General features: G+C 45.9%; 1 protein-coding gene across 1 annotated transcript; it reads right to left on the bottom strand.

The window, feature by feature from the left end:
• Positions 1–3,300: 3,300 nt before the first annotated feature.
• On the bottom strand, positions 3,301–48,594 carry ppa1b (inorganic pyrophosphatase 1b). The gene is made up of 11 exons (XM_080205238.1): positions 48,494–48,594; positions 48,276–48,340; positions 39,327–39,380; positions 35,655–35,774; positions 31,246–31,332; positions 27,919–28,045; positions 24,383–24,510; positions 19,541–19,626; positions 13,431–13,500; positions 10,983–11,022; positions 3,301–3,518 (listed from the first exon to the last, which is right to left on the bottom strand). Exons 1-11 carry the CDS (start codon positions 48,555–48,557, stop codon positions 3,487–3,489), a joined length of 873 nt encoding a protein of 290 aa, XP_080061364.1. The 5' UTR covers positions 48,558–48,594; the 3' UTR covers positions 3,301–3,486.
• Positions 48,595–60,948: the final 12,354 nt, after the last annotated feature.

Below are 60,948 nucleotides of genomic sequence, written 5' to 3'. Positions count from 1 at the left end.
TAAGGATGTAATTGTACTCGAGGCAGTTCACAGAAGGTTCACCAGACTGATTCCAGGGATGAAGGACTTGGCTTATGAGGAGAGATTGAGCAGTTTAGGCCTATACTCGCTGGAGTTTAGAAGAATAAGAAATGAGGGTGGCATGGTGGTTAGCACTGCTGCCTTTCAGCACCAGAAACCTGGGTTTGATTCCCAGCGTGGGTCACTGTCTGCACGGAGTCTGTATGTTCTCCCTGTGTCTGTGTAGATTTCCTCCAGATGTTCTGATTTCTTCCCACCCTCGAAAGATGTGCAGGTTAGGTGGATTGGCTATGCTAAATTGCCCCTTGGTGTCAGGGAGACTACCTTGGGTAAATGCATGGAGATAGGGCTTGGGTGGGATTGTAGTTGGTGCAGGCTTGATGGGCTGAATGGCCTCCTACACTAGTGATTCTATGATTCTAGAATCTAATTGAGGTATACAAGACACTCAATGGGAGTGACAGGGTAGAGCAGCAGATGTTGGACATTCTAGAATGAAGACTGAGTTTTAGGCTAGGGGCTGGCAGATTTAAAACAAAAATGTGGAGTTACTGTTTCACCCAAAGAATTGTGAATGTATGGAATTCTCTACCCCAGAGTACAGTGGATGCAGGAACATACAACAAATTTGAGATATGTTTTTAATGAGTAGCGAGATGGAGGGTTATGGGGAGTGAGCAGGAACATAGGAAATAGGAGCAGGAGTCGGCCATCTAGCCCTTCGAGCCTGCCCCGCCATTCAATAAGATCATGGCTGATCTGAAGTGGATCAGTTCCACTTACCTGCCTGCTCCCCATAACCCTTAATTCCCTTATCTATCTACTTGTGACTCAAACATATTCAGCAAGGTAGCCTCCACCACTTCAATGGGCAGAGAATTCCAGAGATTCACTACCCTCAGTGAAGAAATTCCTCAAGTCTGTTCTTATCTTGAGGCTGTGCCCTCTAGTTCTGGTTTCTTTTCTAAGTGGAAAGAATCTCTCTACCTCTACCCTATCTAGCCCCTTCATTATCTTGTAAGTCTCTGTAAGATCCCCCTCAGCCTTCTAAACTCCAACAAGTACAGGCCGTCTAGTTAATCCTCCCACCTCCAGGAAGATGGAGTTACAGCTGAGATAAGATCATATTGAATGGCAGGTGGAACAGGCACAATGAGCTAAATGTCGGCTCCTGCTCCTAGTTCTCATCATAGAATCCCTACAGTGCAGAAGAGATTATTGAGTCTACACCAACTCTGACAGAGCATTCCACTCAGGCCCTCTCCCCTACCTGATCCCCACACATATATCATGGCTAATCCATCTAATCTACACATCTGGGGACAGAGTGTCAATTTATCATGGACAATCCACCTAACCTGCGCATCTTTGGAGTGTGGGAGGAAACCAGTGCACCTGGAAGAAACCCATGCAGACATGGGAAGAATGTGCAAACTCCACACACTCACCCAAGGCGAGAATTGAACCAGGGTCCCTGGCCCTGTGAGACAGCAATGCTAACCACTGTGCCATCCATCTCAGTTCCAGGATAGTGTCCTAAGCCCAAGCATCTTCAACTGCTTCATCATTGATCTTAAGTGTCAAAAGTAGGGATATTGGCTGATTTGTGACTATTCAGATACTGAAGCGATATATGCAGCAAGTCCTCGGTAACATCCAAACTTGGAATGATAAGTGATATTAACATTCCCTGCCACACAAGTGCTAGCCAGTGCCCATTTCTAACAAGAGAATCTAACCATCACCCTTTGAAAATTATAGCATTATCAATCCAGCATTAATATCCTGGGGGTTACCACTGACCAGAAATTGAACTGAACCAGCCATATAAATATTGCGTGCATCATAGAGGGACAGAGGTTGAGACTAATTCACCTCATCAGACACACTTCAGGGAACCAGCAGAAATATCATAGAAAACCTTCAGTGCAGAAAGAGGCCCCACAAATCTGCATTGACCACAATCCCCATATCCCTGTATATTTAGCCACTAATCCCTCTAACCTCAGGACAATAAGGGGCAATTTTAGCATGGCCAATCTTTGGACTGTGGGAGGAAACCAGAGCACCCGGAGGAAACCCACACAGACACAAGGAGAATGTGCAAACTCCACACAGACAGTGAACTGAGCTGGGAATCGAACCCAGGTCCCTGGAGCTGTGACGCAGCAGTGCTAACCGCTGTGCTACTATGCCACACTAGAGTACATCAGTGAGGAGCATGGCAGCAACAGCACAATGCATACTGAAATAAGATGCCAACCTGTTGAAGCTAAGGCACAGGACTACCTGCATGCTAAACTGTGCTTGATGGAACAAAGTGTCCCAAAACCAACTGATCCTAACAAAGTTCTACACTTCCTGCTGCATCCAGTCAGTATGTTGGTGGACAATTAAAACAACTGGAAGAGGAGGCAGCTCTACAAATATCCCCATTCTCAATAACATGGGAAATCATCAGTGCAAAAAACAAGGGTGAAGCATCCTTCGCCAGAAATGCCAAATCGATGATGTGTCTGGATTGAGTTTAGGAGCCGTGAGATCATGTTGCACAAAATGCACAAAAACTCTGGTGCGGCCGCACTTGGAGTATTGCGTACAGTTCTGGTCGCCGCATTATAAGAAAGATGTGGAGGCATTGGAAAGGGTGCAGAGGAGGTTTACCAGCATGTTGCCTGGTATGGTGGGAAGGTCTTATGAGGAAAGGCTGAGAGACTTGAGGTTATTTTCGTTAGAGAGAAAAAAGGTTAAGAGGTGACTTAATAGAGGCATACAAGATGATCAGAGGGTTAGATAGGGTAAACAGTGTGAACCTTTTTCCTCAGATGGAGATGGCTAACACGAGGGGACATAGCTTTAAATTGAGGAGTGATAGATATAGGACGGATGTCAGAGACAGGTTCTTTACTCACAGTAGGAAGAGCGCGGAATGCCCTGCCTGCAGCAGTAGTGGATTCGCCAATATTGAGGGCATTTAAATGGTCATTGGATAAACATATGGATGATATTGGAATAGTGTAGGTTAGATGGGCTTTAGATTGTTGCGCTGACCTGTGAAACCATCGAGGGCTGAAGGGCCTGTACTGCGCTGTAATGTTCTATGTTTCCTTCACTGTCGCTGTGTAAAAGTGCTAGAACTCCTCCCTAATAGCACTGTGGGTATACTTACACCAGGTGGACTGCAGAAGCTCATTGCCACCTTCTTAAGAGTAAGAAATGCTGACCTTGCCAGTGACACTCACATCCCAAGGAAGAAAGAAAGTGTGGCACAACAAAGGATCAGCAGCAGAGAAATTTTATTAAATTGACACACTTCCTTCATATCTGAAGTAGCTGCTACACTGATCATAGATAATTCCTCGTACAAACAACCCTTTTCCTTACAGCAATTACGACTCTACATCTGGTCACTGTGATCATTTGGATTTGGGTTACTATCGACAATGTCAAATTCTTCCCATCGATTTAATTCTTCTTGCTGTACCACCATTTGTCCACTGCAGAGAGAGAGAGAGAGATTGTTACAAAAGAGCTCGATTCAGGACATTCCTCTTTAATAGCCATTGAATCTCAGCATCTCAGACTTGTTGAAGATCAGAACTGCCCAGATGGAGGCCATTTGGCCCATCATATCAATATTGGCTCTTTGTAGAACTATCCAGTTAGCCCTATTCCCCCACCCTATAAAGTTTTAAAGTTAAAGTTTATTTGTTAGTGTCACAAGTTGGCTTACATTAACACTGAAATGAAGTTACTGTAAAAATCTTCTAGATACCACACTCCTATGCCTGTTCAGGTACACTGAGGAAGAATTTAGCGCAGTCAATTCACCTAACCAGCACCTCTTTCAGACTGAGGAAGGAAACCGGAGCATCCAGAGGAAACTCATGCAGACACGGTGAGAACATGCAATCTCAGCCAGTGACCCAAGCCAGGAAACGAACCTGGGTCTCTGGCGCTGTGAGGCAGCTGTGCCGCCCCCATCCCTGTAACTCTGCAAGTTTATTTCAGTCACGTTTCTATCCAATTTCATTCTGAAATCATTGATCATTTTTGCTTCCATCACACACACGGTGCAGGGGTGGGGAGGGAGGGAAGGAGGGAGGGAGGGAAGAAGTGCAGAGAAGATTTATTAGAATGTTGTCAGAGTTGGAGAATTGTAGCTATTCAAAAGATTAGAGTTCCTTGGAACACAGACGGTGCATTTGGCAAGAGTATCAAATTTTAACAGGAACATGAGAAGCTGCTGCTGCTGATTGGTAGAGGATTCGTCACGGAGAAGGAAACAGGGAACAGTTAACTGCCAAGCTCTTTTGAAATGCAAACCGGACAAGTCTACTCTGATTGGCGAAGGCATTGCCATGGAGGGAACGGGTCTCCCCCAAGTGTTTTAGTTGAAAAGGTGCAAAGCATGGACCTGTTCTTCCTGTTTGTAAAGTGCTGTTGCTGTGTGTAGGTTTGTGTAGCTTCGAGCATGCCAAAGAAAGCCTGACTGCGAGGGCACGATCTTTCAACTCTTCATGCCAGTGGGGTCTCCTCCCACCGAAGACACATCCCCTCCACGTGATTCCTGACAGCGTGGGGTGGAATCAATGGGAAATCCCACTGACAGCAACTGACCAGAAAATTCCACCACCAACCCACAGTGTGCCACCTCCCACTGCCAGGGAACACACTGCAGGGAGGACAGAGAGTCCCAGACATAACTTTCAATTGGTTGTTAGTGTGAATAGAGGATTGGTTAACAGATAGAAAGCAGAGAGCAAAAACAGGGCGTTTTCAAGCTGCGGGGCAACGAATAATGGATTTATTTCCATTAGGATCCGTGCGGGGGCCTCAGCTCTTTTCCATTTAAGTCATTAATCTAGATTGACAGACAGAGTAACATATAGAAGCTAAACTGTGGCAAGGACACAGAGACTGCAAAGAGATACAGGCAGGTTGGGTGAGTGGGTAACAAGATGACAGATGGAGTGTAATGTAGGGAAGTGTGAGATTATTCACCTCAGTTGTAAGAATCAAAACAAAAATATCTTTAACAGGTGTGAAACAAGTGTGCTGGTGTTCAAAGAGAATTGGGTGTGCTGATACAAGGAATACAGAAAGTTAGCATTCAGGTACAGCAGCAAGACAGTGTCATATTGGCCTTTATTACAAGGGGATTGGAATACAAGAATAAGTCTTGTTACAATTGCAGAGTGTTTTGGTGAATTATCTGGAATAGTTTGCAGTCTTAGTCTCCATGTTGAATAAAGATCATCATTGCATTGGAAGGTGTACAGCGAAGATTCACTAAAATGGTCCCTGGGATGAGGAGATTGTCCTGTGATGAGAGGCTGAGGGAATTCTGTGTGGGTTTCTGGGATGAGGAGATTGTCCTGTGATGAGAGGCTGAGGGAATTCTGTGTGGGTTTCTGGGATGAGGAGAGTGTCCTGTGATGAGGGGCTGAGGGAATTCTGTGTGGGTTTCTGGGATGAGGAGAGTGTCCTGTGATGAGGGGCTGAGGGAATTCTGTGTGGGTTCCTGGGATGAGGAGATTGTCCTGTGATGAGGGGCTGAGGGAATTCTGTGTGGGTTTCTGGGATGAGGAGATTGTCCTGTGATGAGAGGCTGAGGGAATTCTGTGTGGGTTTCTGGGATGAGGAGAGTGTCCTGTGACGAGGGGCTGAGGGAATTCTGTGTGGGTTTCTGGGATGAGGAGATTGTCCTGTGATGAGGGGCTGAGGGAATTCTGTGTGGGTTTCTGGGATGAGGAGAGTGTCCTGTGATGAGGGGCTGAGGGAATTCTGTGTGGGTTTCTGGGATGAGGAGAGTGTCCTGTGATGAGAGGCTGAGGGAATTCTGTGTGGGTTTCTGGGATGAGGAGATTGTCCTGTGATGAGAGGCTGAGGGAATTCTGTGTGGGTTTCTGGGATGAGGAGAGTGTCCTGTGACGAGGGGCTGAGGGAATTCTGTGTGGGTTTCTGGGATGAGGAGATTGTCCTGTGATGAGAGGCTGAGGGAATTCTGTGTGGGTTTCTGGGATGAGGAGATTGTCCTGTGATGACAGGCTGAGGGAATTCTGTGTGGGTTTCTGGGATGAGGAGATTGTCCTGTGATGAGAGGCTGAGGGAATTCTGTGTGGGTTTCTGGGATGAGGAGAGTGTCCTGTGATGAGGGGCTGAGGGAATTCTGTGTGGGTTTCTGGGATGAGGAGAGTGTCCTGTGATGAGAGGCTGAGGGAATTCTGTGTGGGTTTCTGGGATGAGGAGATTGTCCTGTGATGAGGGGCTGAGGGAATTCTGTGTGGGTTCCTGGGATGAGGAGATTGTCCTGTGATGAGGGGCTGAGGGAATTCTGTGTGGGTTTCTGGGATGAGGAGATTGTCCTGTGATGACAGGCTGAGGGAATTCTGTGTGGGTTTCTGGGATGAGGAGAGTGTCCTGTGATGAGGGGCTGAGGGAATTCTGTGTGGGTTTCTGGGATGAGGAGATTGTCCTGTGATGAGGGGCTGAGGGAATTCTGTGTGGGTTTCTGGGATGAGGAGAGTGTCCTGTGACGAGGGGCTGAGGGAATTCTGTGTGGGTTCCTGGGATGAGGAGATTGTCCTGTGATGAGGGGCTGAGGGAATTCTGTGTGGGTTTCTGGGATGAGGAGATTGTCCTGTGATGACAGGCTGAGGGAATTCTGTGTGGGTTTCTGGGATGAGGAGAGTGTCCTGTGATGAGGGGCTGAGGGAATTCTGTGTGGGTTTCTGGGATGAGGAGATTGTCCTGTGATGAGGGGCTGAGGGAATTCTGTGTGGGTTTCTGGGATGAGGAGAGTGTCCTGTGATGAGAGGCTGAGGGAATTCTGTGTGGGTTTCTGGGATGAGGAGAGTGTCCTGTGATGAGGGGCTGAGGGAATTCTGTGTGGGTTTCTGGGATGATTGTCCTGTGATGACAGGCTGAGGGAATTCTGTGTGGGTTTCTGGGATGAGGAGAGTGTCCTGTGATGAGAGGCTGAGGGAATTCTGTGTGGGTTCCTGGGATGAGGAGAGTGTCCTGTGATGAGGGGCTGAGGGAATTCTGTGTGGGTTTCTGGGATGAGGAGAGTGTCCTGTGATGAGAGGCTGAGGGAATTCTGTGTGGGTTTCTGGGATGAGGAGATTGTCCTGTGATGAGGGGCTGAGGGAATTCTGTGTGGGTTTCTGGGATGAGGAGATTGTCCTGTGATGAGGGGCTGAGGGAATTCTGTGTGGGTTCCTGGGATGATTGTCCTGTGATGAGAGGCTGAGGGAATTCTGTGTGGGTTCCTGGGATGATTGTCCTGTGATGAGAGGCTGAGGGAATGAGGTCGACATTTCCCAGATTTCAGAAGAATGAAAAACAATCTTATTCAAACCTACCATGAAGGAGTTTGATGGGGGGGATGCTGAGGGATTGTTTCTGCAGGTCAGGAATCTAAAACACGGGGACAGAGTCTCAGAATAAGGAGCTGAACATTTTGGATTGAGATGAGGAGTAATTACTTCACTCAAAGGGTTGTGAATCTGTGGAATTCTCAGTGTTGTGGGTGCTCCATCATTAGATATATTTAAGATTGGGATAGACAGAGTTTTGCTCTCAGGAATTAAGGGAAATGGACAGTAAAATGGTTTGGGTCCAAGATCAGCCATGATTGTATTGAAAGGAGGGGCAGGCTCAATGGGCCGAACGGTCTATCCCTGCTCCTCTGTCTTGTCTCTTGTTGTGTTTTCTCGAAGATGCACAGATATGGACTTGCAGCAATTTGAAACGCACTACACTGAAATAAACAGGTCACTCACACTTCCATGATAATTTAGCATCTTCACAGATGGAAAGCATCACTCACAGCAGACTGGCACTCAATGCCGATAACATTAGAGCAAGCAATGGTGACAAGTCGCATTTGTACCACACAAGTACCAGGTAATGAATATCTCAAATAAATGGTCAATCACCTCCTCCCCCCTGACATCACTGTCATAACTACCGCTGAATGTCCAAAGCACCCCCCCTCCACCCTCCTAGCCATTATCAACACTCAGGGGGAATACTCAGGCTACAAGAGGTCAGATGCTGGGTAATATGGAGATGATGCTGCAAAGCTTTTGCTCAATCTAAATCTAACTGACCACAAGTTATTTGCACAGAGGCATGAATTCTACATTTAATCCGGTCTTGATACAAGAGCTAAAGAAACCGCGGTGAACAGTGACAAGTAGAAGCTCAGTGTGGCTGCATCAATCCCAATCTAATCGAATTTGCTCAGCATTCTGTGATAATAGAGCCCAGCAAGAATTCTCACAACACCAGGTTAAAGTCCAACAGGTTTATTAGGTAGCAAAAGCCACTAGCTTTCGGAGCACTGCCCCTTCATCAGGTGAGTGGGATTTCAGTTCACAAACAGGGCAAATAAAGACAAACTCAATTTACAAAATAATGGTTGGAATGCGAGTCTTTACAGGTAATCAAGTCTTAAAGGTATAGTGTGAGTGGAGAGGGGGGTTAAGCACAGGTTAAAGAGATGTGTATTGTCTCCAGACAAGACAGTTAGTGAGATTTTGCAAGCCCAGGCAAGTCATGGGGGTTACAGATAGTGCGACATGAACCCAAGATCCCTGTTGAGGCCGTCCTCATGTGTGCGGAACTTGGCTATCAGTCTCTGCTCAGCGACTCTGCGCTGTCCTGTGTCGTGAAGGCCGCCTTGGAGAACGCTTACCCGAAGATCAGAGGCTGAATGCCAGTGACTACTGAAGTATTTGCCAACAGGAAGAGAACAGTCTTACCTGGTGATTGTCGATTTTCATTTATCCTTTGTCGTAGCGTCTGCATGGTCTCCCTAATGTACCATGCCTCGGGACATCCTTTCCTGCAGTGTACCAGGTAGACAACATTGGCTGAATTGCAAGTGTATGTACCGTGTACCTGGTGGATGGTGTTCTCATGTGAGATGATGGCATCCGTATCAATGATCCTATCTTGAAGAGGTTGCTGTGGCAGGGTTCTGTGGTGTTGTGGTCACTGTTCTCCTAAAGGCTGGGTAGTTTGCTGCAGCAATGGTCTGTTTGAGGCTGTGCAGTTGTTTGAAGGCAAGAAGTGGGGGTATGGGGATGGTCTTGGTGAGATGTTCGTCTTTATCAATGACATGTTGAAGGCTCTGGAGAAGATGATGTCATAGCTGTTCTGCTCTAGGAAAGGACTGGGTACTCTGTACACCATGTCCCATATTTGTCGCGACACTACGGACTTCCTACGGAAACCCGGCACACGTGGAGCTGTTGAACCAGGGACACTCCTCGTCACAATGAATGTCTCGGTTCTCTACACCAACATCCCCCATGACGATGGCATTGCTGCGACTGCCTCAGTACGCAATGTCGACAACTGCCAGTTTACAACTCATCCACTTTATCCTGGACCACAATGTCTTCACCTTCAACAACCAGTTTTTCATCCAGACACAAGGAACAGCCATGGCGACCAAATTCACACCTCAATATGCCAATATCTTCATGCACAGGTTCGAACAAGACTTCACCGCACAGGACCTTCAACCGATGCTATACACTAGATACATCGGTGACATTTTCTTCCTTTGGCCTCATGGGGAACAATCACTGAAACAACTACATGATGATATCAACAAATTCCACCCCACCATCAGACTCACCATGGATTACTTTCCGGAATCAGGCACATGCATCTCCATTAAGTCACCTCAGCACTTCACTGGACCGCAAGCCCATGGATAACTTCACAATGGTCCACTTCTCCAGCTTCCACTCTAAACACGTTAAAGCAGCCATCCCCTACGGACAAGCCCTCCGTATACACTGGATCAGCTCAGATGAGTAGGATCGTAACAGGCACCTCCAGACGCTGAAAGATGCCCTTATAAGAGCACTCGACTCATCGATCGATAGTTCCGATGCGCCATAGCGAAAAACCGCACTGACCTCCTCAGAAAACAAACACGGGACATGGTGGACAGAGTACCCGTCATTGTCCAGTACTTCCCTGGAACGGAGAAGCTACAACATCTTCTCCAAAGTCTTCAACAGGTCATTGATGAAGATGAACATCTCGCCAAGGCCATCCCCATACCCCCACTTCTTGCCTTCGAACAACCGCACAACCTCAAACAGACCATTGCCCGCAGCAAACTACCCAGCCATCAGGAGAACAGTGACCATGACACCACATAATCCTGCCACAGCAATCTCTGCAAGACATGCAGGATCATCGACACGGATGCCATCATCTCATGTGAGAACACCATCCACCAGGTACACAGCGTAGACAACTTTGCAAGTGTGTGTGCCTGATATGCTGCAGGAAAGGATGTCTCAAAGCATGGTACACTGGGGAGACCATGCAGACGCTACGACAACGTACGAATGAACACCACTCAACAATCACCAGACAAGAGTGTTCTCTTCCTGTTGGCGAACTCTTCAGCAGTCACGGGCATTTGGCCTCTGATCTTTGGGTAAGCATTCTCCAAGGCGACCTTCACGACACACGACAGCGCAGAGACTGATAGCCAAGTTCCGCACACGAGGACGGTGTCAACCGGGATCTTGGGTTCATGTCGCACTATCTGTAACCCCCATGATTTGCCTGGGCTTGCAAAACCTCACTAACAATCCTGTCTGGAGACAATACACATCTCTTTACCCTGTGCTTAACCCTCTCTCCACTCATTGTCTGTTCCTTTGAGATTTGATTACTTGATCACATTCCAACCATTATTTTATAAATTGAGTTTATGTCTATATATGCTGCGAACTCAAATCCCACTCACCTGATGAAGGTGCAGCGCTCCGAGAGCTAGTGGCTTGTGCTACCAAATAAACCTGTTGGACTTTGACCTGGTGTTGAGACTTCTTACTGTGTTTACCCCAGTCCAACACTGGCATCTCCATATCACAATACAGCTCCACAGAGGCACAACTACATGTTAGGAAAACTCTTACCATCAGCTGGTACTGAATCACCTGCTGAATACCCTGGCACCTGAAAAGACAAGAGATTATAAACGTTTAAGCTGAAACAAGTAGATCCAATGACAAATCAGAATTATTACAGCAAAGGCCGTTCAATCCATTGTGCTTCTTCTAGCTCTGGGAAAGATCTATTCCATTTGTTGCAATAACCTTTCCACAGCCCTCTACTTCCCCCATAGGCTTATACAGGAAAAATCTAAGGATAGTAATTGCAAAAACTCTGAACATAATCCTTCGATGCTCTTTCAATGTAGGGATGTTGCTTACCGCTTTATTTAGAAACAAATGTAAAGAGATCATTCCAGCAATTACAGGCCAGTCGGTTTAATCTCATGGTGGGAATTCTTTTAGAAAGGATAATTCAAGACAAAATTAACAAGGGCAAATCCTTAAGGTTTAAGGAAAGCTAACATGGATTTGTTAAAAGAAAATAGTGTTCAACTAACTTGGCACTTTTTTGATGAATAACAGAGGGTGAATGGCAGTAATGCTGTCCACACAGATTCTGGAAAAGTTCACAGAAGCAGCTTGTGAACAATGTTGTTGTTTGTGGAATAAAAAGGAGAACGTGGATACAAAATTGATCAAGTTACAGGAAACAGCGGCAGTGTTTCAGACTGGAGAATATTAAATAGTCAGCGTGAGGACCCTTAACTCTTCCAGATTTTTATTAACCTATTCTTGGCGTGCAGGGCACAACTTCAACATTTGTAGATGACAAAACTTAGAAGCATTGTGAAGGATAGAACAGAACTCCAAAAGGACAGACGCTGCTGGAATGGACAGAGGATGAAATTTAAACCGAGAAATGTGACATGATAAATTTTGGCAGGAAGATGGCAGAGACAAGGTGAAGGTAAAGGGTATAACTAAGGAGGGCAGGGCAGAGGGACCTGGAAACAATCACAAAGGGTTGAGAGAGCAATTAATAAAGCACACAGAATCCTGGACTTTATTAATAGGATCATAGAGTAGTAGAGTAAGGAGATTATGATAGACTTGTATAAAACACCAGTTCAGCCTCAAATGAAGTACTGTGTTCAGTTCTGAGCACCATTCTTCATGAAGGCTTTGGGAGAGTGCAGAAGAGCTTCAGGAGAATGGATGAGGGATTTGTGGATAGATTGAAGAAATAGGGCTCTTCCTGGATTAGGGAAGATTGAGTGGAGATTGGTAAGGGGGCCAAAATCACGAGGGATTTGGACAGAATAGAGAACAATTGTTCCCATTGGTAGAAGTTGAGAACCGGAGGTCACAGATTGAAGGGAAAAGATCCAGAGAGGACATCAGAAGAACATTTTCACACGGGGGTAGTGGGAATCTAGAATGCCCGAGTGTGGCCGGAGGCTTTCAAGAGAGAATTGGATTATTATCTGAAGAGAAATATATTTGCAGGGCTCCAGGAAAAGGGGAATGGTCTCAGTATGCAGCAGAAAACTGGCACAGACATGATGGGCCAAATGGCCTCCTCCGGGCTATAAACATTCTCTGGTTCCATTTCTCCTTTTGGAAGTTATTACCAAATGTGCTTTCACTGTGACTTCCAAATCACAACTTGCTGCATAAAGCACTTCTCATCCAACTGGTTTCTCTTACAATCTTAATTGTGTGTTTTCGCTGACCTTCCAACTAAAGTGGTTTCTCAATAGTTACTCCATCTTATTCTATTCATGTTCATGATTTTACGGCATTAAATCTCCCCTTTAACCCACTGAGGAACAAACTGTTCCATTTGTCTCTCCCACAATCTTAAATGTGGTCTACTCCCCAAAATGGAGGGAGCGAGACACTCGGCTGTCTAAAGCCACGAGAGAAACACTGAAGGATGTGAAATGGACAGGAATGAGAGCGGCTCAGCCAACCCCATCACCGGGTCAAAGTCCTGGAACCCCTCCTTTCACAGCACTGTGGGTGTACGGACACCACACAGACTGCAGCTGAACAAGGCGGCAGCTCACTTTCTGAAGGGCAGTTTGGGATGGGCAATAAATACCGGCCAGCCATGCCCAGATTCCACAAATAACAAAAAAGTTAACACTTGCAGCAGATGAGCTTTTCAGCAAAAGGGGAAAGTACAACAGGGAAGATCAGAGGATGGTGAAAGGCCGAGATTAAATGAAATTCGGCATGGAGTGTGGGATAAATAGTGGTCCAGGATCCCCTCCCACTGTGCTGACCCTCCCACCGTGCTCCCCCCCTTCCCCACCGTGCTGACCCTCCCACAGTGCGGCCCCCCCTCCCCCACAGTGCTGACCCCCCCACCATGCGCCCCCCCTCCCCCAGTGCGTCCCCCCCTCCCCCACTGTGCTGACCCTCCCACAGTGCGGCACTGCCCATGGCACTGACCCTCCCACAGAAGAACAAGTTATATACTCCACCAATCTACAGCAGCATCTGACAAGTGATAAACATACTTACTGCATCCACAAAAGCTTTAGCATCAGCTTCTGAGCACTGAAACGGACTGTTGGACACTGAAGTGTTTGTGCTGGGGGGGTGGGGGGGGGAGAGAGAGAAGCAAAGCTACATTTCAGTAAAACTGATCTGTGAAACATTCATTGGGCAGAGCAACAAGGCAGGTCAGAGAGTTTACAAATGCACGTATCTGATGGAGCAACTGGCCCCCAGCTCCTAACTCTGAAGCATTTGTTCTGATGATCAAAGAATCACAGAATTGTTACAGGCAGGAGGTGGCCATTTGGCCCCTGGTGTCTGCACTAGCTCTCCAATAAGTCTGTCACTTGGTACCACTCTCCCCGGAACTCTGCCGACACTACCTTTTTGCTTTTTTGGATTCTGCTACACAATAAAACACCTGGAGCCTCCCCTCCGCGTTACTCTCCATCCTGACTGTTCCATCACTGTCACTGGGTCACTCCCTAACAGCACTGTGGGTGCACCAACATTTCAGGGACTGCAGAGGTTCAGAAGGCAGCTCGCCACCACCTTCAAGGGCAACGAGGGGAAATAAATGCTGGCCGAAATAGTGACACCCACATCCCATAAACAAATGATAAAAAGTCTAAATTTCTGTTTGAAAGCCTTGATTGAAGTCTGCAGTCAGGCAGCGCTTACCAGACTCCAACCACTCAGCTCATCTGAGGGAGGAAGCGATGGCCAGCTCTCTGGAGCTGAGCCAGTGAGCCAAAAAATCAAAAAGGGAAGCAGAAAGGTAGTATTAATAGGGGACTCCACAGTGAGGGGCGCAGACAGGCGTTTTTGTGGACGTAGAAGGGAGTCGCGGATGGTGGTTTGTCTCCCTGGGGCTGGGATCCAGGATGTCTCTGGGCGGGTCCCAGACATCCTGAAAGGGGAGGGTGAGGAACCGGAGGTAGTAGTACATATAGGTACTACTGATGTAGGTAAGAAGAGGGAGGCACTTGTGAAAAAGGACTATAGGGAACTGGGTAGGCAGCTGAGGAAGAGAAAAGCGAAGGTAGTAATCTCAGGATTGCTGCCTGTGCCAAGGGAGAATGAGGGAAGAAATGAAATGAGGTGGAGGGTGAATGCGTGGCTGAGGGACTGGTGTAGAGGGCAGGGATTTCGGTTCCTAGATCACTGGGACCTCTTTAGGGGTAGGTGGGACCTCTATAGTAGGGACGGGTGGCACTTAAATACCAGGGGGACTAGTATCTTGGCGGGAAGACTGGCTAAGGCTACCGGGGGGACTTTAAACTAGAAAGGATGGGGGGAGGGAACTGTGTTGGGGAAACTGGGACGGAGGAGGTTCGCTCCCAGGTAGGGGAGGACCGCAGGCAGTATGCGTGGGAGGTTAGACAGGTGGTGGAGATGGGAAATGCCCAGACTGAGGGGCTGAAGTGTATATATTTTAATGCAAGGAGTATAGTGAATAAGGTAGATGAGCTTAGGGCGTGGATAGCTGTTTGGGATTGTGATGTGGTGGCCATTACGGAGACTTGGATGTCTCAGGGACAGGACTGGGTACTTCAGGTGCCAGGCTTCAGGTGCTTCAGGAAGGACAGGGAGGGTGGCAGAAGGGGTGGTGGCGTGGCACTGTTGATCAGGGATAGTGTCATGGCTACAGAGAAAGAGGATGTCGTGGAGGGATTGTCTACAGAATCTCTGTGGGTGGAAGTTAGGAACAGCAAAGGGTCAAAAACTTTGCTGGGTGTAATCTATAGGCCGCCCAATAGTGACAGGGAAGTTGAAGTGCAAATAGGGAAACAGATTCTGGAGAGATGTTTTAATAACAGAGTTGTCGTGATGGGAGACTTCAATTTCCCAAACATCGACTGGAATATCCCTAGGGTAAGGGGTATAGATGGGGAGGAGTTTGTTAGGTGTGTTCAGGAGGGTTTCCTGACGCAGTATGTGGACAAGCCTACGAGGGGAGAGGCTGTACTTGACCTGGTACTGGCGAATGAACCAGGGCAGGTGACGGATCTTTCGGTAGGAGAGCATCTTGGATATGGTGACCATAATTCTATCTCCTTCACAATTGTGTTGGAACGAGATAGGATCAGGCAGGCTAGGAAGGTGTTTGTCTGGGGTAAGGGGAGATACGAAGAAGTCAGGAAGTTACTTGGACAAATAAACTGGAAGGAGGCGTTCTTAGGGAAAAGTACCGAAGGAAGGTGGCAGATATTCAAGGAATGTGTGTCTGGAGCTCTGAATGACAACGTTCCGATGAGACGAGGGGGTTTTGGTGGGTCGAGGGAACCGTGGTGCACAAAGGATGTGTTGAACCTAGTCAGGAAGAAAAGGAAGGTGTACAAGAGGTTCAGGGAATTAGGAGATGTTAAAGATCTTGAGGAGTATAAGGACTGTAGGAGGGAACTTAAAAGGGAAATTAGGAGAGCCAGAAGGGGTCATGAGAAGACCTTGGCGGGTAAGATTAAGGAGAATCCCAAGGCCTTCTATAAATATGTGAAAGGTAAAAGGATGAGAAGAGAAGGGATAGGACCGATAAAAGGTGAGGGGGGAAAGGTTTGTGTGGAACCAGAAGAAATGGCGGAGGTGCTTAACGAGTACTTCGCCTCAGTATTCACGGTGGAAGCCGATCTGGGAGATTTTGTTATGGATTTGCAGCAGATGGAAAGGATTGAGTACGTGAATATTAAGGAGGAGGATGTGTTGGAACTTTTGAATTCTATCAAGGTAGATAAGTCGCCGGGACCAGATGGGATGTACCCCAGGATACTGTGGGAGGCGAGGGAAGAGATTGCAGAACCCCTGGCGATGATCTTTGCGTCGTCAATGGAGACGGGAGAGGTTCCAGAGGATTGGAGGATTGCGGATGTAGTTCCTATTTTTAAGAAAGGGAACAGAGATAGCCCGGGAAATTACCGACCGGTGAGTCTGACCTCAGTGGTTGGTAAGCTGATGGAGAGGCTTCTGAGGGACAAGATTTACGAACATTTGGAGAGGTTTGACATGATCAGGAATAGTCAGCATGGATTTGTCAAGGGCAGGTCGTGCCTTACAAGCCTAGTTGAGTTCTTCGATAATGTGACTGAACACATTGACGAAGGAAGTGCCGTGGACGTAGTGTACATGGACTTCAGCAAGGCGTTTGATAAGGTCCCCCATGCAAGACTTCTTGAGAAGGTGAGAGGGCATGGGATCCAAGGGCCTTTGGCCTTGTGGATCCAGAACTGGCTTGCCTGCAGAAGGCAGAGAGTGGTTGTGGATGGGGCTTTTTCTGAATGGAGGTCAGTCACCAGCGGAGTGCCTCAGGGATCTGTTCTGGGACCCTTGTTGTTTGTCATTTTCATAAATGACCTGGATGAGGAAGTGGAGGGATGGGTGAGTAAGTTCGCTGATGACACGAAGGTCGGTGGTGTTGTGGATGATCTGGAAGGATGGCAAAAGTTGCAGCAGGACATAGATAGGATGCAGGACTGGGCGGAGAAGTGGCAGATGGACTTCAACGCGGATAAATGTGTTGTCGTCCATTTTGGCAGAACCAACGGGATGAACGAGTACACTATTAAGGGCAGAAGTCTGAGTAGTGTTGAGGAGCAGAAGGATCTTGGGGTCCGGGTCCACAGGACTCTTAAATCGGCCTCGCAGGTGGAGGAGGTGGTCAAGAAGGCGTATGGTGTACTGGCCTTCATTAATCGAGGGATTGAGTTTAGGAGTCGGGAGGTAATGCTGGAACTTTATAAGACCCTTGTCAGGCCTCATTTGGAGTATTGTGCGCAGTTCTGGTCGCCTCACTATAGGAGGGATGTAGAAGCTATTGAAAGGGTGCAGAGGAGATTTACAAGGATGTTGCCTGGACTGGGAGGCATGCCTTATGAAGTTAGGTTGAGGGAGCTGGGACTCTTTTCCCTGGAGAGACGAAGGTTGAGAGGCGACCTGATAGAAGTTTACAAAATGTTGAGAGGGATAGATAGGGTGGACTCTCAGAGGCTATTTCCCCGGTTTGAAATGGTCGCTACGAGAGGACACAGATTTAAGGTGCGGGGAGGGAGGTTCAGAAGTGATGTTAGGGGTAAGTTTTTCACTCAGAGGGTGGTGAGTGAATGGAATCGGCTGCCGTCAGTGGTGGTGGAGGCGAACTCGCTGGGGTCTTTTAAAAGACTTCTGGATGAGTATATGGGGTTTAATGAGATTGAGGGTTATAGATAGGTCTGTAGGTTGGTAGGTGATGTGGTCGGCGCAACTTGTGGGCCGAAGGGCCTGTTTGTGCTGTAGTGTTCTATGTTCTATGTTCTATGTTCACTCCTGTGTGAATGTTTTTCAATTCAGTTGTTCTCCATCGTTTCACAAGAAGAACAGATTCTCCCTATTTACTCTGTCCAGACATTCACCATTCTGAACATCTCTCCAATCGCCTCTCCGCTGTCTCTTCTCCAAGGAGAACAGTCCAAACTTCTCCAAACCATCAACATAACTGAAGTTCCTCACTCTCCTGAATTTTTACTACACTCTCTCCAATGCCTTTGCATCCTTCCACAACTGGGCTCCAACTGAGGCTGAACTTGTCTTAGACAAGTAACCTCCTTGCTATTATACTGTATTCCCCGACTAGCAAAGCTCAGGATATAGTTTGCTTTATTAACCAGGCTCTCAATCTGTGTTACCATTCTCAATGGTCTTATGCAGGTATACCCTTAGTCTCTCTGCTCCTGCACCCCTTTTAGAAGTGTGCCCCTTATTTTGTATTGTCTCTCCACGTCCTTCCTACCAAAATAAATGAACTAATTTCTCTGTATTGAACTTCACCCAGTTTATTTGATAGCGTTAGAGACCAGAACTCTCCACTCACACGAAGGGGCAAACCCCGAGAGCTTGTGAGTTTAGTATCAAATAAACTGGTTGGACTTTAACCTGGTGTTGTGAGACTTCTTACTGTGTTTACTCCAGTCCAACGCTGGCATCTCCACATCATGAACTTCACCTGCCACCCACCTGCCCACTCCACTGACTTATCTCTGTCCTTTTGAAGTTCTACACTCTCCTCCTCACAGTTCACAACGCTCCCAAATTTCGTATTATCCACAAATTATAAAATTGTGTTCAACACACCAAGGTTTAGGTCATTAATGAAATCAGGAAAAGGGTCCCAACACTAACCCTGGAGAACTGCACTACAAACCTCCCTTTCGCCCAAAAAAACATCCATTAACCATTTCTCTGTTCCCTGTCATTCAACCAACTTGGTATTAACTTCTGGGCCAGTGCAAAATGACTTTCCTCTTCCTCAACTAAGATTCACTTCCACGTTCATACTAGTTCTTGTAAATTCACACCCCTTTCCCAGAACAAGGGCAGGAGCCTCCCACCCCAGCCGTGTTCACTTTCCACCTTACCAGCCTCCACATTCACTGGTCAATCCTCTGTCATTTCCACTACCTCCAGCACATCCACCCCTTCCTTCACCCTCAGCATCCCAATGGGACTGTTTATCGCTTTTGCAAAAACTCAGAACATAATGTCTAATCTGATTCCACGATGGGGCAGCACTTCCTGACTAATCCCAAATGTGTTAAGAATATTACACAATCGTATGATTAAGAGCATCAGTCGGGGCAAATTTACACATGCTAGAAATGCCAATATATTCACACACCGGGACATGTGCTACATGAGCAAAAGGAAAATGTCCAGACACTGTGCCTTTTACTGAATTAGACAAAAGCACTGGGACTGGGGCAGTGAATGGTGGGTGTGATGTGAGGTGGGGGAAGGACACACCAAGGTTTAGGTCATTAATATACATCAGGAAAAGAAAGGGTCCCAACACTAACCCTGGAGAACTGCACTACACTTTCTGTAATCCTCCCCCAGTTACCTGTAGACCCCCACCCTCCAACCACCCCTCCCCTCCCCCAAATAACTCCTTCCCCCACCTCAGATCACACCCACCACTCACTGCCCCAGTCCCACTGTGGTCATCACAGGACATTGTTGTTTCGGTGAATGGCAATTAGCCAATCTCAATGTCCAAATTGCTTTGAGACGATTCGAGGTGAGGAAAATGCCAGCATTGCTCTTTATTTTGTAAAGCTATAGGTTATCTCCCCTTCAGAAACTCGCCATCCTGACAGTCTCACTCTTACCAGTTAATCCCTCCTGCTGAAGATTTTTTCGTGATCAGATCTTTCCAAAAATCGTGCGTGCTTTTGATTACCTGAATGGCAAAGTCCTGCAAGAAATTAGACTCTTGTTATTAACTGTATATAAACCAGAAAAGGATTATTCAAGAGAATGGAGATCAGAATTCTGGCATTAAAGATATCTCCCGATAGAAACACAACAGGGAGTCAACACTGAACACATCCGATAGAAAGAGCAGGGAGTTAACCAAGTTTACACTGAACATGAGCCAGCAAGTTTACAGCATGGAAAAGGCTCTTTGGCCCCACCTGTCCATGCTGTCCTTTTTTTTTTAAAACCCTTAACCTAATCCCAATTGCCTGCATTTGGCCCAGATCCCCCTATATCCATCATACCCATGTAACTATGCAAATGTTTTTTTTTAAAAGACAAAATTGTACCTGCCTCAACTACTACCTCTGGCAGCTTGCTCCAGACGCTCACCATCCTGTGTGAAAAAATTCTCTGGACACTTTTGTATCTCTCCCCTCTCACCTTAAACATATGCCCTCTAGTTTTAGATTCCCCTACCTTAGGGAAAAGATATTGACTATCTAGCTGATCTGTGCCCCTCATTATTTTATAGACCTCTATAAGATCACCTCTCAGCCTCCTAAGCTCCAGAGAAAAAGGTCCCAGTCTATCCAGCCTCTCCTTATAACTCAATCCATCAAGTCCTGGTAGCACCTAGTAAATCTCTTCTGCAGTCTTTCTAGTTTAATAATATCTTTTCTATAATAGGGTGACCAGAATTGCACACAGTATTCCAAGTGTGGCCTTACCAATGTCTTGTACAAGTTCAACAAGACATCCCAACTCCTGTATTCAATGTTCTGACTGATGAAACCAAGCATGCTGAATATCTTCTTCACCGCTCTGTCCACCTGTGACTCCACTTTCAGGGAGCTATGAACATGTACCCCTAGATCTCTTTGTTCTGTAGCTCTCCCCAACGCCCTACCATTAACTGAGTAAGTCCTGCCCTGGTTCAATCTATCAAAATGCATCATCTTGCATTTGTCTAAATTAAACTCCATCTGTCATTCATCAGCCCACTGGCCCATTTGATCAAGGTCCCGTTGCAATTGGAGATAACTTTCTTCACTGTCCATTATGCTACCAAGCTTAGGGTCATCAGCAAACTTACTAACGATGCTCCCTATATTCTCATCCAAGAGAGCTGCACCTGTCTTCAAAACACAGAGCATTCAAAAATAAACGCCAGAAAGCAGGGATTAACCTTCAATACACAGGTAAGCCAGCAATATTATCAGACTTTACACAAGACTAACAGTGGCTAAACGCTTTTTATAGCATTAACTAGGAATGAAGGGCATCCTGCAATGTAATCCTCTTACTTAAAGAAGTTTTCAGAATAGACTCAGTGGAAGGGGAAAGTAAGGTTCAGAGGCTCAGGGAGTTTATTTCAGTTCACGAGGTGTTAAAGTGGGTGCAAAGCGGATGAATAAGGTCAAATGAGAGAAACAGGAATCTCTGGTGTGAACGAGTGTGCTGCTGGAGTCAGGTCAGGGTGTCAGTTACAGGGACAGCAGACTGCTGTATGAGCTGAGATTTATGGCGGATAAAAGACGTGGGGAGAGGTGTGGAATTGCCAAGTCTGAAGGATTAAAAGGTCCTGGACACCAGGAGAGTCAGCAGCAAACAGGGTGCAGAGTGATGATGTTAAAGTGGAATTTGCAACATAGGCTCAGCTGCAAAGAGGGCCTAGTAAATCTCTTCTGCTCTTTCTAGTTTAATAATAGGGTGACCAGAATTGCATACAGTATTCCAAGTGCGGCCTTACCAATGTCTTGTACAAGTTCAACAAGACGCCCCAACTTCTGTACTCAATGTTCTGACTGAGGCAGCTACCAGTGAGCAAGGTGGAGTCAGTGGCTGCATAGGCTGAGTGCTCTCAGCCTCCCGGCTGTGAGATCCCACACAGGACAAACCCACGTTAGCTCATTAAATCATCTTGCTTGAGGTTGCGCAAAAACATTTGAAAGAGTCACTCATTTAAACAAACCACTCCAAAACCAAATTCCAATCATGTTGGTGGCTTCAATCTTCCCGGTGTTTTAATGAAGGAATATGCAGTTACCCAGGACTGAATGTTAGGCAGCCAAGAACATGAAAAGCAGAGTGCTAAAGATAGATCCAAGCAGAGTCCTCAAGTTACACTTTACAGCCTCAAGGACGTCTCTTCCTATGATTGCAATCAGGAGAGGGTGGAGTCACTTTGTTAGAGGAGGACTGTGTGACTATGGTGAGTCATTGCTGTGGGAGGGGAAGTCGATTGGTAAGGTTCAAACTTGGAGCTTTGGACAGACACACTGATGTGGGAGGTGAGAACGTATCGAGATTTAGATAAAGTTGATTTCAACAGTTTGAAACCAGGACTGCTCGCATTCAAAATGGGTAAAATGACAAGTTGAACGGGATGTGGATGTGTTTAAAACAAAATACTGTGATTCAGGATATGTTTATATCCTTAAAGGAATCTAAAAAAACTTGTCAAATAAACAGCCAAGGATAACTGGAGACAAGAGACAACATAAAACTATAAATAAAAGCATACAAAAATGTAAAGAAAAGCACCGATCCTGGAAGCATATAAAAAACAGCAGTCACAATACAGATAGTAACCTTTAAACAGGGAACATGAAAATAAACTTGCAAAGGATATCAAAATCGATATAAAACTTAAAAAAAAATATGAGGAGGATATAGTCACTTTGGATTTTTTGGAACAACACCTGGACTCCAGGGTTAACTTGGCAAGAGATTATAGAAACCAGGAGTGTCTTCTCTAGAATTTCGAACGTTAAGGCGTGAATCAGCCAAAGTTTAACATATTAAGGAGAACAGATAAGATAAACCATTCCCACCGCATGGGAAGAAAGAAATAGGGGGAGTAATCTGAACACTTTTTGGAGTGAAATTAGGAAACCATTTTCACAAAATGGAATAGAAGTTTATTTATTCTTTCATTGGGTTTGGGCGTTGTTGGCTAGGCCAGCATTTATTGCCCATCCCTAATTGCCACTTGAGAAGATGGTAATGAGCTGCCTTTTTGAACAGCTGCTATCCCTAATGTGTAGGTACTCCCACAGTGCTGTTAGGGAGGGGATTCCAGGATTTTGACCCAACAATGGTGATTTATTTCCGAACCAGGATGGTGAGTGACTTAGAAGAACATTCAGGTGGTAGTGTTTTCAGATATCTACTTCTCCTGCCCTTCTAGATGGCAATCATTGTGGATTTGGAAAATGCTGTCTAAGGAACCTTGGTGAGTTGCTACAGATCATCTTGTAGATGGTACACATTGCTGCTACTGAGAGTCAGTGGTGGAGGGAGTGAATGTTGAAGGTGGTGAATGGGGTGCTAAACAAGTGTGCTACTTTGTCCTGGATGGTGTCTAACCTCTTCAGTGTTGTTGGAGCTGTGGGGAGTGTTTCATCACAGTCTTGACTCCTTGTAGAAGGTAGACAGGCTTTGAGGAATCAGGTGGTGAGTTATTCACCACAGGATCCCCAACTTCTAACCTGCTCTTGTAGCCACAGTATTTATGATGCTGGTCCAGTTCAGTTTCTGGTTAATGGTAACCCCAAGGATGTTGACAGTGGGGATTCAGTGATGGTAATGTCATTGAATGTCAGAGTGATGATTAGGTTCCCTTTTGTTGGAGATGATTATTGTATTTGTGTGGGGTAAATGTTACTTGACACTTAACAGCCCAGGCCTGGATATTATCCAGCTCTTCCTGCATTTGAATACGGATTGCTTCAGTACTTGAGGAGTTGTGAATGGTGAACATAGTGCAGTCACTAGCAAACATCCCACTTTGGACCTCATGATGAAGGGAAGGTCATTGATGAAGCAGCTGAAGATGGTTGGGCCTAGGACACTATCCTGAGGGACTCCTGCAGAGAAGTCCCTGAGATTGCTGATCACCACAACTGTCTTCGTTTGTGTCAGGTATGGTTCCAACCAGCAAAGTCTTTTCCTTGATTTCCATAGACCCCAGTTTCGCTCGGGCTCCTTGATGCCACACTCAGGCTATCACTCTACCTCACCTCTGGAATTCAACTCTTTTGTCCATGTTTGAACTGAGGCAGGAATGAGGTCAGGAGCTGAGTGACCCTGGAGAAACCCAAAGTGGGCATTGCTGAGCAGGTGCTGTTTGATAGTGCTGTCAATGACCCCTTCCGTCACTTTACTGATGATCAAGAGTAGACTGATTGGGCAGTAATTGGCTGGGTTGGATTTGCCCTGTTTTTTTGTGTACAGGACAGACCTGGGCAATTTTCCACATTGTTGGGTAGATGTCAATTTAATAACTGTACTGGAAGAGGAGCAGCAAGTTCTGGAGCACAAGTCTTCAGTACTATTGCTGGAATATTATCAGGGCCCATTGCCTTTTCAGTATCCAGGGCCTCCAACTATTTCCTGATATCACGTGGAGTGAATCGAATTAGCTGAAACCATTTACAATGTCAGTTAGTGCGAGGACAAGGGAGCAAAGTTGTGAAAAGGTCAATCCAGGGGTTACATTGTGGCTCTGATGGACGAGGAGCTGAGAACTTGGAGCAGGTTCTTTTAAGATTGGTCTTAACTTGCCTTTCTACTGCTGGATCGGTGCTTTCCCTTTGTGAATAGACTTTTATGTTGAAGGCACTACACAGATGGATGTTGTCAATTACATAATTTGCCAAGTCAATGTTGAACCTCTTCAGGGAACAGTGTGCTAACTCCTGACTCAATGTAAAGGGACTTTTAAAGGGTGAATGGGATTTGTAAGATACCTTGTCCTTGAATTCACTGTTAAATGCAAACTGGTTTTCAGGTTTTCCATCAGGGACCTTGTACCGTCTGAACCAATCGACTGTTGCCTCCAGGTATCCTGGTTTCAGCCGCCTCACATCATCAATATCTAATTGAAAAACACAAATGTTGCTTAGTCGAGTGACCTTTGGCCTTCATTTGCTCACCAGAATGCATCAAGTATTCAACTTTCAAACAAATGGCTTAATATCTCCTGCAAAACAGTGTTCTCAATGTTTATTAATGATCTAGTTTTAGGTGTTCGGTGAATATTCTGCAAATTTCTGTGTGCGTCACATGTTAAAGTCAGGTTTGAAATTCTATAAACAGATCTAAACACACTAGGACTGAGCTTACTGGGGCAAATCGGAACAAAGCTTATGGGGAGAAAGCAGGATTAGGCCATTGAGTTGATAGGAACATAAGAAATAGGAGCAGGAGTAGGCCATCTAGCCCTTCGAGCCTGCCCCGCCATTCAATAAGATCATGGCTGATCTGAAGTGGATCAGTTCCACTTTCCCGCTTTCTCCCCATAACCCTTAATTCCCTTGGCTATTAGAAATCTATCTACCCGTGACTTAAACATGCAACAAGGTAACATGGACGGATGTCAGGGGTAGGTTCTTTACCCAGAGGGTGGTGAGGGATTGGAATGCCCTGCCTGCTGCAGTTGTAAATGCGCCTAGTTTGGGGGCGTTTAAGAGATCCGTGGATAGGTTTATGGATGGAAAGGGTTTGGTTTAGGTTAGAGGGTCATTGCTTTTTAACTGGTCGGTGCAACATCGTGGGCCGAAGGGCCTGTTCTGCGCTGTAATGTTCTATGTTCTATGAAGGGCCTCATGGCCTCCTCCTGCTCCTATCTTTTATGTTTCTATGTTTGGAAAAAAAATTAAACTTGGGCAAATATAGTGTTATGCATTTTGAATATAAATACAACCTTCAGGGTTAAAAAAAACCATAACCAATGGAGGAAGAAAGATATCTGTGCATGTTAGTCCATCAACCTGTAAAGGCCCATGAACCACAGTGTGAAGAGACAGCAAGGTCAACAGGTTCACTATAAGTTAATGGATACTTTTGTTCTACGATGAAATCTTGGTTTGTATCTCACATACTATGGTATACGATGTCCATTTTCTGTCTCCACATTGTGGGCAATATTGAGACTTTGGAAATTTGGACTTTGACAGAAAAAGTCCACAACAGTTCTTTCTCAGAGGGCCTGTGGTTACTGCCTCATGGGGTGTACGATGATTTGCCGAATTCTGGACCTGTTAGTACCTTGTTCAGAGAGAAACGTTAGATGTTAATTAAGGCCAGAGTGATCACCCAAAGTAGTTTCAAACACCCAAGAGGACGGGGGGGGGAAAATGTCAGGTCCTTCCTCCCCACATTAGCCTTGGTTTTTGATGAAGTTTTTCAGATGAAGCGAGGGGTATAGATTGTACAGGGGGGCAGGGTGGAGAGGATCAGAGATTCTCCTGTCTGGAATTACTCACATCAAAATGTGCAGACAACACCAAGCTAGGGGTGTTGCTCACACTGAGGAAGAATACAATATAATACAAGGTGTCAGATAACTTGTGGACTAGCCAGTTCATTGGCAATATAACTTTAAACAGATGAATGAGAGGTGATGCATTTGGTAAAGTAATAGAAAGATCATCCACAGAATTACAACTAAAATACCGAATGGTGTAGGATCTTGGGATATAGATGAACAAACTGTCAAAACATTGCAGATCAACAAAGTAATTAAAAATGTTAACAAAATACTGGGATCTAATTATTTAATTAGGGGTAGAGGATTCAGATGTAGTGAGTAAATATCATACTTGTATAAAATCCTGGTTAGGTTAAGCACAGAAAGGCTGTCATCTCCAAAGATGTGCAGGTTAGGTTGACTGGCCATGCCAAATTGCCCCTCAGTGTCAGGGGGATTAGCAGGATAAAAATATGAGGGTATGGGGATAGGGTCTTGGTGGGATTGTTGGTGACGGAGGCTCGATGGGCCGAATGATTTCCTCCTGCATTGTAAGGATTCTATGATTAAAAAGCACACATGAACACTGTGGACGGTGCAATTAAGATTTACAAGAACGGTATTATAGCTATCGAGAATGAACAGATTGGGGCTTTTAGCTTTAAAAAAGTAACAAATTAAAGGTGATCTAATTAAGATCTTTTAAATTAGAAATGTGTAGGATAGGGAAGATGTTTCCACGAATGGGAGAAAATGGAAGGCAATTGATGCAATATAGTTACTAACAAATTCAGTAGGGAAAGAAGAGATTTCTTCATTCAGTGGTTAGAATATGGAACTTGCTGCCACAGCGAGCGATTTCAAAGCTTAAGAGAAATTAGATGTGTACATGAGAGAAAAGCTTTGCTGAAAGGCTGAAAAGAATGGGGGGGAGGAGGGGGAGTAGAGAGAGAGAGGGGAGAATGCATGTTGATTTTAACCATCAGCACTGAACAGGTGGGCTGAATGGTCTGTTTCAATGCAATATGTTAATATCTGAAGCATTAGGGCAACATAGTGGTGCAGTGGTTAACACTGCTGCCTCATAGCTCCAGGGACCCAGGTTCAATTCCATCCTCAGGTCACTCTCTGGGTGGAGTCTGCACATTCTCCCCATGTCTGTGTGGGTTTCCTCCGGGTGTTCCGGTTTCCTCCCACAGTCCAAAGATGTGCAGGTTGCGTGGATTAGCCATGATAAATTGCCCCTTAGTGTCCCAAGATGTGTAGGTTGGGTGGATTAGCCATGGGAAATGTGCAGGGTTACGGAGATATGGCAGGAGAGAGGACCTGGATAAGATCCACTTCCAGAGAGTCAGTGCTGACTCGATGGGCCAAATGGTCTCTTCTACATGATGGGGATTGTGTGATTATGTTGCACACTTAATTCTGGTGAAAAAAGGAGGAACATGTATTTTCAGAGATAATCACCTTCTTGGCATACCCTGGAACACTTCACAAACAGTAAGAAGTCTTACAACACCCTTCGAGTGACTCACCTGATGAAGGGGCAAACCCCGAAAGCTAGTGGTGTTTACTACCGAATAAACCTGTTGGACTTTAACTTGGTGTTGAGAGACTTCTTACTGTGTTTACTCCAGTTCAACACCAGCATCTCCACATCAACACTTCACAAACAGCAGTTACTCTGGTTTCTGTCCGGATTACTTGTGTGAGCAATGTCAAAAACATCAGGTGGTGAGTGGTGCAATGTTAAATTGAAACTGAGAAGCATCACGCTGTGTGATCTACACATCAAAGCCAGATGCAATCTTTTCAAATTTGCCGATAAGACCAAAGCAATCAGGTCAAGGTCTACAGAAATTGGTTCTGGAATTAGCCACAATGTTTGTTTTAAAAAAAAACTAATTCCTAAATATACAAACTGGAAATACAACAGGGCGTGAATCATCATCTAGACCGGGAAGCTACACTTGTTAGATTATCAGAATCTCAGCCAATAATGAATTAATCTAAAAGCAGTCTGTGTAATCTTACTTTTAAAACTATTTGCCTCAGGATCCTTGCTGTTTATTGCAATAATTTTCCAGTCAGTTTCACCCTCGTCTATCATGGCTAGAATCCCAAGAGCTTTGACCTGGATGACGTCTCCTCTGGAACACACCTGAAATAAAACAGCAATTCAGATTTAAAATTGTTCCCAATCATCTGTCATCATGGATGCAACAATATTTTAAGGAATTTCTTTTTTTTTAAGAGAAATAAGATTTGGTGCTGTGAAAAACTTCCACGAGTTTTCTCCAAACAGCCTGCCAAGAGAAGGAATGAAGGGAATTAGGCCGGCTGTGGGTGCAGGTAGCAGTGTAAGGAGTGATGCCAAACCTGGAGGAGTCGATCACAGTGAGAATGATGCTGATTAATTAGTCACAAAGGTTTACAGCCCAACTTGTCCATGCCACCCATTTTTTTAAAAATCCCTAAGCTAATCCCAATTGCCCGCATTTGGCCCATATCCCTCTATACCCATTTTACCCATGTAACTTTTTAAAAGACAAAATTGTACCCACCTCTACTACTACCTCTGGCAGTTTGTTCCAGACACTCACCACCCTCTGAAAAAATTGCCCCTCTGGACACTTTTATATCTCTCCCCTCTCATCTTAAACCTATGCCCTCTAGTTTTAGATTCCCCTACCTTTGGGGAAAGATATTGACTATCCAGCTGGCCTGTGCCCCTCATTACTTTATTGACCTCTATAAGATCACCCCTCAGTCTCTTATGTTCTGGAGAAAAAAGTCCCAGTCTATCCAGCCTCTCCTTATAACTCAATCCATCAAGTCCCACTAGCATCCTGGTAAGTCTTTTCTGTATATCTAGTTTAATAATATCCTTTCTATAATAGGGTGACCAGAATTCCACAGTATTCCAAGTGTGGCCTTACCAATGTCTTATACAGCTTCAACATGACATTCCAACTACTGTATTCAACGTTCGATGAAACTAATGATGCCAAATGCCTTCTTCACCACCCTCTCCACCTGTGACTCCACTTTCAAGGAGCTATGAACATGTTCCCCTAGACCTCTGTTCTGTAACTCTCCCCAACACCCTATTAATGGAGTAAGTCCTGCCCTGGCTAAATCTACCAAAATGCATCACCTTGCATTTGTCTAAATTAAACTCCATCTGCCATTCGTCAGCCCACTAGCCCAATGGATCAAGATCCCATTGCAATTGGAGATAACTTTCTCCATTGTCCACTATGCCATCAATCTTAGTATCATCTGCAAACTTCCTAACCATGCCTCCTATATTCTCATCCAAATTGTTAACATAAAAGACAAATAACAGTGGACTCAGCACTAATCCCTGAGGCACGCCACTGGTCACAGGCCTCCAACTGGATATACAGACAGTGTCTAGAAATGGGCAGATAGAATAGTGAGAACTGCGAGGTGGTGCATTTTGACAGAAGAGAGAGGGAGGGCCAATACTGACTTATAGCAACATTGTAAAGATGACAGCAGGACATTGAGAGAATGGTTAGGAAGCATTTGGGATCTTGAGCTTCAAAGTTAGAGGGATTGAGAACAAAAGCAGGAAAAATGCTACATTTCGTCAAGTTCTGGTCAGAATTGAAAGTTTTCATTTGAATACTAGGCACATTGTTAACAAGATGTCATTTATAGCACAGATTGAAAGAAATTAATATGACAGCTTCAGAGAGGTTGGGGCTGGATTATTGAAAGGTATTTGACATTTTGGAAGGGCAATAAATAAAGGAGGTGGGTTTACTCCATTAATAAAGGACGGAATTAGTGCAGTCATGAAAAATGATCCTGGTTTGCTAGATCAAAATGTAGAATCAGTTTAGGTGGAGTTTGCAAAAAGCAAAGGCAAGTCACTAGCAGGATAGTATAAAAGCCCAGAACAGTAGCAACACTGTAGACTGAGTATAAATCAAGGAATAGTTCTAAGATATCTCCCAGTGAGTAATAGGATAACCATGTAACAAGGAAATTAAGACCAGTATTAAACTGAAAAAAAAGGTGGCAAAGATCAGTGGTAAGCCAGAGGATTGGGGGTTTTAAAAGCCAACAAAAGACAACCAAAATATAACAATGTGGGAAAAGATAAATTGTAAGGGTCAAACTAACAAGTAATGTAAAAATGGACAATAGCAGCTTCAAATATAGAAAAAAAAGGCCAAAGTAAACATAACCCTTTTAGAGAAAGAGACTGGGGAAATAATTATGGAGATGGCAGAGGACTTAAATACTTTGTACCAGCGTTCATGGTCAAAGGCATTAATAGAATTCCAAATATACTAAATTATCAAAACAGGGGGAGCAAATTTATACAGTTTAAACTAAATTTATATTAGAAGGAAAAAATACTAGGGAAACTAATGTGGCTAAAAGCTGATAAGTTCCCTGGATCTTGATGGGTTGCATTTTAAGACATTAAAGGAAGCAATGTGGATGCACGGGTTGTAATCTTCCAAGAATCCATAAATTCAAGAAAAGTCCCAGAGGACTGGAAAACTGCCAATACAACAATCTTATTCAAATAGGGAGACAAAAAACAGATAACTATGGGCCAACTGGCTTAACACCTGCCATTAGGAAAATGGTAGAGTCCATGAGAAAGAAATCAATAGCAGAACATTTAGAAATACATAACATAATCAGAGTCAGCATGGCTTCATGAAGGGAAAATCATAATTGACAAATGTATTAGAATTCTTTAAGATGACAATGAGTAGGATAGATAAAGGGGAATTAGTGGATGTAATGTACATGGATTTCCAAAACAGTGTTGGATTGGGTATTGCATAAAAGGTTATTTAATAAAAGCCCATGGTGTTGGACAAGGTGTATTAGCATGGATACAGGATTGACTAACTAACAGAAGATAGATTTGGGATAAGAGAGATATTTTCAGAATGGCATCTGGTAACCAATGGAGTGTCACAGGGATCACCATGGACAAAGAGTCCTATGGCTGTGCTGAGGCAACCCAATCTGTTGGAGCATCGATTCAACTGGTACAATCAGCCTCAGTATTCCTGGACTAATAAACCAGTGGGGCTCCTGCCCCTGACTGTCATCTCCAACCTAATGTGTGGGCCTGAACAAAGGACAGAACTGAGCTCCGGGTTATGATGCTATCTATGGTCAGACTTTCTAATACGCGCCTTTAAGTTTGCCCCAGAAACATTAAAATTTTGGAACTCAATCTCCCTTCAATAAGCCCAAGGATCAAATTATAGAGACAGCACTTTTCCCACAGCAAATCACAGCAACAATATTATAACCAACTGCGTTTCTAAATGTATTCATTGAACATTAGCATAATGATACCTTGGTTCCAATTTCGCATACATCAATAGGATCATTGTCTCCACGACATCCAGTTGATTCATCTTTGTGGTCTGGGTTTTCCCAAGTCTGTACAAACAAGAACACAATACGAGTTACAGACAGAGGGCTAGGGACCCATAGAGTTTTACAGTCCAGAAAGCGATTCTTCAGCCCATCATGTATGTGCCGGCCTTTAAGCACCTATCACCGAGGGTGGCACAGTGGCACTGCTGCCTCAATGCCAGGGACTTTGGGTTCTATTCTTGGCTTGGGTCATTGTCTTTGCAGAGCCTGCACATATTACCTGTGTCTGCATGGGTTTACTCTGAGTACTCCGGTTTCCTCCCCTAGTCCAAGATATGCAGGTTAGATGGATTGGCCACGCTAAATTGATCCTCAGTGTCAGGGGGACTAGCTGGGATAAATGCATGGGGTTATGGGGATAGGACCTGGGTGGGATTATGGTCGGTGCAGACTCGATGGGCTGAATGACCACCTTCTGCACTGTAGGGATTCTATGATCAATTCTAATCCCATTTTCCAGCACTTGCCCGTAGCATTGTATCCTATGGTGTTTCAAATGCTCATCTCTTAAGTGTTGGTGGTAGCCACAATATGGAGACGCTGGTGTTGGACAGCAATGGGCATAGTAAGAAGTCTCACAACACCAGGTTAAAGTCCTACAGATTTATTTGGTAGCACGAACTTTTAGAGTCTCGATCCTTCATCAGGACTCACCCGATAAGGAGCGACACTCAAAGCTCGTGCTACCAAATAAACTGTTGGACTTTAACTTGGTGTTGAGACTTCTTACTGTTCTTAAATGTTGTGAGGGCTCCTGCCTCTACCACCCTTTCAGGCTGTGAGTTCCAGATTCCCACCACCCTCTGGGTGAAAAAGCTTTCTTCCTCAAATTCCCTCTAATAGAACATAGAACATTACAGGTCCTTCGGCCCTCGATGTTGCGCCGACCAGTGGAACCAATCTAATGACCCTCTAACCTAAACTATTCCAATGTTATCCATATGCCTATCCACTGACCATTTGAACGCCCTTAAAGTTGGCGAGTCCACAACTGCTGCAGGCCCTTACTACCCTAAATCTGAAACAAAAACAGAAAATGCTGGAAAATCTCAGCGGGTCTGACAGCATCTGTGGGGAGAGAATAGAGCCAACACTTCAAGTCTAATGACCCTTTGTCACTGCTGCTTTTGCTTTTATTTCCCTCAAAATCTCCTGCTCCAAACCTTGAATCTATGCCCCCTGATTATTGACCCCTCTACCATGGGGAAAGTTCCTATCTATATCCCTCATGATTTTAAACACCTCAGTCAGATCCCCCCCTCAGCGTTCTCTGCTCTAAGGAAAACAATCTGCCTTTCCACCTCTCTTTATAGCTGCAACGCTCCAGCCCAGAGGCAACATCCTGGTGAATCTCCTCTGCAACTTTTCTGGTGTAATCACACTTTTCCTTCCTATGGTGTGGTGAACATTGTGTTCCCACAATCCACAGAGCAGCCTCAGCTCATGGAGACTCCACGTGTGACCTGACCATTGAGCCTGCCACCAGGATCGGGGACAGAGTGTAAGTACCTAACTGTGATTATCACTGTTGGCTAAAAGCCTGATTTGAAAGGACATGATTCAGGAGCCTGTGGTCGAGTAGGGTGCTGAATCGAGATTAGGATTCTTGTAAAGCTGTTTTATAGCCCAAAGGTCAAAAATTATGTTGAAATTAAACTGAAGCATGGTGATACAGCAAAATTATCCAAAAACAGTTCCTGGTAAAACAACAAGATCAATAAACTGAGTACTATAAATACTTCAAAACGTATAAGCACATGAAGCTAATGGTTGCTCCCTGTGACGGGGAATTTTACTAGCAATGTTAGTCAGCTTTGCTTCTGGGTTCAATGTCCTGCCAACTCAGGGTAGGATTTTAGCTCAAAGTAAACAGACAATGCAAACCCTCCACATCACAGCTCGGCAGAGTAAACTGCCTCAGATAATGGGGCAAAGTCCATTTCACACCCTGCTGTGAATGGCAACTTTCACCACATCTTTAACATTGAATCAATAATCCACAGCACTTCAGGCATTCAAGAGAATGGAAAGATTAAATTGGTTAACCAAAAATCAAAGAAGTAAAATCGAAGGGCGGGTTAAAGGAAGAGTCGGAAGTGAAAGAGTTTAGAGAGAGAATAGAAGAGCGTGAATCCTCACTGGTGGTAGGAATGTAGGCATCATGAGCAAAGGGAGATGCACAAGTGGTCAGGGTTTAAGGGACAAAGTTAGTGAGTTGCAAAGACGCGCAGGTTAGGTGGACTGGCTAGGCTAAACGTATGGGTTATGGATGGTTGGTGCAGACTCGACGGGCCAAATGGCCACCCCCTGCACTGTAGGGTTTCTATGCAATTGTAGAGGATGTTACAGATAGGGATGGAGAGAAATGGACAGATTTGAACATGAGAATGGTGGTACAGTGTAATGTCATTGGATTAGTAATCCAGAGGCTCAGACTAATGCTCTGGGGACAGGGGTTCAAATCCCACCATAGCAGTCAGTGAAATTTAAATGCCATAAACATCTGTATTAGAAAGTGGTCTCAGTAAACAATGAACCTATCATTGATTGTTGTAAAACCCATCTGATTCACTAATGACCTTTAGGGAAAGAAGTTTGCTCTCCTGACCCAATCTGGGCGACTGCAGACCCAATTTGGTTACATTTTGAAATGGCCCAGCAAGCCGCGCACTTCAAGGGCAATTAGGGATGGGCTAATACTGGCCTTGCCAGTGACACCCATAACCCAAAGAATGAAAAGGTGTTGCTGGACTGGGAGCAAACGTGAGTCAGCAGGCACAGGGGAGACGGGTGAACGGGACTGGATATGAGTCAGGAATTGGATTTATGGATGGGCTCAGTCTGCTGCAGGCTGTTGGGAGGGAGACCCCAGGAGCTGAAATCATCCAATGTGGATGGAAAAGGTCATGGATGATGGTTTCAGCAACAGATACACTGAGATGGGGTATCCCTATGGGCAATGGGTAACATCCCTGTGTAGAATTGGGAGGTGAGAGTTACCAATTGTATTTCATTGTATGCAGGTAATGGGCATTAACCTGGGGATTCTGACCCCACTGTCTGTCCCTCCACACAGCTCCATGTGGCCAGGTGGAGAGACAGCATGACCATCGGCACCATCGAGTAGGGGGCCTTATCGATGCCTTTAATCACATTCTAGTTTGATGCTTTAAGTTTAATTTGTGATTTATTTTTGTTGAAGGCCATGTTCCCTTTTAGGAACTGCCCCTGTTACTTTGTCTCTCAGTTTGATTTGGTTTAACTGGTTTACAAAATGAGTGAGATGTTGTCCCTTTTAAAAAAAAAGCAGACTGAACTGTCACAAAAATAAACAGACTGAACCATTTAACATAGAAGAGTAATCACAGACTGAAACAAGTCATGTTAGAAGGTACATGTCTGCCATGTGTATCTTTCTAAATAAATGCTGACAAAAGAATGTAAAGATTGCCTTCAATTCTATCCTTCAAGTAGCTTTAAAGAGTAATACAACAGTGACTGTGGGGATTTGTGTTCACAAGCTGGTCCTTCACTATCACTGGGTCCAAATCCTGGAACTTCCTCCCTAACAGCACTGTGGGTATATCTACACCACATGGGTACAGCAGCTCAAGAAGGCAGCTCGCTGCCACCTTTGCAAAAGCAATAAGGGACGGGCAATAAATGCTGGCCCAGGCAGCAACGCCCACATCCCATAAAAGAATAAACAAAATCAATAAACTTATACTGGGCTAAATATCACACACCAAGGTTGCTAATAATCTGGTCCAACACCAGGACAGTGGCCAGGGAGCGATAGTGTTGACGGTTGGGCAACGTGTATGTATTGGGGATGTGCACTGCTGCCCAAGTTCAGATCCTGGCAATTTTCAGCAGGTGAAAGAAAACAAAAATCAAACATTCTTAGTGACAACAGCAATAGAAAAGGGAAAGGGAATTTCAGATGTAGCAACACAATGTGCATTTTGGATTGACATTGCTTATTTATTTCATCAGCTGTAGTGAAACGATTACCGATAGTCACTACCACAGGCCGTGCTCTCATCAGCAAGGGCTTTTCTTTAGAAAAGAGAATGGTATTTTCTATTTCCAAAAACTTTGTAGCTTTTTGAAATTCAGAGCAATGTGCTGCCTGTATTGCTCTCATGGTCCCGCAGTGCTTTTCTATAAGAACGCGGTCTCAAAACTAGAACCCGGATTCTTTCAAGTCAATATAGGAATCAGTCTGCATTTGATTCATCGTTGAAACTGACCTCTCAGAAATGAAACAAAGTCATTGTAATCAGCACAGTGTTGCTGTGATTGGAACCACATTCACTACTTACCTGGGGAAGGGCCCCATAGTTCCAAATATAACCCTTATGAGGGAAAACATTTGCCACGTATCTCATATTCCCTTTCTTAACATCCTGCTTGATTGGGTTCAGTGGCTCTGTTGTTGCAATCTGAAAATGCAGAAATACAATCTTCAGTTACATTTCCTGTTGAAAGCATGCAACCATCTCTGTGCAGCCTTGGTATTTCCAGTTCCTGCCCTGTCATAATGCTGTACAGGCAACAACTGCACCAATACATTGTCCCTTTACACCCTATGAGATGTACCCTCTACCCTCATATCCTGTCCACAGTCTGCTCAGCTTACAGGGTACAGCAGTGGCCAAGGGGATCTGGGCATATGGGTAGCACAGTGGTTAGCACTGCTGTCTCAACACCAAAACCCAGTTCAATTTCAGCTTGGGTGACTATGTGTGGAGTCTGCATGTTTGCCCTGTAACTGTGTGGGATTCCTCTGGGTGCTTTGGTTTCCTCCCAATATGTGTGGGTTTGGTCATAATAAATTCTCCCTTGGTGTCAGGAAGATTAGCAGGGCAAATATGTGGAGTTATGGGGATAGGGCCTGGGTGGGATTGTTGTTGGTGCAGGCTTGATGGGCCGAATGACCTCTTGCTGCACAGTAGGGATTTTATGATGTGCAGTAAAGACAGAAGCCTGGTAAGGGAGGAGGCAGCCTCTGGAAATGAATAGCAGCGTCAGAAGAAAGTTGTATTGTGCATGAATCGCAAAAACCCAGTCTGCAGGTGATCAAGAAGGCGAATGGAACATTGGTCTTTATAGCGAGGGGGGTAGAATATAAAAGCAGGGAGGTCTTGCTGCAATTATACAGGGTAATGGTGAGGCCGCAGCGGGAGTACTGTGTGCAGTTTTGGTCCCAGTATTTGCGAAAGGATATATTGGCGAAAGGATATATTGGCCTTGGAGGGGGTGTAGAGAAGGTTCACTAGGCTGATACCGGAGATGAGGAGGTTAGCTTATGAAGAGAGATTGAATCGACTGGGTCTGTACTCGGACTTTAGAAGGCTGAGGGGGGATCTTATAGAGACTTACAAGATAATGAAGGGGCTAGATAGGGTAGAGGTAGAGAGATTCTTTCTGCTTAGAAAGGATAACAGGACTAGAGGGCACAGCCTCAAAATAAGTGGGGGGGGGAGGGGGCGCAGTTTAGAACGGAGTTAAGGAGGAACTTCTTCACTCAGAGGGTGGTGAATCTCTGGAATTCTCTGCCCGTTGAAGTGGTGGAGGCTACCTCGTTGAATATATTTAAGTCACAGGTAGATAGATTTCTGATAGACAGGGCAAATAAGGGTTACGGGGAGAAAGCGGGAAAGTGGAACTGATCCACTTCAGATCAGCCATGATCTTACTGAATGGCAGGGCAGGCTCGAAGGACTAGATGGCCTATTCCTGCTCCTATTTCTTATGTTCTTATGGCCAGAGGAAGCTGAAGGATTTCTGGGAGAGGAGGGAGAGAGGAATAGGCATTGGTAGCCATGGGATCCATTCTAAATGAACAAGCTTGTGGCTGGTTGGTGCTTGAAGGGAAGCTGCCACACAGCAGGGTAAAGGGCACATTGCAGGGTGTGGCAAAGAGGGCAGAACTGAGGGGCAGGAAAGACTGTCAACAGCTGCTAAAGAAGAAACACGCTGGTATTTCAATGCAATTTCACAATTGCTGTGAAACAATTTCACTGTTTGATGCTCTGAATACCGTCTCAGGTGCTGACACTGGGTACCAGTGCAAGAAAGCAGGTTAATCATTTCCATTTACTGTTTGCCAACTACATCGGAAGCAATTCCACTCTCAGTTAACTTAGTTTTATACCGATCCTCGATTCTTTACAAACACAGTTTTATCACGTTTGCCACATTTTTTTCCCCCCACTGAAATACACCTGGTTCATTCTCCCCCACACCACTGTTCAATTAACCTTCCTCTCTCACCCTCTGCTCCCGAAAATGAGGGAGAGTGCGCTGGAGGGTGCCAGCCAGAACAGGACGGAGACAGCAGCAGAGATACAAGATAACAGCAGAACGGAGGAAGTTGAGGGGATGTCAGTTTTCAGTCATGATGTGCAGGGAGGCAACTCCATTAGAAATCAGCACAAAACTTAATAAGTTTGATACAAAAATTTGTTATAAAAGCACACAACTGTAATATTTCTATTAAGATTTAAGATAATCAAATGAGCAATCCTGAACTACTCTCACACACCATCTATTTTCTCAATACAGTACAAAGAAAACTGAAGACTTGTAGCAACTGTAGAAATCCTTCACCATAGAAAGATTATTTCTGGTTGTATCACAGCTTGGTCTGGGCTCCTGCTCTGCCCAAGGCCGCAAGGAACTACAAAAGGTCGTGAATGTTGCCCAATCCATCACACAAACCAGCCTCCCATCCACTGATTCTATCTACACTTCCCACTGCCTCGGGAAAAGCGGTCAGCATAATCAAGTGCACCCCAGACATTCTTCCATCAGGAAGAAAAAAGATACAAAAGTCAGATCATGTACCAACCGACTCAAGAACAGCTTCCTCCTCCCTGCTGCCATCAGACTTTTGAATGGGCCTACCACATATTAAGCTGATCTTTCGATACACCTAGCTACAACTGTAATACTATATTCTGCACCCTCTCGTTTCTTTCTGTCCTGTCATTCTATGAACGGTATGTTTTGTCTGTGTAGTGTGCAAGAAACAATACTTTTCTTAGTATATTAATACATGACAATAAATCAATTCAATTCAAAACCTGCGCCGGGAAAGCCCTCCGTCTCAAACCAAGATGTCAGTCTATGAGCAGAATCTGTCAGCAGCAACAAGGTCACTGGCAGCACACTCACTCACACTGTCTACATCTCTGATCCAAGAAATGTCAAAGCAAGTGTAGCCCTTGGCAGACTTTGAACACCAGTGGGAATAAAGAGGAGTCTGTGTACCAAACAGAGTCTACAAAGCAATACTCTGCCCTACACCAGACCCGAGACTGTGTACCAACAACATGCCAAGAGGCTCAGCCACTTCTGTGAATTGTCATCAGAAGTTTCTGACGATCAGGTAGCAAGACAAAATACCAGACACCGGAGTGCCTATTCGCGCTGGCATTATCAAACATTCACACCACACTGAGCTGGTTTGGTCCTGTAACACAAATGCCTGACATTCACTCAGCAAAGCCAACCTTCTCTGGAGAGCTTTAGTTTGGGGTGTGTTCTCATAATGGTCAGTCGCTGGAGGAACACACTGATGCTTCATTAGGAGTTTTGACTTTGAGTGCTGGCAGAAGCTCCCCCAGGATGACTGCACCTGAGGCAAACAGCACAGCTTCCTTCAAAAGCAGGGACACAGAGTGTGTATCGAGAGAAATTCTGATACAGAAACTCAAATCACAATCGGCTACGGTAAACTGCCCTATTTACAGCAGAACCTTCCAGCACAGATCAGTCTTAGAGTCACCCCCGTACCCACCAGAACCCAACCAATCAACACAGAGTTAACATGATCATCCTTCAAGGTGAAGATTAATTTAAAATAAATTCAATACTATCCTTAATGATTGACAGAATGAATTGCTTTAGGAGTGTAATAAATTATAAAATTTTGAGAAAAATGTTACAATTTGATACACAAAGACATCTGGGCAAAACATGAACATTACCTCCATTTTGGCGTTGGTCCAACGAGGAACCTCCACAACCATGTTAAACACATCCTGCAAAACAGATTCACAAAACAGCATTAGCAAGCACTGATGCTGCAGCTCATTACTTCACTTAGGTTAGAGGGATTGGCGGGGTAAATATGTGGGATGATGGGGATAGGCCAGGGTGGGATTGTTGTTGTAGACTTGATGGGCCGAACAGCCTCCTGCTGCACTGTAGGGTTTCTATGATTTGATTTCTATATCCTGTTTATCTATTGCAGGATACCGCACCCCTCACTACATCCTCTATATCCATCCCAGCACCCTGCACCCCCTCACTATATCTATCCCAGGACCCTGCACCGCTCACTACATCCTCTATATCCATCCCAGGACCCTGCACCCCCTCACTATACCCTCTACAATCCATCCCAGGACCCTGCACCCCCTCACTATACCCTCTACAATCCATCCCAGGACCCTGCACCCCCTCACTATACCCTCTACATCCATCCCAGGACCCTGCACCCCCTCACTATACCCTCTACAATCCATCCCAGGACCCTGCACCCCCTCACTATACCCTCTACAATCCATCCCAGGACCCTGCACCCCCTCACTATACCCTCTACATCCATCCCAGGACCCTGCACCCCCTCACTATACCCTCTACATTCATCCCAGGACCCTGCATCCCATCACTATACCCTCTACAATCCATCCCAGGACCCTGCACCCCCTCACTATACCCTCTACAATCCATCCCAGGACCCTGCACCCCCTCACTATACCCTCTACAATCCATCCCAGGACCCTGCACCCCCTCACTATACCCTCTACATCCATCCCAGGACCCTGCACCCCCTCACTATACCCTCTACATCCATCCCAGGACCCTGCACCCCCTCACTATACCCTCTACATCCATCCCAGGACCCTGCACCCCCTCACTATACCCTCTACAATCCATCCCAGGACCCTGCACCCCCTCACTATACCCTCTACATCCATCCCAGGATACTGCAGCCCTCACTATACTTGGTTGAGTTTTTTGAGGTGGTGACAAAAACAATTGACAAGGGAAGGGCCATGGATGTCGTCTACATGGATTTTAGTAAAGCACTTGACAAGGTCCCTCATGGCAGGCTGGTGCAAAATCTCACGGGATCAAAGGTGAACTAGCTAGATGGCTACAGAACTGGCTTGGCCATAGAAAGAAGTCTCACAACACCAGGTTAAAGTCCAACCAGTTTACTTGATAGTAAACCCACAAGCTTTCAGGGTTTACCCCTTCGTCAGGTGAGTGGAGAGTTGACTCACCTGACGAAGGGGCAAACCCCTGAAAGCTTGTAGGATTACTATCAAATAAACTGATTGGACTTTAACCTTGTTTTGAGAGACTTCTTACTTTGTTTACCCCAGTCCAACGCTGGCATCTCCACATCTTGGCCATAGAAGACAGAGGGCAGCAGCGGAGGGGTCTTTTTCTGAGTGGAGGTCTGTGACTAGTGGTGTTCTGCAGGGCTCTATACTGGGACCTTGCTGTTTGTGATATATATAAACGATTTGGAAGATGTAGCTGATCTGATCAGTAAGTTTGCGGATGACACAAAGATTGCTGGAGTTGCGGATAGTGATGAACATTGTCAGAGAATACAGCAGGATATAGATAGACTGGAAAATTGGGCGGAGAAATGGCAGATGGAATTTAATCCAGATAAATGCAAAGTGATGCATTTTGGTAGATCTAATACAGGGGGGAGCTATACAATAAACGGCAGAACCATCAGGAGTACAGACACACAGAGGTGTGCAAGGCCACAGATCCATAAAGGTGGCAGCACAGGTGGAAAAGGTGGTGAAGACGACATATGGTAGGCTTGCCTTTATTGGACGGGGCATAGAGTATAAAAGTTGGCATGTGGTGTTACAGTTATATAGAACGTTGGTTAGGCCACATTTGGAATACTGTGTCCAGTTCTGGTCGTCACACTACCGGGAGGACGTGGAGGCTTTGGAGAGAGCGCAGAAAAGGTTTACCAGGATGTTGCCTGGTACGGAGGGTATTAGCTATGAGGTGAGATTGAGTAAGCTAGGGTTGTTCTCCCTGGAAAGACAGAGGTTAAGAGGCGATCTAAAAGAAGTTTATAAAATGATGAAGGGCATAGATAGGGTGAACAGCTGGAAGCTTTTTCACAGGTCAGAAATGACAAACAAGGGGTCACAAGTTCAAGGTAAGGGGGCGGGGGGCAAGATTCAATACAGATATGCGGTATTTTAAACAGAGGGTGGTGGGGCCTGGAATGCACTACCAAGCAAGGTGGTCGAGGCTGACACGCTAGGATCATTTAAGGCTTATCTGGATAGCCACATGAACAGACTGGGAATAGAGGAATACAAACGAATGGTCTAGTTAGGAACACATGATCGGTACAGGCTTGGAGGACCAAAGGGCCTGTTCCTGTGCTAGATTGTATTTTGTCCTTTCTTTGCCATTCAGCCCACCAAGTTTGTACTAACTCTCCAAAAGAGCATCTTACACAGCCAGGGCCTATTCCCTCACCTTATCCCCGTAACCATGCACATTTACCGTGGCTAATCCCCCTAACCCACACATCTTTGGACACTAAGGGGAAGGTGATGGTCTAGTAGTATTACCACTAAAGTATTAATCCAGAAACTCAGCTCATGCTTTGAGGTCCCGGTTTGGAATCCTGCAGATGATGGGATTTGAATTCAGTGCAAAAAGCGATCTGAAATTAAGAATCTACTGATGACCACAAAACCAGTGTCAATTGTAAGAAAAACTCATCTGGTTCAGTTATGTACTTCAGGGAAGGAAATCTGCCGTCCTTACCTGGTCTGGCCTAAATGTAACTCCAAACCCACAGCACTGTGGTGACTCAACTGCTCTTGGGCAATAGGAATGAGCAATAAATGTTGCCATGATGTGGAGATGCTGGCGTTGGACTTCCAGTCCAATGTCGTCAAGTACTTCCCTGGGGCGGAGAAGCTATGACATCTTCTCCAGAGCTTTCAACATGTCATTGAGGAAGACAAATATCTCGCCAAGGCCATCACCACACCCCCACTTCTTGCCTTCAAATAACCACATAACCTCAAACAGACCACTCAAGGTTGAGGTTGCAACTCAAGTGGATAGAGCCATGAAGAAGGCTTATAGTGTGTTAATGTTTATTAACAGGGGGTTTGAGTTTAAGAGACGTTGGGTTATGCTGCAACTATACCAGACGTTGGTGAGACCACATTTGGAATATTGTGTTCAGTTCTGGTCACCTCGCTATAAGGAGGATGTGGAAGCATTGGAGAGAGTGCAGAGGAGATTTACCAGGATGCTGCCTGGTTTGGAGGGTAGGTCTTATGAGGAAAGGTTGAGGGAGCTGGGGCTTTTTTCTTTGGAGCGGAGGAGGATGAGAGGCGACTTAGAGGTTTATAAGATGATGACAGGGATTGACAGGAGTGGAAGTGCAGAGACTATTTCCTCGGGTGGATGTAGCTGTTACAAGGGGGCTATAAGGTTCATGGTGGGAGATATAGGGGGGATGTCCAAGGCAGATTCTTTACCCAGAGTGGTTGGGGTGTGGAATACACTGCCTGCTGTGATAGTGGAATTGGACACATTAGGAACTTTCAAGCGGTTATTGGATAGGCACATGGAGCACTCCAGAATTATAGGGAGAGGATAACTTGATCTTGGGATTGGACGTAGCTCGGCACAACATTGAGGGCCAAAGGGCCTGTATTGTGCGATAACGTTCTATGTTTCTATGTAGACCATTGTCCGCAGCAAGCTACCCAGCCTTCAGGAGAACAGTGACAACGACACCACACAACCCTGCCACAGCAACCACTGCAAGACGTGCCGGATCACTGACATGGATGTTATCATCTCATGTGAGAATACCATCCACCAGGTACACGGCACACGCTCTTGCAACTCGGCCAACGTTGTTTACCTGATACGCTGCAGGAAAGGATGTCCCGAGGAATGGTACATTGGGGAGACCATGCAGACGCTACGACAAGGGATGAACGAACACCGCTCAACAATCACCAGACAGGAGTGTTCCCTTCCTGTTGGGGGACACTTCAGCAGTCATGGGCATTCAGCCTCTGTTCTTCGGGTAAGCTTTCTCCAAGGCAGCCTTCACGACACACGACAGTGCAGAGTCGCTGAGCAGAGACTGATAGCCAAGTTCCACACACTTGGGGACGGCCTCAACAGGGATCTTGGATTCATGTCGCACTATCTGTAACCCCCACGACTTGCCTGGGTTTGCAAAATCTCACTAACTGTCCTGTCTGGAGACAATACGCATCTCTTTAACCTGTGCTTAACCCTCTCTCCACTCATTATCTGTACCTTTAAGACTTGATTACCTGCAAAGACTCACATTCCAACCATTATCTTGTGAACTGAGTTTGAGTCCATACATGACCTGTTTGTGAACACAAGTCCTCACTCACCTGATGAAGGAGCGGCACTCTGAAAGCTTGTGCTGCCAAGTAAACCTGTTGGACTTTAACCTGGTGTTGTGAGACTTCTTATAATAAATGTTGGCCAGCCAGCAATGCCTATATCCCATGAATGAATAAAAAAAATTCCCCTGGTCAGTCCATCTAACCCACATATCTTTGGACTGTGGGAGGAAACCAGAGCAGCCGGAGAAAACCCATGGGGAGAATGTGCAAAATCCACACAGTGACTTGAGGCTAGGATTGAACCTGGGGTCCTTGGCACTGTGAGGCAGCAGTGCTAACCACTGTACCGGATGAGCTGAAATTTCCTCTATTTTAATATTGGGAGGGCTAAAACCATTGTTATCAGTCCCGTTGGACTTGATCCCTGTCTGTGGTAACAGATTAAGCCAGACTGTTCATGATCCTGGCGTCATAGTTGACCCTAGCAGTCTGAGACTGCTTATTTCCATCTCCGTAACTTTGTGCCTTAACTCAGATGCTGCTGGAACTCCCAATCACCCACACCCAGCCCGACATGCGCGCACACACCCCCCCACTCCAGCTCAGTTGAGATTAACAGAATTGAAGTTCCTCATTATTACTATTCTCTTTTAACTTCAACTGTTTATAATTTTTCTGCACATTTTCTCCTCATGTCCTGCCCACTATTTGCTGTAGATATCCAGTTGTGGAACAGCTTGTTTATTATATATTAATTCTAATCAAATGAATTTGTTCTTTGATCTCTCAATGATACACGAATGCAGAATTGAGAGGAGCCAATGGATCAACTCTAATGTTTTGTGACCTTTATTTTAAAGATGAAAAGAAAATCATGAAGGAGTATGAGATCAGAGGGAGGATAATGGACTGGATTAAAACTGATTAGAAGGGAGGCATCAAGAAGGGTTTAGGATTTTATTTCCCAGAGCTGTTTCATGTGGTAATCCACTGGAACTGTTCGGAGGTCACTTGAGAGTCATAGAGGTTTACAGCCTGGAAACAAGCTCTTCCGCCCAACCTGTCCATGCTGCCACTTGTGTGCACTGTACATCAATAACTGGGATAGAAATCTGAAAGGAAAATAGCTGACATGGGCAGACAAGAGGAGGCGATGTCTACAATTGAGGATTAAAGGAGGCTACAACAGGATATGGATAAGATGGTGAATGTCAGTAAAAACAAAGTGGAAAATTTAGGTAAAAATTTAGATTGACTGGGGTAAGCCGAGAGATTTTACAGAAATTACAGTGCAGAACAGACTCCCAAACCCAACTATATTTAAGCTGCAAATGAGCATCCTCCCACCTTAATTCATCTCAGCCCACCAATATATCAGAGGTTTACAGTATGGAAACAGGCCCTTCGGCCCAACTTGTTCATGCTGCCCTTTGTTTTAAAACCCCGAAGCTAGTCCCAAGTGCCCGTATTTGGCCCATATCTCTCTATACCCATTGTACCCAAGTAACTATCTAAATGTTTTTTAAAAGACAAAATTGTACCCGCCTCTATTACTACTTCTGGCAGCTTGTTTCAGACACTCACCACCCTCTGAAAAACTTGCTCCTCTGGACGCCTTAAACCTATGCCCTCCTTTGGGAAAAGATATTGACTATCTAGCTGATCCATGTCCCTCATTATTTTATAGACCTCTATAAGATCATCCCTCAGTCTTCTATGCTCCATCTAAATTTTTTTTTAAAAAGACAAAATTGTACCTGCCTCAACTACTACCTCTGGCAGCTTGCTCCAGACACACACCATCCTGTGTGAAAAAATTCTCCTCTGAATACTTTTGTTATCTCTCCCCTCTCATCTTACACATATGCCCTCTAGTTTCAGACTCCCCTACCTTTGGGAAAAGATATTGACTATCTAGCTGATCTGTGTCCCTCATTATTTTATAGACCTCTATAAGATCACCTCTCAGCCTCCTACGCTCCACAGAAAAAGGTCCCAGTCTATCCAGCCTCTCCTAACTCAAACCATCAAGTCCTGGTAGCATCCTAGTATATCTTTTCTGCATTTTTTCTAGTTTAATAATATCCTTTCTATAATAATATTCTTCCACTCCTTTCTCCTTCATGTGTTTATCCAGTTTCTCTTGAAATCTACATTATTTAGCTCAACCACTCCTTGTGGTGCCAAATTCCCCACACTAACCACTGAGGCTTCTCTCGATTCCTTTTTCTATTTCTTGGTTACCATCATATATTTATAGCCCCTCATTCCTGACATCTCCTTTAACCTAACCAAATGAACTGTCTCCAATCTTCAGCTGCATCACTAAGATTGGATGTGAGTGCAGGACTGGAAAAGGGCTAATAGACCCATGCACAGAAGGATGAAACGTTTTGGAATTTTTAGTTAAAGAGAAAATAATGAAGGGGTAAAAAATTATGAGGAAGGCAAAATATATCAAATAGAAGGGAGAACAGAAGGAATTTTCTTCAGTGGTTTCACGTATGTCATTGCTACTATACCCCTTCATATCAAGTTCTCCATTAGGGAGAGCCCTAATCTTTTCCATCTTTCTTGATGAGTCCAGCGCCTTAGTTCTGGTATTACCTTTGTAAGTCTTGTTGCCTTTTAGGAACAAAGGCATTAGAAGCAGAAGGAGGCAAATTCAGCCCTTCAAGTCTGCTCCACCGTTTAATCAGATTGTGGCTGATCTGTCCTTGGTCTCAAATCCACCTACCCATCTGTTCCCCCATATCCCTTTTTTTATTCGCAATATACCTTTCTCCTTCTTGAAGCCATTCAACGATTCAGACTCCGCTGCGCTATGGGGCAGCCAGTTCCACAAATTGACCACCCTCCGTGAGAAGCAGTTCCTCCTCATCTGTTTTAAATCTACCACCTCTCAACCTATGCCTGTGACCTCTTGTTCTAGATTGCTCCATATCTGATCTACATTTACTTTATCAATCCCTTTTAAAGTTTTATATACCTCGAACAGATGCCCTCTCTCCTATTTTCTAGCATCTCGATAATGCTTTATATAATATGGAGCCAGAACTGTGCACAGGACTCCATATGGTTGGCCCAAAACCCTGGACAAGTTTGACAAGCTTTTCAAATCTATTCCGCTGAAAAGGAACCCCAGTGATCATAAAACTATACAAATTGCATCACTACTTTTTAGAACTGTGCGCACTTGTATTTCAAATTCCCTCTGCTTCCATCCTATTTACATAGGAATAAAGATCTCCTTATTCACCCTCCCAAAATGTGTAAAGTTGCCTGCATTCCTGAAGCAAGTAGAGTTCTTTAAAATTAAAAGCAGGAAAGAAGTTGAATTTTAAAAGGATATTAAATAGGAGCAAAGAAGTTTGAGGGTTCCAGGTTTAATATATTAAAAACAATTGGATAAAACCTCATGAAGTTTTTGATATTAAGAAAATATAAAAGTCAAGATGCACAACTACACAAGTCTCAGTAAGATCACAGTTGGAAAAGTATCAGCAGTTTGGGTCCCACACTGTACAAAAGAGGTTTGATGCAATACACATACAACACAGAATAAACACTGCTGAATATGGGAAAATACAAATATGAGTAAAGAGCTGGAAAATTTTGTTAGAAGAGGGAGGAAAGGGTGATTAGCTGTGGTTAAAATTACGAATCTGGGGTGGGCACAGCAAGAAGCCTCACAACACCAGGTTAAAGACAAACAGGTTTATGTGGAATTATGAGCTTTCAGAGTGCTGCCCTTTCATCAGGTGCGTCAAATGTCACTCAGCTGATTAATGACAGCTCAGTGACTATCGCTGATTGCTGTGCAGATACATGGATTTGGGCCGGTGTCTGTGGGAGTTTGCGCATTCTCCCCGTGCTTGCGTGGGCTTTCTCCGGGTGCTCCGGTTTCCTCCCACACCCCAAAGATGTGCTCTTAGGCTGATTGGCAGGAATAAATTGTCCCTAAATCAGTTTCCCTCAATCTGGATGGCCATAAAACATTAGACAGGGGTCGTGGGGGGAGAGGGGGACTGGCGGTGTTGAGATGGCGGCGCGGGCTCGTTGGGCCGAAGGGCCTGTTTCCCAGGCTGATTTTGTTCTTTGTAAGAAACAGCACTCCGAGAGCTCACGATTCCAAATAAACCTGCTGGACTTTAACCTGGCGTTGAGAGACTTCTTATTGCAGGGAGTGACTGAAGTAAAGACCATAGGCTCCATTGGCAGATAAAGGGGATACACTATAGGAAAATGGAAGATTCTGGCACTACACAAATGAAGTATTTCCATGCTGCAATTCCCATTGGTGACAATCCTCATGCAGCTCATACAGTACATGGTAAGAGTGACCAAACCTCAGAGAAATGTGCAAAAAAAAAAGGCATGCTTTCTTAAAGGTACTCATTCAAAGGTAGTCTGTGGGGCAGGCTACTGGAAACACAGGAATATTTACTGTTCCCCTTGGCACGAGCTCCTGGCTCAGCTTCCCACCAAAATAGGAGCAAGTGAGCCCCGTCCCCCAATTACCTCAGTCCCTGATGCCATCAGTGGGATGTCATGGAACGGAGACAGGAACTGGCCCTTGTCATTGCCTGGAACAGAGAGAGAGAGAGAGAGAGTGAGGAACAGCAGGTACCACACACCCCAACACCCCCCCCTCAGGGACAGGCAGGGTCAGCCACCGATACCTCCCACACACACACACACACCCCAATCAGATCACCATTCCCCTGCTCTGCACTCACTGAAGAACAGGCGGTAAGTGCCAGTGTTCTCCTGGCCCCGCTTCTCTACCCGGTATCCGGCCATGCCGCCGCCGCTGCTCCTGCCGCCGCCGCCGCTCTCACTGCCCTCAGCGGAAAGACCGCCCACCGGAAACCGTCACCGACACACCCGCCCCGCGCCCCTCAGCGCAGTGCCGCATTGCGTCACCCGGTCCGCAGCGCGTTGCGTCGCCGCGTCACCCGCCCCGCAGCGCGTTGCGTCGCCGCGTCACCCGCCCCGCAGCGCGTTGCGTCGCCGCGTCACCCGGTCCGCAGCGCGTTGCGTCACCACGTCTCACGCACCACGGTGCATTGCAACACCCGCCCCGCGCCCATCAGCGCATGGCGTCATCCACCGCGCGTCTTAGCCTCACCCGCCCCATCAGCGCGTTGCATCATTGCCCCGCCCCCATCGGCGCATTGCGTCATCACGTCCGGCCCGCCCATCTGTTCTGAGATGGGACAATGGCTCCGTTGTCATGGAGTGCATCATTGGTACTACTTCATTGCAGTGTTAATGTCAGCCTACTTGTGACATTAATAAATTTATACTTAAAGGTAGGTAGGAATGAGTGTTGTGAGGTGGATGCAAAGCAGTTTCAAGAGGATTTGGACTGATTCAGTGAATGGGTAAGGGCAGAAGGAGTTTAATGTGGAAAAATAAATCTAGGGTATTCCTTAAATGGTAAGAGATTATAAAGTTAGATGTACAAATGGACTCTTGTGTCCTCATCTGTAAGTCTCTGAAAGCTAATATAGAGGTGCAGCAAGCAATTAGGAATTCTAATAGTATGTTAGCCTTTACAAGAAGAGATTTGAGTATAGCAATAGTGAAGTTTCATTTCGATTGTATAGAACCTTGGTTAAACCTCATCTGTGTGCTGTTTTGGTCCTCTAAGGAAGGATTCTATTGCCCTAGAGGGAGTGTGACAAAGGTTTACCGGACTAGGAGGAGAAGACACAATTTCAAAATGAGAAGCCACTGAGAACCGTGATGAGAATTTATTTACTTAGGGGATTGTGAAACTTTGGAATTCTTTACTACAGGGGGCTGTGGAAGCTCAATCATTGATTATGTTTAAAGTAAAGCAGAGATTTCTAAATAAGAACATAAGAAATAGGAGCAGGAGTAGGCCATCCAGCCCTTCAAGCCTGCCCCGCCATTCAATAAGATCATGGCTGATCGGTCGTGGCTCAGTTCCACATTCCCACCCTCTCCCCATAACCCTTAATCCCCTCTCTTATCAAAAACCCATCAACCCGCGTCTTAAAAATATTTAGCGAGGTGGCCTCCACCACTTCAACAGGCAGAGAATTCCAGAGATTCACCACCCTTTGAGTGAAGAAGTTCCTCCTCAACTCCATTCTAAACCGCCCCCCTTTATCTTGAGGCTGTGCCCCCTAGTCCTACTATTCTTTCTGAGCGGGAAGAGTCTCTCCACCTCTATCCTATCCATCCTATTCATCATCTTATACGTCTCAATGAGATCTCCCCTCATTCTTCTAAACTCTAACGAGTACAAGCCTAGTTTATTCAGCCTCTCCTCATAGCTCAACCCCCTCAACTCCGGCATCAGCCTAGCAAACCTCTCTGCACCCCCTCCAAGGCCAAAATATCCTTACGTAAGTACGGCGCCCAAAACTGCACACACTACTCCAGCTGCGGCCTCACCAATGCCCTATACAGCCGCAGCAAGACCTCCCTACTTTTATATTCAATCCCCCTCGCTATGAAGGCCAGCATCCCATTCGCCTTCCTGACCACCTGCTGCACCTGCAGGCTGGGTTTTTGCGACTCATGCACAAGGACCCCCAGGTCCCTCTGCACCGTCGCCTGCTGCAGTTTTTCGCCATGTAAGTAATAATCCTTCCTACCATTATTCCTACCAAAGTGGACCACCTCGCACTTGCCAACATTAAATTCCATTTGCCAGTTCCTCGCCCATTCGCCCAGCCTATCTAGATCCTTCTGTAGACTCTCCACACCCTCCGCACAATTTGCCGTTCCACCAATCTTGGTGTCATCAGCAAATTTCGACACCCTACACTCGGTTCCCTCCTCCAGATCATCTATATAAATGGTAAATAGCTGAGGCCCCAGCACCGACCCCTGGGGCACTCCACTAGTCACCATCCACCAATCCGAATAGCACCCATTGACCCCCACTCTCTGCCTCCTATTTGACAACCAGTCCTCTATCCAAGCTAACACCCTACCCCCAACTCCATGTCCCCTGACCTTCTGCAATAACCTCTTGTGAGGTACCTTGTCAAACGCCTTCTGAAAATCAAGAAAGACCACATCCACCGGCTCTCCTCTATCCACCGCCCTAGACACATCCTCATAGAACTCCAGTAAATTTGTCAGACACGACTTCCCTTTAACGAAACCATGCTGCGTCTGCTCTATCAAGCAATTCCTCTCAAGATGCCTCGCTATTTCCTCCTTGATGACGGATTCTAACATTTTACCTACAACAGACGTTAAACTAACCGGCCTATAATTGCCTGCCTTTTGCCTGGCACCCTTCTTAAACAATGGCGTAACATTAGCCGTTTTCCAATCTTCCGGCACTTCCCCGGAATCCAGCGACGTCTGGAAAATAACCACCAAGGCATCCACTATCACCGCCGCCATTTCTTTCAGAACCCTCGGATGCATTCCATCCGGTCCTGGGGACTTGTCCACAATCAGCCCCTCCAGTCTGTCGAGCACCGCCTCTCTAGTAACAGTAATGTCATTAAGACCCTCCAGTCCTACCACCTTTCCATCTCTAACACCCGGCAAATTATTCATGTCCTCCTCCGTGAAGACAGAAACAAAAAAGTTATTCAAGACCTTAGCCATATCCCCATCCCCTACCACTAGGTCCCCTTTCTCATCCTCTAAAGGACCAACGTTCACCCTAGCCAGCCTCTTCCTTTTTATATATTTATAAAAACTCTTGCTATCCTTTTTTATATTAAGCGCTAGCCCAGCTTCATAGTTTCTCCTACCCTTCTTTATCAACTTCTTTGTCAATCTTTGTTGACATTTAAACCTCTCCGAATCCTCTTCTCGCCCACTACTCTTAGCTACTCTAAACGCCTCCGCTTTTAATTTAACACTTTCCTTCACGTCCTTCGTTATCCACGGCTTATTACCTCTCCTCCTACTGTCCTTTTTGACCATTGGAATAAATTTCTGCTGAGCACCAAGAAAGATCTCCTTAAAAATCCTCCACTGCTCCTCAGCAGACCTGCCTTCCAACGCGCTCCCCCAGTCCACATTCGCCAATTCTTCTCTCATCCTACCGTACTCCCCTCTGTTCAAACAAAGGACGCGCGTCCGGGAACCCACTTTCTCCTCCTCCATCTGCACCAGAAACTCCACCATACAATGATCACTCTCCCCAAGAGGATCCTTCACCGCAAGGTCCCTAATTCTACCCACCTCATTACATAACACCAGATCCAAGATAGCTCGCTCCCTCGTCGGCTCCAACACACACTGTTCCAGGAAACTATCCCGGCAGCATTCCAAGAACTCCTCCTCGAGCCCACCGCGTCCAACATGGGTCGACCAATCAATATGTAGATTGAAATCCCCCATAACTACGGCCGTCCCATTCCTGCACGCCGCACTTATTTGCGCGTTAACAGCCCGCCCCACCTCCTGATCATTATTCGGGGGCCTATAGACGACACCCACCAGCATCTTCCTCCCTTTGCTGTTCCTAATCTCTACCCACAACGATTCCACTTTCTGCTCCTTGGCTCCAATATCATCCCTCGCTACCACCCTGATGCTATCCTTAATCAGCAGAGCTACGCCCCCCCCCTTTTTCCTCCCGCCTATCCTTCCTAAACACTTGATATCCCTGTACATTCAGCTCCCAGTCCCTGTCACCTTGCAGCCACGTCTCTGTAATGGCCACCAGATCATATCCATTTGTGCCGATCTGCGCCACCAGCTCATCCACTTTATTCCGAATGCTTCGTGCATTCAGATAAAGTGCCTTCATCCCAGCCTTCACCTGGACCCTATTTGCCGTAACGCCACCAACTATACTCATTCCCCCTACTTCCTCTATTATTGGGACATCCTCGGCCTCTTCCCTTACCTGTACCCTCTCCTTAACTTTAGACCCCGTAATGTCACCTACCCTCGCACCCTCCCCCCCCCAATTAGTTTAAAGCCCTGTCTACAGTCCTCTTTACTCGATTCGCCTGCACTCTGGTCCCAGCACGGTTCAGACCAATCCCATCCCGCCCGAACAGGTCCCACCTACCCCAATACTGGTGCCAATGCCCCATAAATTCGATCCCATTCCTCCCACACCAATCCCTGAGCCACCCATTCACTTCCCTAATCCTATCAACCCTACACCCGTCTGCACTCGGTTCAGGCAGTAGCCCAGAGATAACCACCTTGTCGGTTCTACTTTTTAATTCCATTCCCAGCTTTTCATACTCCCCAGATCCTCAGTTCGCATTTTGCCTACGTCGCCGGCACCCACATGTACCACAACGACCGGATTCTCACCCTCCCACTCCAGGTTCCTCTGCAGCCCAGATGCGACATCCTGAACCCAAGCACCAGGCAGACAACACACCCTTCTGTGCACTTTGTCATTGTGACAAAGGACAGTGTCAATACCCTTCACCCCACTATCCCCAATCACTACTACGTTCCTTTTCCCCTTCTCTTTGCCTATGTCCTGCGGCATCACTGTACCGTGTGCAGTTTGCTCACCAACCTCACCTCCCTCGTCCTCGTCCAGACTGGAAGCAAGAACCTCAAACCTGTTATGCAGATTGAGAGGCTGAGGCCTCCGCTCCCCACCCCCCTTCCTCCTCTCAGCAGCCCCCTCTTGTTCCTGACCCTTAGAGTTAGCCAGTCCAGGGGGGGTGGATGTCACTTGCACCCCATTGACAATGGCACCCTCTCTCCCCCTGATGAGCCTCAGTGTCTGTAGCTCAGAGGCCAGCTCATCTATCTTGAGCTGGAGCTCCTCCAGCAACCTGCACTTAATACAGACATGGTCACTGGGAAAGACTATGTGGCAGAAAATACTTTGAAGTGGATGTTCAGCCATGTAAAGTGGAAGTTAAAAGTTTATATATTAGTCACAAGTACGGTTACATTCACAGTGCAATGAAGTTACTGTGAAATTCCCTTAGTCGCCACACTCCAGCACCTGTTTGGGTACACGGCGGGAGAATTTAGCGTGGCCAATTCATCTAACCAGCACACCTTTGGACCATGGGAGGAAACTGGAGCACCCAGAGGAAACCCACACAGACAAGAGGGGAATGTGCAAACTCCACACAGTGGCCCAAGCCAGGAATCGAACCTGGGTTCCTGGCGCTGTGAGGCAGCAGTGTCAACCATTATGCCATCGTGATCATACCAAATGGCAGACCAGGATCGATGGGCCGAACAGCCTACCCGTGCTCCTATGATCCTAACAGCACCTTGGATGAGATAGTGAATTTGATGAAACAGAAAAGGGTGGATGATACGTGTCAAGTGAATTCTTCAAGCAAGAACCTGGTCAAAGAAAGGGCAAGTGAAAGGGGAAAAATAGAATATCTGAAGTGCAGAAGGAGGCCACTTGGCCCATTGAGCCTGCACTGACAACTAACCCATCCACTCCCTATTTCTGTAGCCCGCATATTTACCCTGCTAGTCCCACTGACAGTAAGGGGCAAATTAGCATGGCCAGTCAGGCCAATACACCATGGGTATATTTGTACATTGTTTCCCCAATTCCATAGGTTTTGGAGAGAGCGCAAAGAAGGTTCACCAGGATGTTGCCTGGGCTCGAGGGTGTTGTCTGTGTGGAAAGGTTGAATAAATTAAGATTGTTTTCACTTGTAAGATGGAGGCTGAGGGAAGACCTGGTAGAGGGTGGATAGTCAGAGGCTTTTTCCCCAGGATGGAAATGTCAATTACAAGGGGGAACAGGATCAAGGGGAGAGGGGGAAAGTTTAAGGGAGATGGTTCGGGGGAAGTTTTTCTCGCAGAAATGGTGGGTGCGTGGAACATGCACCAGAGAAGGTGATGGAAGCAGACATATTAGCAATATTTAAGAGGCATCTGGATGGTTACATGAATAGGGAGGGAATAGAGGGATACAGGCTGATAAGCACAGAAGGTTTTTTTTTAGTTAGGGCATCATGATTGGCACAGGCTTGGAGAACCAAAGGGCCTGTTCCTGTGCTGTACTTTTCTCTGTTCTTTGTTACATCCCACCTTGTGGTTTATTTTGTACGTTTCATTTGCTCAACGGTTTCCTTTGTCCCCTGTTTAATCTTTGCATATTTTGCATATGTTTTACACACTTTTCCCAGCATTTGGGATTTCTGCCAAATGTGTCTCTGGTATTTCCCTAGAATTTCTTTTAATTCCTCAGTTATTCTCATCATGGCTTGTTTCCTAGGATTGATGTCAAAATCTATGTGTCCAATTTCTGGTTTAAAACAAAATATTGAATGGGGGATATGACACATTTCAGATCTGAAATGTATTTCTGCTTCAGTGGTGTTCAAGCAGTCAGATCGACTTCCCATACTTTCACATACATTCTTTCTCATTACTTTCCACCAGCCAGGGACAATTTACACCTTCAGCTGACTTGAAACCACATTTTGTTATGTGCTATTATTGGTATTTTGGGAGTAATCCCTGATGAGATAACTGTTGGATCATCAGTCTTTGCCTCATTGTTTGCACGTTGACTTCTCTTATTCATTTAGGCATCGTGACTCCACCATCCTGCTTGCAATGAATGGGTCAAGGAGATGATGAAGCTTCTTAAACTTGAAAAGATTATGCAGCACATTCTCCAACCTTGTCCGCAGTTGGGATTCTCCCGTCCTGCTGCAGCGAACAGAGATTCAGCTGAGCACAAAATTCTCCATTCTCGCTGACGGGAGGAATGGCCAAAGAATTCCGGCTTACATACACTTAATGTGGATGTTTTTAAAAAACGGATTCAGTCTGGGCAACTTTTATTCATTATTACTTTGATTGCCTTTCATTTTCTTTTACGGATTGACTAATTAGAATATAGAACACTACAGCACAAACAGGCCCTTCAGCCCACAAGTTGCGCCGATCACATCTATACCTACAAAGCCATAGATCTATCTATAACCCCCAATCCCATTAAATCCCATATACTCATCCAGAAGTCTTTTAAAAGACCCCAGCGAGTTCGCCTCCACCACCACTGACGGCAGCCGATTCCACTCACTCACCACCCTCTGAGTGAAAAACTTACCCCTAACATCTCCTCTGTACCTACTCCCCAGCACCTTAAATCTGTGTCCTCTCATAGCGACCATTTCAGCCCTGGGAAATAGCCTCCGAGAATCCACCCTATCCATTCCTCTCAACATTTTATAAACCTCTATCAGGTCGCCTCTCAACCTTCATCTCTCCAGGGAGAAGAGACCGAGCTCCCTCAACCTATCCTCATAAGGCAAGCCTCCCAATCCAGGCAACATCCTTGTAAATCTCCTCTGCACCCTCTCAATAGCTTCCACATCCTTCTTATAGTGAGGCGACCAGAACTGCGCACAGTACTCCAAGTGGGGTCTGACAAGGGTCTTATAAAGTTGCAGCATTACCTCCCAACTCTTAAACTCAATCCCTCAATTAATGAAGGCCAGCACACCATACACCTTCTTGACCACATTCTGTCTATTCCGCTTCTTTTGTTCTTTACCCGCTTTCTAACTTATCTGTATTTTACGATGTGCCTTTTTGTAAAAAACAATAAATAAAGTTTGAAAACATTCTTCTACCACAGCCACTTGTTGTAACAAAGGCAGCAGAGGATAAGCTTAGTGTCTGCCTGTTATGTATGAAGCCTTCTGTCTCAGTTCCCTGTGCGTTTGCTGATGTTTTAAGTTATGGAATGGCGACAGAAGGACAGTGCAAAATTGCAAGTTTTAACTGTCCACCAGTTTTTCCTAACGTACCAGCAATGGAAAGCTGAAACAGAAACGCGGACCTGAGTTACTTCTGTACCCTGGAAGAAGCAAGTAATGGCATTATCATTATCATTGCCACCCAAAAGAGAATTCTACAGTCCCACCCACCATGGAATCGGAGTGGGCGAGGGGCGGACAACGTTGATCTCAGGCGGGATTTTCCGGTATCACTCGAGCGATCCCACCCGAGGAGTCAAATATTTTCAGAGCGGAAAAGGGATTGCGTTTTTTTTTGTTCCAATTTTTGGATAAGTTTTACAAGAAGGATGAGTTATTGGAATTGTATGAAACTTGAGGAATCTTTGTTAGGTTTAGAAAATCAGAGAAACAGTCCGTGGAAAAATTTATCGTGAATTTTGATAAATTTCACAAGAAAATGCAGAGATTTGGAATTGAAATTCCAGAATCCATTATTGGATTTTAAATTACTGGATTGTGCCTGCATTTCCCGTGTTGATAATCTTTTGTCACTAACGGGGGGTCATTTTTGGGGGAAAGAATCTTTCTTAGATCAAATGGCTGCAGCTCTTGAAAAAATTCTGGGAATACAGTCATTTCCAGCCACTTTCTTAGCAAATGCAAACAAAAGTGCTGTGTAACAAAGGACAGAAGATTTAATGGTGGCTCAGTTTCATGGTCATAGAATCAAAGAATATCTACAATGCAGGATGAGGCCATTTGGCCTATAAGAACATAAGAAATAGGAGCAGGAGTAGGCCATCTAGCCCCTCGAGCCTGCCCCGCCATTCAATAAGATCATGGCTGATCTGTTGTGGCTCAGTTCCACTTTCCCGCCCTCTCCCCATAACCCTTAATCCCCTCTCTTATCAAAAACCCATCAACCTGCGTCTTAAAAATATTTAGCGAGGCAGCCTCCACCACTTCAACGGGCAGAGAATTCCAGAGATTCACCACCCTTTGAGTGAAGAAGTTCCTCCTCAATTCCGTTCTAAACTGCCCCCCCTTTATCTTGAGGCTGTGCCCCCTAGTCCTACTGTACTTTCTGAGCGGGAAGAGCCTCTCCACCTCTATCCTATCCATCCCATTCAACATCTTATACGTCTCAATGAGATCTCCCCTCATTCTTCTAAACTCTAACGAGTACAAGCCTAGTTTATTCAGCCTCTCCTCATAGCTCAATCCCCTCAACTCCGGAATCAGCCTAGTAAACCTCCTCTGCACTCCCTCCAAGGCCAAAATATCCTTGCGTAAGTGCGGCGACCAAAACTGCACACAGTACTCCAGCTGCGGCCTCACCAATGCCCTATACAGCTACAGCAAGACCTCCCTACTTTTATATTCAATCCCCCTCGCTATGAAGGCCAGCATCCCATTCGCCTTCCTGACCACCTGCTGCACCTGCAGGCTGGGTTTTTGCGACTCATGCACAAGGACCCCGAGGTCCCTCTGCACCGTCGCATGCTGCGGTTTTTCGCCACGTAAGTAATAGTCCTTCCTACCATTATTCCAACCAAAGTGGACAACCTCACAGTTGCCAACATTAAATTCCATTTGCCAGTTCCTGGCCCATTAGTTGAGTTGCAATGAAGGAGGCTCAGATGATGCCAGATATGCAGGATGATCAAACTATCATGTTTGGAAAATAATGTGGATCTGCATTTTACTCAATTACTGCTTACCACCAAAGAAAAATCACAGAGCCTTGTAAGCCATTGAGAATCAGAATTCAGTTGGAAACTACACAGACAGTTTCACATACACAAACTGAAGACTCTACTTCAAGATGCAGGAGTGCTTGATAAAGGGTACAATGACCTTATTGAACTGTTGAATGTGAAATCTGCATTAATTATCACATGATGCATTGGGATGGATAGGGTAGAGGTAGAGAGATTCTTCCTGCTTAGAAAGGACAGCAGGACGAGAGGGCACAGCCTCAAGATAAAGGGCGGCCAGTTTAGATCAGAGTTGAGGAGGAACTTCTTCACTCAAAGGGTGGTGAATCTCTGGAATTCTCTGCCCGTTGAAGTGGTGGAGGCTGCCTTGCTAAATATATTTAAGTCACGGGTAGATAGGTTTCTGATAGACAGGGGGATTAAGGGTTATGGGGAGAAAGCGGGAAAGTGGAACTGATCCACTTCAGATCAGCCATGATCTTATTGAATGGCGGGGCAGGCTCGAAGGGCTAGATGGCCTACTCCTGCTCCTATTTCTTATGTTCTTATGACACCACCTTATCCTTTTGTGAGCTTGTCACTAGCCAGGGAGGGATGTTTATATTCTACACATCAGAGATATGGCTACTGGATTTAGCCTATCCACTGTGTTACATACTAAAGACAACAGGATCATTGTTAATAAGATCATGGAGAAATGGGTAGAACAGGATTAGGAACACCAATGAGGTTCCTTACGTTCCGAGGTGGCATGTTGGCACAGCGATTAGCACTGCTGCCTCATTAGACATAGGTTCAATTCTGGCCTCGGGTCCCTGTCTGTGGAGTTTGCACGTTCTCCCCGTATCTCAGTGGGTTTCCTCCGTGTGCTCCCACAGTCTAAAGCTATGTGGATTTGGTTGATTGGCCATGATAAATTGACTCTTAGTGTCAGGGGGATTAGCAGAGTAACTGTGCGGGGTTATGGGAATAGGGCCTGGGTGGGATTGTCTCAGTCGACGGGATGAATGGCCTCCTTCTGCACAGTAGGGATTCCAAGATGGGAATTTGCCAACGAGGAATTTCAAGATGTGCGTGAAAATCTAAAGATTGTAGTTACGCACACCACAGCTGAGTTTAGTAACAGTCTGTGGGAAAGAAAGCATGTGGGTAACTGATGCTGAATACTGGCTGATCACTAAATTATGAATTACAAGCTGCATGGACAGTGCACACAAAGAACTATTTGTAAATGTTTGGATGGGTACACTCCGTACCAGTTGGTCTATGGAAGAAATCCAAAAGTGACTCCTGTGCTGGCAGAACCTAACCCTTGTTCTAGGAGGGGCTGATATTTTCAGCTCATCGGAATGCCTTGTGTGCAGGCAGAGAAGTTTTCATTATCGCAGAGAATGTAATCTACAGTAACCACATTAACAGGGTTACAATTTTGACAAGGAGATATGGTACATTATAAAAGGGAAGGCCAGAAAAGAGTGCAGAGCACCTGGAGAGGTAATAGGGAAGTAGTAATTGTACATCACATTAATCAGATTGTTTGGATACATGCTTTGCTCGTTCACACACACACTCTTCCTCTCAGACTCACACACCGTCCTCTCTGAGTGCCTCCGCACACAGATAGCGACCTTCCGCCTCCAGACCCTGCAGAGATACATACCTTTATGTCGAGCCTCCTCCACGATGGTGCGCCCTGGCGATGTATTTCTTCCGCCAGTGGTTCAGCCTCAATTACGACGTGCAGCTCCTGCACATCAATCTGGGGCTTATCCCGTCATCGTTGCGGGAGCTACCCGTCTTTTACCAGGACCTCCTCACCGTCTGGTCGCCTTGCGCCGCAGTTCTCCCCCGTCAGGAGTAGCGGCCCTCGTTGCGAGAGCCGTTGCTCAGGAATCCGCACCTCCAGCCGTATAACCTCAGGTGGCTGACGGAGAGGGAGGCTGTGGAGGCCGGGGTGACCAGGATCGGGGACGTGCTGGACGGCGGAGGAGCGGGCTGGATGAACCCTGGCGTGCTGGCTGAGCGCGCGGGGGTGTCCGTCCAGCGCGCGGCCAAAGCCATCCAAGACCTCAGGACGGTTGGCCCCGAAAGCACACACCGGCTCGGGCGTGCGGTGGGATCCCGTCCGAGCGTTCCCCTGTTCGGACGGAATTCCACATTGGCCTGAAGCCGAGACCCCCCTCCCCGGGTCAGGTGCCCCACAGTGCGAGCCGCCTCGCGGGAATGTCCTCCGTGCCCTTTTCCAGCGCGCGGAGGCGTTTCCTGTACGGGCTGCTGCTGCACACCTTCCGCTACCACTCCCTCGCCCGTCGCCCGGACACACCTTGGCGGGCCTTGTTGCCACCGGGCAGCGGAGGTCCCCGATGGAGGTCCCTCTGCGGAGGGATCTCCCTCAATGACCTCGGGGACCTGGGGTGGAGGGTGTTGCACGCGGCAGTGCCGTACAACAGTAGGATTCACTGGCTCACGGGCTCCCGAGACTGCTCTTTCTGTGGCCTTGTGGAGTCCATGGACCACGTCTACGTTTTGTGTTATAGATTGCACTCCCTTTTTGATTTCCTGAAGAACCTTTTATTGATGTTCTGTTTGCATTTCAGTCCCACGCTCCTGATCTACGGACACCTGGTGCGGAGAGGGGAGGGTCGGGACGCCAATCTCCTCATGAACCTGCTCCTGGGCCTGGCGAAACGCGCCATCTACAGGTCCAGGCAGCGGGCGATCAACAGGACCATCAGTCCCGACTGCCTGCCCCCTCTACCTGTGGCTACGTTCGCTGCCAGGTGTCCCTGGAGAGGGAGCACGCGGTGTCTGTGGGCA

This window comes from Carcharhinus amblyrhynchos, chromosome 17, assembly GCF_965287045.1.
Source record: "Carcharhinus amblyrhynchos chromosome 17, sCarAmb.v2.hapA, whole genome shotgun sequence".
NCBI lineage: Eukaryota > Metazoa > Chordata > Chondrichthyes > Carcharhiniformes > Carcharhinidae > Carcharhinus > Carcharhinus amblyrhynchos.
This window is presented reverse-complemented; position numbering and strand designations above follow the sequence as displayed.

Excerpts from the sequence above, each read along its gene's own strand:
- ppa1b (XM_080205238.1), bottom strand. The coding sequence starts at position 48,557 with ATGGCCGGATACCGGGTAGAGAAGCGGGGCCAGGAGAACACTGGCACT. Across the intron at positions 48,341-48,493 it reads CACTTACCGCCTGTTCTTCA|GCAATGACAAGGGCCAGTTC; the intron begins GTGAGTGCAGAG and ends TCTCTGTTCCAG. Across the intron at positions 19,627-24,382 it reads ACAGTGAATTCAAGGACAAG|GACTTTGCCATTCAGGTAAT; the intron begins GTATCTTACAAA and ends AATTTCTTGCAG.